The 72,089-nt window shown below is 39.9% G+C and overlaps 1 protein-coding gene and 1 long non-coding RNA gene across 3 annotated transcripts; both read right to left on the minus strand.

Annotated features, from left to right (window-relative positions):
* Window positions 1-2,482: 2,482 nt before the first annotated feature.
* LOC132616749 (uncharacterized) lies at window positions 2,483-36,921 on the minus strand. Of its 2 annotated transcripts, XR_009573390.1 has the most exons (3): window positions 36,731-36,921; window positions 36,332-36,627; window positions 2,483-2,761 (listed from the first exon to the last, which is right to left on the minus strand). It is a non-coding gene; the product is annotated as an uncharacterized LOC132616749 (long non-coding RNA). The 2 variants fall into 2 exon arrangements; XR_009573389.1 differs by having other exon boundaries at window positions 36,332-36,921.
* Window positions 36,922-39,239: 2,318 nt separating this feature from the next.
* On the minus strand, window positions 39,240-40,874 carry LOC132619905 (uncharacterized). Its single transcript, XM_060334660.1, has one exon. The coding sequence runs from the start codon at window positions 40,872-40,874 to the stop codon at window positions 39,240-39,242; it is 1,635 nt and encodes a 544-aa protein (XP_060190643.1).
* Window positions 40,875-72,089: the final 31,215 nt, after the last annotated feature.

Consider the following 72,089-nt stretch of genomic DNA (forward strand, 5'->3'; position numbering starts at 1 on the left):
CGGATATTTATTCTTTATCGTCACCTTGTTCAACTGCATATAGTCAATGCACATTCGTAAAGATCCATCATTCTTTCTTACGAACAAGACAAGGGCTCCCCATGGCGATGAACTGGGTCTAATAAATCCCTTCTCAAGCAAATCCTTCAATTGTGCCTTTAGCTCTTTCAATTCTGCAGGAGCCATTCTGTAATGAGGAATAGATATGGGTTCGGTATCCGGCAACACATCAATAGTAAAATCAATTTCCCGTTCCGGTGGGAGACCTGGAAGTTCATCTGGAAATACATCTGGAAACTCACTTACTACCGGGACAGATTGAAAAGTCGGGGGCTGTGCTTCAGTGTGATGAACCCGGACTAGATGATAAATATAGCCTTTTGCAATTATCTTTCTCGCCTTAAGGTAGGAAATAAACCTACCCCTTGGAGACGTTGTGTTACTTTTCCATTCAAACACTGGCTCTCCGGGGAATTGGAATCGAGCCACTTTGGTTCTACAATCTACATTGGCATAACAAGAGGCCAACCAATCCATGCCCATAATCACATCAAAATCTAACATTTCTAGTTGAATCAAATCAGCTTTAGTCTGACGATCACACACCAAAATCATACAATTTCTATAAACTTGCCTGGCTATTACTGGATCACCAACCGGAGTAGATACCTCGAAAGGTTTGATTAACTCGGGTTTCACCCCAATACGGCCAGCAATATAAGGAGTGATATAAGACAACGTGGATCCCGGATCAATCAATTCATAGACATCATGAGAGAATATGGATAATATACCTGTAACCACGTCAGGGGAGGACGCAAGATCCTGTCGTCAGGCAAAAGCATAAATACGGGGCTGGGTGCCACCTGAACTGGATGCTTCCCCTCTGCCCTTGCCATGGCCTGCTGGAGTCTGGGGAGTCTGCCCTATCGGGGGCACAAACGAGGAAGAACCAGATGCGGATCCTGTGAGCTGAGCCCCAACTCTACCACCCATTGATGGGCAATCACGCATCATGTGCCCCACCTGACCACAGGCGTAGCAAGCATCTGAGCCCTAACGACACGAACTTGACTGTAATTTCCTACACTGGCTGCATCGTGGAACCGGTGGTCTCTCTAACTATAATCACCTCCAAAATGGGAACCTGAGACCCTCGAACTCTGACCCGGACCGGAATAAATGGGGCGATCAAATCTCCTACCCACGAACCGAAGAGGTGCACTGGTCGCTGACTGGCCTGAATACCTAGAGTATGACTGCCTCGATCCCCCCTATAGTCACTGCTGGCACCAACAGACTTGACCCTCTTACTCTGCCCCTGTCAATATTATGTTCATCTCGGTGCGGTCTATGCTACTCTTCTAAGTTCCAGGCATGGGCCTGAACATGGGAAATGTCCATCCCCTCCTGTAGTGAAGTTGTCAAGAAATCCTTGAACAAATATGGCCCTAAGCCACTCACAAATCTATGTACTCTATCTCCCACGTCAGCACTATAGTCGGAGCATATCTAACCAATGAATTAAAGTGAAGGCTATACTCCCGGGCACTCACATTCCCTTGCTTAAGATTAAAAAATTTATCAGCTCTGGCCCGACGAACCTCGGGTGGCATATAATGACAAATAAAGGCTTTCACGAACTCTTGCCAAACCTGGGGAGGTGCATTCTCTCCTCTTGAAGAAATCCAATTATTGTACCAAAGGACCGCTACATCCCGCAATCTATAAGACGCTAACTCCACCGACTCAGTATCAGAAGCATGTATAATCCTCAGCGTCCTCAACATCTAATCTATAAAACCCTATGCGTCTTCATCCGGCTTCGACCCAAAGAATTCTGGGGGATTTAAACTCATGAAATCATTGGCCCTCGCACTAGTGGCTCTATCACCGGGACCCGCACTTTGCCGTTGAGCCTGAGCGGCAACCAACTGAGTCAATAACTTAATGGCCTCGGTCATCTGTTGACCCGAAACACCCGGTGGAGGAACTGGAGGCATAGGAGCTGGAGTAGAGACCCCTCCTTGTTCTTCTAGAATAGGCGGAGAGTGAGAGGTATTGGATGGAGCCTCATTATGGGATTCACCCTCTTCTATATTTGTTGGTGGCTCCCTTTCCAAACACCTTGTTGTCATAGCCTTGCCTTTCTGCGCGGCGGTGGCTTTCCTCTTTACCGGTATTGCTGAAATCATAACGCACAATTACGGAAAGGAAATCTGATAACATAGCTCTACCGCACAATCTATGAAGAAGAAAGATGGTCATTATTCCTACATGTCCCGCAGCCTCTTGGTTATAAGTGTGGCGCACTTCACACCCATAAACAAGACTCGACTGGACACGGCTTGTAAAAGCACCCTAGGACGGAACTGCTCTGATACCACTTTTGTCACGACCTGACTAGGGGCCATGACGGGTACCCGGAGATGACTATCGAGCACCACTCATTATGCTAATCGTCATACCTTTCCTGAACATACACAACCTCCAATGCAATACATATATATACACAAGCCCTCACGGCTGCAAAAATGGTATACAAAAATATACACTGATGTATCCATGAGACAACAACTATCCACGCATACGTATGTACGAGCCTCTACTAGAGTACTGAGACATAAGGACAGGACAGGACCCCGTCATACCCGAATATGAATACAAAATAATATATCAAAACTGCACCCCCGGAGTAGTGGAGTGCTCCTGTAAACCTGCTGAGTAAAATCCTAAGCATCTGCTCTGTCTCCCTGTCTACCTGTGGGCATGAACACAGCGTCCATAAAGAAAAGGACGTCAGTACGAACAATGTACCCAGTATGTAAGGCATATATGATAACATAATAAGGAAACATAGAAAGCATAAGAAGAAAGGATAACTGTAACTGCTTGCCTCTTGAGGCAGAATCATGCATGCTCACTTTTACCTTTCAACACATCACATATACATACATAATCTGTATGAATAAATAACATCATTAGCCCGCATCCGGGGTAATTATGTCACGCCGCCCACTAGTGATGTCATGTCCGTCCAAATAGGCACGGTGTTATCATAAGCCGCCGGCCTTAACGGTGTCATGCCTGGCTATCTAGGCGCGGTGTAATCATAAGCCGCCCACCTTAGCGGTCTCATGCTCGACCATCTAGGCACGGTGTAATCATATATATATATATATAAATATATACTTATCGTAAAGCATGCATAAGAACTCAAGTAAAAGCTACAACTCTATCGAGGTGATGTAAGGTCGAGAACCCCCGATGCCATTATGGAGTAGTCATGATTATCATGTCTCACCTTGAAGGAACTAGCACATAAGGTGAGTCTAACAACAATGAATAACATCAATGAATCATATAAGAATCATTAGCTTCATAATAATATCATATCATAAGCTTTAGAACCTCTAGACGTGGATTCATCATCATCATTGTCATACTCACACCACATCTCTTATTTTTTTTGTCTTATGAGAAGCTCTTGGTAATCATAGACTCATAGTTTTCGAGGCACAAGAGAGTCATGGAAAGCTAAAGAAAGTCATATTATAGGAATCATGTCTTAGTAAAAGAAGGGACTAGCCTCACATACCTTTACGTCTCTCTAACTTTATCAATTAAACGCTTCCCTCCAATGTTCACGATTCTAAATTCAAGAGAATTCGTACTAAGGTTAGATAACCGGAAGCATACTTAAGCGTACGCTAAAGCTAATGAAAATCGGCAGCACTTCCTTTGTTCCTAAAACTTCCTCCATATAATATAACAACTCCCAAACGTCAATAACAACATTCATAATATCATAATCAATAACTTCATCAAGTTCAACATTATCCAATTCCCTACCAAAATGATTCATGACCATAACTATGACATAACACCGTACTCGTTCTCATATAATACTTCTTTAACATCATTTGTATCATTTACAACAAGATTTCACTTATAAAATATCAAGAATCATGATTTATATCAAACTACATTTCAAGAATACCATTGTTTCCACATTTGAACTCCATATTCCACTTTCTTCCCCAATCTAAGTCATTCAACCACTCAATACTCTTAATAGCATGAAATGAACATAAAACTCGCCTTTTATTAGGTAGCTATGAGCTTTGGATGAAAATGCTTCACTTGGAGAAACCCTAACTCTAATTCCAAGGAAATTTCTAGTTTCCATGAACCCTTGTTAACCTCATTGCACTTAATTCCACTAATAATTGGTGTTTGATCTTGGATTTACCTTGGGTTGTGTTAATGAAATGTATGGAACCTTCTAGAGGTATTGAGAGAAGTGGAGAAGTTGGAAAAATGAGAAATTAGAAGTGAGGACTTATACTTATACTTGGAAAAAAAGAACTGTCCCGGTCATGTTATACGGACACTTATACTATACGGTCCGTATAAGTGACCGTATTTCACCATCAGGGATTTTCCCTTCCTGTTTGGGTTATACGAACCGTATAAAGTTATACGGACCGTATATGTGGTCGTATAACTCCATTTTCCAAAGTTAATCTCGTTTGATCTCTAATCCTTATGGAACCTTCTTAACACTTGTTTAATACTTTATTCGCAATCTAAGGAGCATTATAACTCTTCCTCAAGACATTATTAAATCAACACTAGCTCGGTACTTAGCAAAGCCCATCCAAAACACGACTTATACTTTGCCTTTCTCAACGAACTTTCTCCTCTTGCCTCCAAACGTCTTTGGAATCTTAATTAGAATCGTTAAGTACCCCTTCTTACTTGTAGGGACATCATATACATTTTCCCCTGCGTTAGTCTATTTACCACACAACGACATAAAATTTTTCAAGATTTAACACTCTTACCCTCTTGTTCCTGATGCCACACAAGATCCAAGGGGTTTCCAAGAACCCCAGGCATGGTAGACACCAGGGAAGGTTTGAGCTTCATTCCTAAGTGCTATTTTGCCTCTCCACTTATGTGTTAGGCTCATAGTATTATGGGAGATGATGTGTACATAAAATGGTGTCAACAAGCAACCTCCTAATTAATATATCTAGGTGTATATTTAATAGACTTGGTTATCTTATCATGGACATTAATATCCTATTAAATTCAAACATGACTAATGAAATGCTTAAGCACTTCTATTACACAGTCATGACAAAGCAAGAGATTAGCCACAGTTACATGAATACAAAACCAGTATATCTAATGGCATCAACACTTAACCAATTCAGGGAGGCATTCTCTAAGCAACTAACACAAGACATACAAATGAACTTAAGTAATGAGTGACTAGCCTCCAAAGAGAAACAGTTAATAGCCATTAGGTGTCACACAAAAGTTATCAAATAAGCAGCAATTTCCAGAACTTGTTAATCTCCCAAAGAAGCAAAATTTTAAACCAACTATCACTTGACAACATGAGGAAGTAAAAGGACTGCCACATTCACTCAACAGACCTTAATGTACTCAAGTGAACTGCCCAGATATTTACCCTTAGTTATTTTTGTGGTGAAATAGTAAAGTATAGTTCAAAACTAATATTTCATGAAGGGTAGGTGCTTCATTTTAACAAGTCAAACAAAGTGATTAAGCAAATCATCCTAGCAAATTATCATTCAATTAAGTTAGACTAACTTATACATCAACACAGCAAATGAGTTTTACCAAAAGGGGTTTGGCAATTCTTAAACAACTCAAAATGTTCCAGCTTTAAAGTCCAATAGACCAACTACAAATTGAGCACTTATGCCAAACAAAGACACCTATCACAAAAGAGCAACTAGGAATCCAAAGGCAAATTCAAAACCCAAACAGATCATCTTTCAGCCAAAATGTGTAACTTTTTTTAACAACAAACAAAAATGCAGACCAGGCACAATATCTAAACAAAAGAACTTGCCAAGTAAGCTAAGCTTAAGTGCTTCATTTTAGACAGTGTCTTTCATAAAAGGAAAGAGTAAAATGGATTTGGTTTTAAACCTGGTTATTTATTAGTGTTTAAAACCACTTTTTGAAAACAGAACTCAATCAGAAAGCAGGAAGTATTGCATATTCATTAACTCTCAAATTGTTGGTCTAGAATAGGGCTATCACATTATAGTAAATCGTTTAGATTAGGGCATTCCAACAAAAGCAAGCACCAGGACTCAAAAACCCACAGGGATTTAAAAGAGACAAAGACAGACCAAACACATGTGCATAGACTAAATTCCTTAAAAACAACCTTGACATGTATCATGGAAAGGGGAAAAATAAACAGCCATGAATGCCTACCAACACAAGTTCACAAGTGGACCATGCAAAGCATAAAGCTGGACTCAAACAAGGAAAATGATGACTGTACATGGCCTAAATTGAACCAACCATTAAACAGACCAGTTCTCAACATGACAAGGACTCCAAAACATTAATTGAACATCATTAAGACCAAATAAAAATTGAGACAGGATGGTGAACTTTGCAAACATGTTGTGACAAAACACTTTTAAACTATCAGATGTTTAAACTTACCGATTATGCCTTATCTGTCACGACCCAACCGGATGGCCATGACGGCCACCCGGAGCTAACCCACCGGGCACCTCTCATCGTACATTCACATTCATATCTAGGTGATCCACATGGCTTATCAACAAACTCTATGCCTCAATAATACTATTTCCAACGGCTAAAACACTTTATATATATATCAACGTCAACAACTATGCCCATACACATATACATAAGCCTACGAGGCTAACAAAATAATGTACCAACATGAGCCGACAAGACAAAAGACATCTACTATCCATGACTGTCTACGAGCCTCTAAGAAAGTATGAAACATCATCATAAGGACAGGACAGGACCTTGCCATGCCCATATGTATGTACACAAAAGAATAATACCCACAGTTATAGCTCCGGATCAAATGGAGCTCCTCTAAGCAATCTCTGGATAAGCGACCTAAGGAACAAGTCTATCTTCTTGTCCACCTGCCGGCATGGCACAGCGTCCACAAACAAAAGGACGTCAGCACGAATAATGTACTGAGTATGTAAAGCATAATCAACATCATAATGGAAGCATAAGAAATGACATAAGATGGAAGAGTCATGAGATGATGGAGCCATTTATACCTCTAGCATTGTTCATCATATTTACTTACCTTCTTTCTAATGGGTACCTTCCATTTCATAGATTTATACTTATAGTAGTATCATACCCGATCATAGAGGTTCAGTGTCTTACATACCCGACCATGATAAGGTTCGGTGTTATACATATTGGCCCTACCAAGGCTCAGTGTTATCCGTACCCAACTGCAGTGGTGTGCGCGCGATAGGTATCATACCCGGCCATATAGGTTCGATGTTCTTAGTAGTCATACTTTAATATATAAATACGTATACATAGGAGTACATACATGTCCTCAACATCATCATTGTCATCATCATTTTCATTATATCCTTCCTTAGAGGATCAACTGTCATATAATGAAGGTAATCGTGAGAACACCAAGAATCATGAGCTTTAGTAATTCTAGGGATAAAGTCATTTTGGAAGACATTATGGAACTTATGTGAAGGTATATAGTGGTGGGATCATGCCTTAATGAAAGAAGGGTTAGCCTTACATACCTGTTGTCTTCTTAACTACTTAACATTCACCGTCGAAGCTTGGAAAACCAACATTTAAAAGGATTCATAACTTGGTTAAGCCTTAATGATACTCTTAAATTCAAACTAGAACAATTCATGAGTTAACGAAAATTGGGCAGCATTTCCCCTATTTCATCGACTTCCACCATATTACCAAACAACTCTCAAACAACCATAATAATTTCCACGATACCATAATCAAGTAATCACATTCCATTAAGTCTCCAAAATTCATTCTCATATACAACTTATACTAACAACTTCACACCAACCCTTAGCACATTTTCATACAATGCTTCCTCATCATCATTATTACCTTTTATAAAAAGAATATATTCATATCATACTAAGAATCATGATTCAAGTTAGCTTACTACTCAAAAAAATCAGGAAAACTACATTTAGACCTCATCTTCAACTTTCTCCTTCTACCTAAGTTGTTCAACAACTAAGCATTCTTGATAACATGAAATAGGCACGAGAACAAACCTTTTATCTCATAAGAAGGAACTTTGGAGCAAGTTATCAACTTATGTGAAAATCCTAGCTTTAATACCCAAGTTATTCTTGAAGTTTACTAACCCTAGCAAGACTTTTAACGCATGAACACCTTGATTCTTGCTATTTGATATTTGATTTCTCTTGGGTTTGAGTGGAATATGCTTGGAGAATGGTTTTGGAGCTCTCAAGACTTGGAGAGAATGTGGGAAATGAAATAATGCACAAGGGTCATCTATTTATACAAAATAACTAAAGCTGCCCGACCGAGTTATACGGACACTTATACGGTCCGTATAAGTGGACCGTATAACTCCATCATGAAAATACCCTTCTCTGGAAGGGTTATACGGATCCCTTATACGGACCGTATAAGTGGTCGTACAACTCATATTTTCTGAATTTGCTCTCGGTGATTCGTTTGACTTCCAATAACACTTCATTAACCACACAATAGGCCCTATAGCAGCCCCTCAATACATTACTAAATACGTATCAAATCAACTATTTCGAAAACCCTTCCAAACATGACTTACATTCACTTCCTTCAACAAACTTAGTCTCACATATCCATATGACTTCAAAATCTTATGGTACACACTTTAAGTTATCTAATACTCCCCTTAATCTCGTAAGGACATCATGTTCATCTTAAGCTCACATTAGTCTACTCACAAGGCAACAAATTCGGAATTTCCGAGATGTAACATTCTTCCCCCCTTAGGAACATTCGTCCTCGAATGTTAGGTTCTTGGGGATTCTATAAAAAATTTGCCAGAGTTTCCCCTGTAATATGGCACTACCATCCTGTCAAAGCAACCCAAAATATATCGCCTCACAGGCTACAACGACAACATCAATAACCATGACCACACACGATCAAGAAAGCATCAAAGAAAGCATCACATTCCTAAGGACATTGGTGTCTCTGCTTAAGTCACTTCTGGAGGTGGAAATAAATGCAGGTACCTGAATTTCATGTCTTTTTCTGCTTCCCAAGTCATTTTCTCTCTATTATTATTTCTCCATAAAATTTTAACTGAAGCTACCTCTTTGGTTCTGAGTCTCCGTACTTACCTATCTAGAATGGCAATGGGAACTTCTTCATAAGACAGTTGTTTGGTGACTTGGACATCATCTACTAGTACAATTTTGGAAGGATCTCCAATGCACTTACGAAGCATCGATACATGAAAAACTGGGTATCGATACATGAAAAACTGGGTGAACTGACTCCAAATCAGGAGGTAGGTCTGATTCGTAAGCCACCTGGCCTACCTTGCGTACAATCTCATAAGGCCCAACATACCGAGGACTAAGCTTGCCCTTTTTGTCAAATCTCATAACGCCCTTCATTGGCGACACCTTCAAGAATACCCAGTCTTTCACTTGAAACTCTAAATCTCGTCAACGATTATCTACATAAGATTTCTGACGACTCTGAGCTGTTAATAACCGGTCTTGTATAAGCTTGACCTTTTCTATAGCTTTCTGGACCAAGTCTGGTCCTATTAATTTAGCCTCTCCTACTTCAAACCGCCCAATTGGCAATCTGCACTTTCGCCCATACAAAGCCTCATACGGGGCCTTTTGGATGCTAGAATGATAACTATTGTTATAAGCAAATTCAATAAGAGGTAAGTGATCATCCCAACTACCTCCAAAATCCAATACACATGCTCGTAGCATGTCCTCGAGAGTCTGAATGGTGCGCAGCTTGCCCATCATTCTGTGGATGAAATGCTGTGCTAAGACTCACCTGAGTCCCTAAACCCTCTTGAAATGATTTCCAGAAATTAGTCGTAAACTGTGTCCCTCTATCGGAAATAATAGATACTGGAACACTATGGAGTTGTACTATTTCTCAGACATAAAGCTTTGCATAATCTTCCGCCACATATGTAGTTCTGACCGGTAGAAAATGAGATGACTTCGTAAGTCTATCTACAATTACCCATATAGAACCATATTTGTGCGTAGAACGGAGTAGGCCTGCGATGAAATCCATATTTATCACTTCCCATTTCCAGGTCGGAATTTTCATAGCTTGCAACAATCCACCGGGCTTTTGGTGCTCAACTTTCACTTGCTGACAGTTAGGACATTGCGCCACAAATTCCGCTATATCTTTCTTCATTCCATTCCACCAATATATAGATTTAAGATCATGATACATTTTTGTTGCTCCGGGGTGAACAGAATAACGGGAACAATGGGCTTCTCTCAATATTTGGTGGCGTAATCCTGCAACATCGGGAACACACAACCTTCCTCGACATCGGAGAACTCCATCTCCAGAAATATCAAAGGATGACTTCTTCTTCTGAGGGAGTGTATTTTTTTAATGAACTAGCATGGGATCCTCGTAGTGACGCTCTTTCACTTTAACCACTAGTGACGAGACCGCTGCATTCTGAATGGTAGCTCCCACATTGCCTGAGTCCACTACCCGAACTCCTAGGCTAGCTAACTGCTGAAGCTCACGAGCTAACTCTCTTTTCTCTGGTTGAACATCACATAAACTTCCCATAGATCTACGGCTGAGAGCATCAGCCACAACGTTCGCCTTTCTGGGATGATATAGGATGTTAACATCATAATCTTTCAACAACTCCAACCATCGCCATTGTCGTAGATTCAATTCCTTCTGCCTGAAAATATACTGAAGGCTCTTGTGATCCGTATAGATATCTATATGGACGCCACACAACTAATGTATCCACCTCTTCAATGGATGGATCACCGCAACTAACTCAAGATCATGGGTTGGATAATTCTTCTCATGTTTCCGCAACTGCCTTGAGGCATCAGCAATCACCTTACCATGCTGCATCAACACACATCCTAGTCCGACGCCTGAAGCATCGCAATAAACAACATAACCTTTCGGTCCTTCTGGAAGTGTTAGGACTGGGGCAGAAGTTAATCTATTCTTTAACTCTTGAAAGCTACATTCACAAGCATCTGTCCATTGAAATTTAGCTAATTTCTGGGTTAACTTCGTGAGTGGTGCATAGATAGAAGAAAAACCCTCTACAAATCTTCTGTAATAACCTGCTAAGCCTAGAAAACTACGAACCTTCGTAGGTGTTGTAGGCCTTGGCCAAGTCTTCATGGCCTCAATCTTTTGGGTATCTACCCGAACACCATCGGCTGAAATAATATGCCCCAGAAAGGTCACTGAGTTCAACCAAAACTCACATTTCGAAAATTTTGCAAATAGCTCTCGAGTTTGGAGAATCTTAAGGACGGTATGTAAATGATCTGCATGTTCTACCTCGGACTGAGAATATACCATGATATCATCGATAAACACGATCACAAATAAATCTAGGAAAGGCCTGAACACATTGTTCATCAAATTCATAAATACTGACGGCGCATTAGTTAGCCCAAATGACATTACCCGGAACTCAAAATGGCCATATCTGGTTCTGAAGACTGTCTTAGGAATATCTTTCTCCCTAACTCTCACTTGATGATAACCGGATCTCAAATCTATTTTTGCAAAACCATTTGGCACCCTGCAACTGATCAAATAAATCATCAATCCTTGGGAGCGGATATTTATTATTGATCATCACCTTATTCAATTGTCTGTAGTCAATACACATCGGTAAGGAACCGTCTTTCTTTCTTACGCATAGCACAGGGGCTCCCCACGGGGAGGAACTGGGCCTGATGAAGCCCTTCTCAAACAAGTCCTTCAATTGTTCTTTCAACTCTCTCAACTCTATGGAAGCCATTCTATAGGGAGGAATAGATATGGGTTTTGTATCCGGTAGCACGTCAATAGAAAAATCAATCTCCCGCTCTAGGGGGAAGGCCTGGGAGCTCATCCGAGAATACATCCGGAAACTCATTCACTACTGGGACGGACTAAAGAGTCGGCGATTCGGCCTCTACATCTTGAACCTGGACTAAATGGTAAATACAACCTTTAGCAATCATTTTCCTTGCCTTGAGATGGGAAATAAACCTACCTCTCGGGGACGCTGTATTTCCTTTCCATTCCAAAACTGGTTCTCCTGGTAATTGAAAACGAACCATTTTTGTTCTACATTCTTCAATACCATAGCGAGAAGCCAACCAATCCATGCCCATAATAACATCAAAGTCCACCATTTTAAACTCAAGTAAATCAGCCATAGTACGATGATTACAAATCACAACTACATAATTCCTATATACACGGCTAGCTATTACCGGTTCACTAACGGGAGTCGATACCTCGAAAGGTTTGATTGACTCTGGTTTTGTTACACCTCAGAAATTTTTCGTTAACGTACAGTGAGTAGATTAACGAAGGGAATGACGTATACGATGTTCTAATAAGCAAGAAATAACGTTTGATGATTTTAAATAAGTTTTCAAAGACATTTAAGGTAGGAGACGAAAGTTGTCAAGGAAAGCAAGGTATATGTGGTGTATCTGGCAGAATTTACGAGTATCAAATTAATGATGGATTAATGATGTTTTGGAGAAGAGTTATAATGTCCCTTAGATGGTTAACGAGATGTTAAACAAGTATCAAGAAGGTCCCATAAGGATTTTAGATCAAACGAAGTGACGAGAACCAAAATCAGAGAAGAGGTAGATTATACGACCGATTATACGGTCCATATAATATTATACGGTCCGTATAATGGTCCATGGAATCGTCACAGTGAATTCCCTCACTGATGGGATTCTACGGTCACTTATACGGACCGTATAAAATTATACGGATCGTATAATGTGTCGTATAATGATCACAGAACGAGTTGTTTATTGGGGTGATTTGACGGTCACTTATACGGACCGTATAAAATTATACAGATCGTATAATGTGTCATATAATTGACACAGAAAGGGATGTTGCTGAAGTAATTTCACGGTCACTTATACGGATCGTATAAATTTATACGGACCGTATAAGTGTCTGTATAATTTCGTCGGGACAGATTTTTAACTTTTAAATAAAGGGCCCCAAGTTCTAATTTTCATTTCATTTTCATTCTCCACAACTCAAGATTTCTGTAGAACTTTCCAAACACTTCATATACAAGAACTCATGAGAAATTGATGATCAACTTCATCAAACCCACAAATTTAAGTGTCAGAAGTTCATCCAAGTCAAGAAATCTCATGGAAGGTGGAACTAGGGTTTTGTTCAAGTGAAGTATTTCCACTCAAGGTTTATTCCTACACCATCTAAGGTAAGTTTCCTGGTATTTTCATGTCATTTAAGGTGTTGAAAAGTTGAGACACTTGGATTGTGGAAGGGTATAGGAAATGGGTCATGAAAATGGGAATAGTGTCATTTTTGAGTAGTAGTTTGGAATGAATCATGAATATTGAGATGTTGTGATTGTAATTATGTTATGAAGGATGTTAAGAGCATGATAGAAATATTAGATGATAATGAATGTAATGTTGTGCTATGACCATGATTATGGATGACCTTGAGAGGAAATTGTGGGGATTGGATAATGAGGAATTGGATAAAAGTTATTGCTAATGATATTATGAATGTTGTTATTGACGTTTGGGAGTTGACATATGATATGGAGGAAGTAGTATAAGTAAAGGAGACGCTGCTCAATTTTCTCTAACTTTAGTTCAAACACGCTTATGTTACCAATTATCTAATATGAGTATGAACTTTCTTGAAGGTAGAAACGCAAGCAACGAAGAAGAACGATCAAACGATAGAATAGTTAAACGAAAGAGGTATGTAAGGCTAACCCTTTCCTTTTAAGGCATGAATCTTCCTAATTTTCCCATAATCTTCCTAAATGGAGGAAACCTTGAGTCCATGACTATAGAAAGCTACTTGCGCACATGATAAAGAAAGGAGATACGATACGAGCATGATAATGATGATGATGAAAATAAGTATGAAGAATCCTAGAATAATATAAGATGTCCATGGAGCTAATGACGCTAAATATAGTTCCATTGATGATTTTCCTTGTGTATTCACCTTAAAATACTAGTCCCTACAAGGTGAGATATGACAATTATGATTACTCCATAACGTAGTCGGGGGTTCACGACCTTATGTCACCCCGACATAGCCATGGTTACCTTCAAGTTTTAATGAAGGATTAATGATGAATGTATGATGATGTTAAATTATGATATGTCTATGAGATGTGTAATAATTATGAGTTATGTTGACTATATGACGATACGATCCCACCGCGCCTAGTTGGCCGGGCATGTCACCGCGAAGGCGGGCTGCGTACGATTCCACCGTGCCTAAATGGTCGGGCATGTCACCGCTAAGGCGGGCTGCTATGTTTACATCGAGCCTAGAGGGCCGGGCATGATCACCACTAGTGGGCGGCATATGATGGTTACCCGGACACGGGTTAACGATGATGACCTATATGATACGATGATGTATGCGCTATGATGATACATATGGTATGTTTATATATATATATAATATACGTATGAAATGTATCCACCCTTAAAAGTCACGCAGGTTATATCCTCATCTTATGACTTATGATTTCTCTATTAAGTTCATTTCATCCATGCCTTACATACTCAGTCCAATGTTCGTACTGACGTCCGTTTTCTTTGGAAGCTGTGTTAATGCCCACAGGTAGACAGGGAGGTGATCTAGATTCGTAGAAATTATCAGCAGATTTACAGGAGCACTCCACTATTCCAGAGGTGCTATTTGGTTTATTCTTTTGTGTACATATATGTATTTTGGGTACGACGGGGTCCTGTCCCGTCCCGTCCATATGTTTAGTACTCTAGTAGAGGCTCGTAGATACGCATGTGTGGGTAATATGGTCTCACGAGGTCCTCTTCGTATATATGTATATGTTATTTTGATAGCCGAAGTGGTTATGTATATAAAAGTAATTATGTTTTCAAACGAAAAATGGTTTTCCTATGATTTGAGTATGAAATTAATGAATGTATGCTAACGAGTACGATGAGTAATGGAATGAGTGGTGCTCGGTGGTTAGCCCCGGGTACCCGTCATGGCCCTTAGTCGGGTCGTGACAGGTTTGACCCCAAATCGACCCGCAATATATGGAGTAACATATGACAATGTGGGGCTCGGATCTATCAAAGCATATACATCATGAGAAAATACCGATAATATACCTGTGACAACATCAGGGGAAGACTCAAGATCCTGTCGCCCCGCCAATGCATAAATACGATGCTGAGGACCACTAGAACTGGAAGCTCTTCCTCTACCTCTACCATGGCTGACCGACACCTGTAAACCTTTCCCCAGAGGGCGTGTAGATGATGAAGACCCAGATGCTGACCCTAAGGGCTGGATCCTACCCCTACCACCAATCGAGGGGCAGTCACATATGATATAGCCTGGCCGACCACATGTATAACAAACATCTGAGCCTAATCGGCACTGGCCCCAATGTAACTTCCCGCACTGAGAACATCGTGGCATGGGTGGCCTTGCCTGACTCTGTAGTGAGAGCCTGAAGCTCTAAAACTCTGACTCGGCCCGCAGTGAGTAGATCTATCAAATCTCTGGCCCGTAAACAGTGAAGGCGCACTAGTCATAGAATGGCCTTAATGCCTAGAAATCTGCTATCTTTGCCCTCCTCTAAACTCACCAATCGGACCCGAAGATCTAGCCCTCTTGTGCTAACCTCTGTCAAGCTCACGCTCACCTCTTTGCGGTTGTTGGATTTCCTCCAAATTCTGGGCATGGGCTTGAATGCTGGAAATATCCATATTGTCCTGAAGGGACGCATTCAAGCACTCTTTTACACTTGAAATATGTTCTTTATATGTTTAATATACATGCATTCTTTTAATATACATAGACGCACATTCTTTATATCCTTGATATATTTATTTTTACATAGTCTTACATATTTTTTATATTCTTAATATAGTTACACATTCTTTACACTAACATATATATACACTCTTTGTATTAACAGATATACTTTAATATTTACGAGGTACATTCTCTTTATACTCTTTTATATATTCTTTTTTACTATACATTCTTTATGAATACTTGATATAAATACATTTTTATACACTGTATATACTTAGGATATTATCACCTAGTGTAGCTTTTCATGAAGTCATAACATTTTGAAAACAGGTAATAATAATGATAAACAGATAGATAATCCCCCTCTAGTGTTCAGTTAAACTAAGTCTAAGGACTGTCTTTGGGCAGGCTCTGAGGGATGCTTAATACCTTCCCCTCGGGGTAAATAAAACCCTTATCTAGAATCTTATAGGTTTCGTGGACTAAAAATGGAGTAGACACACAAATACATATAGGTTTCCTATTTTTCCATAAAAATTAGGTGGCAACTCTAACCCTTTTAAAACTAGTTAGAAGAACCGTAAAGTTGCAAACTATATTGGATCCATTCAAAATAGGGTGTAACATAAAGCATAATCAACATCATAATAGAAGCATAAGAAATGACATAAGATGGAAGAGTCATGAGATGATGGAGCCATTTATACCTCTAGCATTGTTCATCGTATTTACTTACCCTCTTTCTAATGGGAACCTTCTATTTCATAGATTTATACTTATAGTAGTATCATACTCAACCATAGAGGTTCGGTGTCTTACATACCTGACCATGATAAGGTTCGATGTTATACATACCTGGCCCTACCAAGGCTCAGTGTTATCCGTACTCAACTGCAGTGGTGCGTGCGCGATAGGTATCATACCCGGCCATATAGGCTCGGTGTTCTTAGTAGTCATACTTTAATATATAAATACGTATACATGGGAATACATACATGTCCTCAACATCATCATTGTCATTATCATTTTCATTATATCTATTACACCACGAAAAATTTCATGTCGTTGCACATTAAATATACCAACGCAGGGTGAGGCGTATATGATGTTTCTACAAGTAAGAAGTAGTACTTAACGGTTCCTTTTAAGATTCCAAAGACGCTTAAATCAAGAGAAGAAAGTTCATTAAGAAAGGTGAAGTATACGTTGTGTTTCGGAAAGGATTTGCAAAGTAACGAGTTAATGTCGTCTTAATGATGTCTTAAAGGGGAGTTATAATGCCCCTTAGATTTTTAATGAAGTATTAAATAAGTGCTAAGAAGGTTCCATAAGAATCGGAGATCAAACGGACCGACGAGAGAAACTTCGGAAAACTAGGAGTTATATGGCCGGTATAATTTATACGGTCTGTATAAGGGACCGTATAACCTGTCCAGAGAAGGCTCCTCCACTGGAAGCATTATACAGTCACATATATCAACCGTATAAGTTATACGGACCGTATGTGTGTCCGTATAATACCGTTGGGACAGATTTTTAATTTTATAAAAGAGACCCTCAAGTCCTCATTTCTTATTTCATTCTTTCTTCACACCTCAAGAAGGCTCTAGAATATTCTTCATACCATTTTAACATATACCCAAGAGAAATCAAGAGTTAAACATCAAGAGTTGATGGAATCAAGAACATGAGTGCTCATTAGGGTTTACCCAAGTCAAGAACTCCTTTAGTGCTGAAGGTGGGGTTTTCTCAAGTGGAATATTTTCACCCAAAGACCTCTTCTACATTGTCAAAGGTAAGATTTCTGATCATTTCATGCTATCTAGAATATTGTGAGGTTAAAAGACTTGGATTATGGAAAAAAATAGAATATGGAGCTCAAATTTGAAAATAATGGTATTCTTGAATAGTAGTTGACATGAATCATAACTCTTGAGATAGTATGAGTATAATCTTGTTATAAATTATATTAAGAGTGTTGAAGAAGCATTGTGTGTTAATGAATACAACGTAGTGTGGTAATTTTGGTTATGATTTGTAATGGAATTTGGAGAATTGAATAATGTATAGTTTGAGGAAGATTGTTGATTGTGATATTGTGGGTATTGTTGTTGACGTTTGGGAGTTGTTATATGATATGGGGGAAGTTGTAGAAACAAAGGAGATGCTGCCCAATTTTCATTAGCTTTAGCTTAAGCTTAAGTACGTTTCCGATTATCAAATCTTAGCACGAATTACTTTGAATGTAGAATTGCGAACTTGGAAGCAAGCGTTTAGACGGCAAGTTAGAAACGCGAAAAGGTATGTAAGGCTAGTCCCTTCTTTTCTAAGGCATGATTCCTATGACATGATTCCCTTTATTTTTCCATGACCTTCTTACATTCTGGAAACTATGAGTCTATGTTTATAAAGAGCTCCTCATGAGATAAAGATAAGAGATGCGTTACGAATATGATAATGATGATGATTAGTCTACGTTTAAAGATTCCAAAGCTAATGATTCCTTGACGTTATTCATTGTTGTTACACTCACCTTATGATGCTAGTTCTTTCAAGGTGAGGCAAGATGATTATGACTACTCCATAATGGAAGGGAGTTCTCGACCTTATGTCACCCCGATAGAGTTATAGCTTATCCTTGAGTCCTTATGCATGCATTATGCTAAGTACATGATGATGAGATTACACCGTGCCTATATGGCCGGGCAGACACCGCTAAGGCGGGCGGCATATACACCATGTTTAGAGGGCATGGGCAGACACCACTAGTGGAGGGCATGAGATGTTTACCCCGGACGCGGGAGGCCTGGACGCGGGCTAATGATGATCACACTGTACCTATATGATCGGGCAGCTTATATATGCATACATGATATGATGATTGTTATGCCCTATTTTTAACGGATTAAAACTAGTTCACAACTTATGACTATGTTTCCTCTAGTTTTGAAAGTTTTCAGAGTCGCCATCTAATTTTAGGAAATAATAGAAAACCATTTGTAAAAATGTAAACTCCATTTCTAGTCTTTGAAACCTGTGAGATTCTAGGTAAGGGTTTTATTTACCCCGAGGGGAAGGTGTTAAGCATCCCTCAGAGTCTATTCGAAGACAGTCTTTAAACTTAGTTTAATTAACACTAGAGGGAGATTATTTAACTATTTCTTATTTATTATTACCAATTTAAAGAATTGCGGAGAAGAAACTACTCTCTCAAAACTATTTGTATAAAAAAAGGATTTTAAAGTAATTATAACTATGTGAGTAAATGCATAAATAAAGGAAGTAATTAACGCTAATGTATGCATGAGGAAAATATGTATGACATTTATTTTATATAAGAATAGTATGTGTTATATCCCGTGTTTTCACACATTTGGAAAATTGGAAATAATTTGGACTTGTAAGAAATAAGGTCATAATTGAATTTATGTAACCCTTGAGTTGTTATGAAAGAATATTAATGTGCAAGTATTGAAGAACGCTAAGGGCAAATTTGGGATTTTGAAAATTAGTTTCGGGAATTACAAAACGGGAATTTTAACCAATTGGGCTCAAAAGCATGAAATGAAAAATGAGGCCCAAACTAGATAGGGTGGCCGGCCACATAGTGGTCCAAGCCCATGGATTAAGTAATTTTCCATGTGCCAAATTACATATTTAAAGATCATTCCTTTAGAATTTTCAAGAACAATAGAGAGATAGCAAAGCAAGAACACCAAGAACAAAGCATAAGGGCCATTCGGCCAAGCTCTCAAAAATTCACCCTCAAAATTATTGTTCCAAAAATTATTATCTTATGGTTTTTATACTAATTCAAGGTCCCTTAACAACGTGGTGTAGTTGGTTTGGAAGAAGGAGGACTTGGTTCTTCAAATTGACAAGTTACCCAAGTGAAGAAGATTGGAAGAAAAGGTAAGGATTCATTCTCTCTTATATGTTATAAAGCCTTTGTTTATGTTGTATTAAGTAGAGATGAGTAGAAAATATGGTAACATGGAAGTTTAGAAAGTGGGTGTGCATGTGTGCATGTGGCCGTGTATATGCACTATGATGTGTAGTTGGAATGAGTTGAATTTCATGTTTTATTTTAGTTGTGAGTAGGGTGGAATTAATATTGGAGAGAAAAGTCGAATGAATTTGGTGAAAGTTGGAAAAACTACATGTTGGCCGTAGGGTTAGGTATGATGAAATGGAAATGGTTTAAATGTTGTTTAATATGTTAATTGTGTTGTTGTGATTCTTGCATTGTAAATGTAGGAAAAATGATGTAAGCTTGCAGTGAAATGGAGTGTGAGAACTTATGCCGTTTTCCTATGATTTTATAACATTATGGAATTAAGTTGTTAGGGTGCAAACTATGATGATTGTTGATGAATATAGAAGATGGAATTGAGTTATGAATGTGTATGTTAAAGATTAGAAGAACCGGATAAATTATGATTTTGGCGGAAAGTGTATATACTTTGTATATCTTGTGTATATAGTGTAGAAACGATATGAAATATTTCCGAATGGCATTATAATGATTTTGATTAGTAATGAATGTGAGTATGATGATGCTAATTCGAAAATTTGGAGTCGGGATGGAAGTTATTGCATTATGTTCAGAGAGGACTAGTTGTGTACTATATTGTACCTTGTCGTGATTGTTGCTGATGTTGTTGATTATTTTGAGCCGAGTTGAATCTCGGGGGTGCTATATGTATAGGGGAGATGCTGCCCAAATTCTTATAGACAAGTATTGGTTAAGAATAGAATTTCTAAGTCTCATGAATAGTAACTGGTCAATGCTACCATTTGCAGGTTTTGAGCGAAACGGGAAGTGAGCTTGGAAAGGTGTAAGAAGCTCATAAGGTATGTAAAGCTACCCCGATTCTTCTTTTGGCATGCCTAAGTGTATTAGAATCGGATTCGGGCCTCGAAAGACTTTCTGCCCATCGGAATCCGCAATTGAAAATCTCGCTTTTTCCTTCAGTAAGATTGAGCCCTTTTGGTTTGTATTCTTGGAAATTATGCAAACTTTCTCTAAACTCCTTGAAAAGCTATAGAATGTCCGTAGCACCTTTATAGGTGACCCCATAAGCTTAAAGGGCGTAATTTGAGCCCACCGCCTTGCTTGTTCCGAGGTGGGCCCACTATTCCCGGTTTTGCCCTTATTGTACTCAAGTCTTGCTTTCGAGCGGTTTTTGAAAGAAATGTTTTGACTACTATTCTAATTACCTAACAAACATTGTTTTAAATATTCCATTAAGTCTGATAAATTGTTTTGACACTCGAAACGACTTCGGAAAGGTTATACTCTGTAATTCATTACGATATCCGAAACTCATTTATTATGTTCCCATCCGACTTCATTGGATTGGTTTGTCAGTAATATGCCTCATCGAGTCTCTGAAAATATTTATACTATGTTAATTGCATTTAGTCTCTCACTACTCCACTCGTGGATGCCCCAATGTTTCCCACACTGAGCCCGGGCCAGGATATGTTGTCAAGCGTGGTCCTCTGCATTGTTCGCCGTGCCTCGATGTGAGGGGGCAGGTATACGCGTACATGGGTTTGTGGAGTATGATGTGCCATGTCCGTTTGTTCTGATATGATTTGCTATGGCCATTTGATATGACATATTATGGTACGGGGTTATGCCCCTATTCTGATTCTTCTGTGTGGTGGCACCAGCGTCGGGAGGGTGGCCACGTTCTGTCTGTCGAGTCCCTTGGCAGGGGCCGGATTTGATATGGCATATGTTTTTGTACACACTCTGCATGTTTTGAAAATATGTATCTGATACTTTGGATTTTCCGTTTACTTTCTGTATGTTCTGTACCAGTTATGATTTTGTCTCCGTAATTCAGGCTTTACATATTCAGTACATATTTCGTACTGACCCCCTTTCCTCGGGGGCTGCGTTTTCATGCCGCGCAGGTACTGACGACAGGTTTGCTGATCCGCCCGCTTAGGATCTTATTCTGCTATTTTGGAGCGCTCTTTTATTCAGAGCCATCTTTTGGTACAGTCTGTCATTTCTATATATGTATATTCTCGTTCATGGGTACGGCGGGGCCCTGTCCCGTCATATGATTCTGTCGGTCTGTTTAGAGGTCTGTAGACATGTTTGTGGGTTGGGGTCTTTCTGTACAGATGTGTGTATATGTTGTGTTTGGGCGATCCCATTCGCCGCGACGGTCGGTCCGCATATATTTAAATGTTGCTCTGTTGGCCCTGTGTGGCCTTTGTTGGTATTTTCTACGTGCAGGGTATTTGGGATAGTCCGTAAAACAAAGGAGACTCTGCCGAAATGTTTCTGGAAATTAGCTAAAATTTGAAATAAAGCCTTGTCGGCTTCTGCTATATACTGGAATGCGTTTGAGTGCCCAGATCGGGCACTAGTCACGGCCTACGGGGTTGGGTCGTGACAAAAGTGGGAGGTGGTCCAGCTATTGACCAGGTTAGTGGCAGGACAGGTTCAGGGGCACGGACCGGGAGGTGACCGGGCTTACAGGCGTGATAGTTCGAGAGCCCGTGAGTTCTTGACTTGTGGTCCTCCAGAGTTCTTCGGGACTAAGCCCGAGGAGGATCCTGGGGAGTTTATCAGGAAGATGCGGCGCACTTTACAGCTAATTAATGCTTCCGAGACAGAGTCAGTTGCGTTGGCCTCGTACCGGTTGTATGATGTGGCGGCTAATTGGTACGAGTCATGGGAGTTATCTAGAGGGGACGGCGCTCCCCCAGCAGTTTGGGATGATTTTTCTCAGGCTTTCCTTAGCCATTTTCTGCCTCCGGAGTTACGGCGGGCTAGGGCTGACAGATTCTTATTGCTGAGACAGAGGGGCCGCAGTGGTCGAGAGTACAGTATGGAGTTCGACTCATTGGCCCGATACGCACCTGCTGTGGTATCTACTATGGCTGACAGATGCACAGGTATATTATGGGGCTGGACCGGTATTTTGTCGACAGTTGCTTGGTATTGGCCGCTCAGCCCGATATGGATATTGCCCGGATTCAGGCGCACGCCCAGGGCATGGAGGACCGGCACAGGGGTCATCAGCCCGATAGGAGTCAGGATCGGAGGCAGCCCAAGAGGGCCAGATCATCCGGGTATTCTGGAGATTTCCGGGGCAGACAACCTCAGCAGCCGCAGCAGCCTAGCAGATATCCATCCCAGCCGGCACAGAGCGCACCTCCACAGCCTACAGGTCGCAGATTTGATGGCCCAGGTTATTCAGGAGCAGGCCAGAGCTCCAGGGCTTCAGGTTCGCGGACAGATAGGGGTTCTGGTCAGACGAGGCCACCTAGACCTCAGTGTTCTTATTGTGGTAGATACCATCCGGGAGAGTGCTACAGGGCCACCGGTGCATGTTTTTCTTGTGGCCGGCAGGGCCATTCTGTGAGAGATTGCCCGTATAAGGGTAGTTCGGGCGGTGCAGCGCAGCCTACCGGATCAGCCGCCGGGTCATCATCTTCATCAGTGGCTATGCGCCCTACTGGGCCGGGTACATCAGCACCGGCGGGTCGCGGCAGAGGTCGTGGTGGAGCTTCGGGCACTAGCGGTCCTTCGAACCGCATTTATGCTTTGTCCAGCCGCCAGGACCAGGAGGCATCGCCTAATGTCGTTACAGGTACATTATTGGTCATCTCTCGGTCTGTGTATGCATTGATTGATCCAGGTTCGACTTTGTCGTATATTTCGCCTCTTGTTGCTAGTAAAATTGGTATAACGTCCGAGCCTATAGAGCCATTTGAGGTAGCTTCACCGATCGGGGACTTTATTGTAGCGAAACAGGTATATAAAGACTGTTCTGTAATTATATGCGGCCGAGACACTAAGGCAGATCTGGTGGAATTAGATATGATTGAATTTGATGTTATTATGGGAATGGACTGGCTAGCCTCCTGTTATGCTAATGTTGACTGCCAAAATAAGGTAGTTCGTTTCTAGTTTCCTGGGGAGCTAGTTATAGAATGGGCAGGTAATACTGCATCGCCGAAAGGTAAGTTTATTTCATACCTTAAGGCAAAGAAAATGATCAGAAAAGGTTATATTTATCATCTGGTTCGGGTACAAGACTTGACAGCAGAAACGCCGACTCTTCAGTCAGTTCCCGTGGTTAATGAATTTCCAGATGTGTTCCCAGATGAGCTTCCAGGCCTTCCTCCAGAGCGGGAGATAGATTTTACTATTGATTTGCTTCCAGATACTCAGCCGATATCTATTCCCCCGTACAGAATGGCACCGGCAGAATTGAAAGAACTGAAAGAGCAGTTGAAGGATCTGTTAGAAAAAGGCTTCATCAGACCCAGTACTTCGCCTTGGGGAGCTTCGGTATTATTTGTGCGTAAGAAAGACGGGTCGCTGCGTATGTGTATTGATTATCGGCAGCTGAATAAGGTAACCATAAAGAATAAATACCCCCTCCCCAGAATTGATGATTTGTTTGATCAGTTGCAGGGCGCCAAATATTTTTCGAAGATAGACCTTCGGTCAAGCTATCACCAGGTACGGGTACGAGAGGCCGATATTCCTAAGACAGCATTCCGGACCAGATATGGGCATTATGAATTCAGAGTTATGTCTTTTGGGCTGACTAATGCTTCTGCGGTATTTATGGATTTTATGAACCGGGTATTCAGGCCATTCTTGGATATGTTCGTAATTGTATTTATCGATGATATTCTGGTTTATTCTCGGTCCGAGGCAGAGCACGCAGACCATCTGAGAGCGGTACTTGGGGTACTTCGGCATCAAAAATTATATGCAAAATTTTCTAAATGTGAATTCTGGCTGGCTTCAGTGGCATTCCTGGGGCATATTATTGCAGCTGATGGTGTCCGGATGGATACACAGAAGATTGAGGCTGTGAAGAATTGGCCCAGACCCACGACGCCCACGGAGGTACGTAGTTTCCTGGGGTTTGCAGGCTATTACAGAAGATTTGAGGAAAAGTTTGCTTCGATTTCAGCGCCTTTGACAAGGCTAACTCAGAAGGGAGCCAAGTTCCAGTGGACTGATGCTTGTGAACGAAGCTTCCAGTTGCTGAAAGAGAAGCTGACTACAGCTCCAGTTCTGACTCTTCCCGAGGGACCAGACGGGTATGTTATTTATTGTGATGCTTCTGGTGTGGGGTTAGGCTGTGTATTGATGCAGCACGGCAGAGTTATAGCTTATGCTTCCCGACAGCTCAAAAAGCATGAAAAGAATTATCCTACCCACGATCTGGAGCTTGCAGCGGTGATTCATGCTCTGAAGATATGGAGACATTATTTATATGGCATTCATGTTGATATCTATGCAGATCATAAGAGTCTCCAGTATATTTTTAAGCAGAAGGAGCTTAATTTGCGGCAGCGGAGGTGGCTGGAGCTACTGAAAGACTATGATGTGGATATTCTATATCATCCGGGAAAAGCTAATGTTGTTGCAGATGCGCTCAGCCGAAAATCCATGGGCAGTTTAGCAGATTTACAGCCAGACAGGAAGGAGATGGTACGTGATATTCATCAGCTGGCTAGTCTTGGAGTTCGTCTGGCCGATTCGGGAGGTACGCAGATTTCTGTTCGAGGGGTTTCTGAATCATCTATTAAGGAAGATATTAAGCGGCACCAATATGAAGATCCTGTTTTAGCCCGGTACAGAGGCACGGCTCACGAGAAAGAGAATACTCCGTTTGAGTTTGCACCAGACGGAACATTACTGTACAAAGGCAGGTTGTGTGTACCTGATATTGCAGGGCTACGGCAGCAGGTTATGGGCGAGGCACATTATGCTCGCTATTCTGTTCATCCTGGGTCTACGAAGATGTACCATGATCTTAGATGCCTATACTGGTGGGATGGCATGAAACGGGATATCGCAGAATTTGTCGCCCAGTGTCCAAATTGTCAGCAGGTCAAAATTGAACATCAGAAACCGGGTGGACTGTTGCAGGAAATGGAAATTCCGACGTGGAAGTGGGAGATCATTAATATGGACTTCATTACAGGTTTGCCTCGCACTCCACGGAAGTACGATTCCATCTGGGTTATTGTTGATAGGCTGACAAAATCAGCCCATTTTCTCCCCGTCCGAACTACTTATTCTGCTGAGGATTATGCCAGGCTTTATATTAAAGAAATTGTGCGACTTCATGGAGTTCCTATATCTATTATCACTGACAGAGGTGCTCAGTTCACAGCGAACTTCTGGAGATCTTTTCAGGAAGGATTAGGGACTCAGCTGAGCCTGAGTACAGCTTTTCATCCTCAGAGTGACGGACAGGCCGAGCGCACCATCCAGACGCTTGAAGATATGTTGCGGGCCTGTGTTATTGATTTCAGAGGTAGCTGGGATGATCACTTGCCATTGATTGAATTTGCTTATGATAACAATTACCATTCCAGCATACAGATGGCTCCGTACGAGGCTTTGTATGGCAGGAAATGCAGGTCACCTATCGGCTGGTTTGATATTGGCGAGACAGAGTTAATTGGCCCAGATATGATCCAGCAGGCCGTTGATAAGGTGAAACTTATCCGAGAGCGACTATTGGCAGCCCAGAGTCGACAGAAATCATACGCTGATAAACGGCGTCGTCCTTTGGAGTTCCAGGTTGGTGATTGGGTATTTCTAAAGGTATCGCCTATGAAAGGCGTAATGCGGTTCGGCAGAAAGGGTAAGCTTAGTCCGCGTTATATTGGGCCTTATCTGATTGTGCGGAAAATTGGAAATGTTGCCTATGAGTTAGATCTGCCATCTGATTTGGAAGCGGTACATCCGGTATTCCATGTATCTATGCTCCGCAAATGCATTGGTGACCCTTCCAGAATATTTCCTGCGGATGACATTCAGGTGACGGAGCAGTTATCTTACGAGGAGCAGCCCGTAGCCATTTTGAATCGCCAGGTAAGAAAGCTCCGGAACAAAGATGTAGCCTCTGTTAAGGTGCTGTGGCGGAACGATAATAGGGAGGAAATGACCTGGGAGGCCGAAGAGGAGATGAAGAAGAAATACCCTCATCTGTTCCCTATGCCCACAGGTAATTTAAAAATCCTTGCTTAATTATATTCAGTTATGAATGTGTACCATATGTGCTGTCTATAAACAGAAATTCCCCCGAAGCCATTTCAAACCCTATAAGATTAATTTAACATTCGAGGACGAATGTTCTAAAGGGGGGAAGGATGTTATATCCCATGTTTTCACACATTTGGAAAATTGAAAATAATTTGGACTTGTAAGAAATAAGGTCATAATTGAATTTATGTAACCCTTGAGTTGTTATGAAAGAATATTAATGTGCAAGTGTTGAAGAACGCTATGGGCAAATTTGGGATTTCGAAAATTAGCTTCGGGAATTACAAAACGGGAATTTTAACCAATTGGGCTCAAAAGCATGAAATGAAAAATGAGGCCCAAACTAGAGAGGGTGGCCGGCCACATAGTGGTCCAAGCCCATGGATTAAGTAATTTTCCATGTGCCAAATTACATATTTAAAGATCATTCCTTTAGAATTTTCAAGAACAATAGAGAGAGAACAAAGCAAGAACACCAAGAACAAAGCATAAGGGCCATTCGGCCAAGCTCTCAAAAATTCACCCTAAAAAATATTGTTCCAAAAATTATTATCTTATGGTTTTTATACTAATTCAAGGTCCCTTAACAACGTGGTGTAGTTGGTTTGGAAGAAGGAGGACTTGGTTCTTCAAATTGACAAGTTACCCAAGTGAAGAAGATTGGAAGAAAAGGTAAGGATTCATTCTCTCTTATATGTTATAAAGCCTTTGTTTATGTTGTATTAAGTAGAGATGAGTAGAAAATATGGTAACATGGAAGTTTAGAAAGTGGGTGTGCATGTGTGCATGTGGCCGTGTATATGCACTATGATGTGTAGTTGGAATGAGTTGAATTTCATGTTTTATTTTAGTTGTGAGTAGGGTGGAATTAATATTGGAGAGAAAAGTCGAATGAATTTGGTGAAAGTTGGAAAAACTACATGTTGGCCGTAGGGTTAGGTATGATGAAATGGAAATGGTTTAAATGTTGTTTAATATGTTAATTGTGTTGTTGTGATTCTTGCATTGTAAATGTAGGAAAAATGATGTAAGCTTGCAGTGAAATGGAGTGTGAGAACTTATGCCGTTTTCCTATGATTTTATAACATTATGGAATTAATTTGTTAGGGTGCAAACTATGATGATTGTTGATGAATATAGAAGATGGAATTGAGTTATGAATGTGTATGTTAAAGATTAGAAGAACCAGATAAATTATGGTTTTGGCGGAAAGTGTATATACTTTGTATATCTTGTGTATATAGTGTAGAAACGATATGAAATATTTCCGAATGGCATTATAATGATTTTGATTAGTAATGAATGTGAGTATGATGATGCTAATTCGAAAATTTGGAGTCGGGATTGAAGTTATTGCATTATGTTCAGAGAGGACTAGTTGTGTACTATATTGTACCTTGTCGTGATTGTTGCTGATGTTGGTGATTATTTTGAGCCGAGTTGAATCTCGGGGGTGCTATATGTATAGGAGAGATGCTGCCCAAATTCTTATAGACAAGTATTGGTTAAGAATAGAATTTCTAAGTCTCATGAATAGTAACTGGTCAATGCTACCATTTGCAGGTTTTGAGCGAAACGGGAAGTGAGCTTGGAAAGGTGTAAGAAGCTCATAAGGTATGTAAAGCTACCCCGATTCTTCTTTTGGCATGCCTAAGTGTATTAGAATCGGATTCGGGCCTCGAAAGACTTTCTGCCCATCGGAATCCGCAATTGAAAATCTCGCTTTTTCCTTCAGTAAGATTGAGCCCTTTTGGTTTGTATTCTTGGAAATTATGCAAACTTTCTCTAAACTCCTTGAAAAGCTATAGAATGTCCGTAGCACCTTTATAGGTGACCCCATAAGCTTAAAGGGCGTAATTTGAGCCCACCGCCTTGCTTGTTCCGAGGTGGGCCCACTATTCCCGGTTTTGCCCTTATTGTACTCAAGTCTTGCTTTCGAGCGGTTTTTGAAAGAAATGTTTTGACTACTATTCTAATTACCTAACAAACATTGTTTTAAATATTCCATTAAGTCTGATAAATTGTTTTGACACTCGAAACGACTTCGGAAAGGTTATACTCTGTAATTCATTACGATATCCGAAACTCATTTATTATGATCCCATCCGACTTCATTGGATTGGTTTGTCAGTAATATGCCTCATCGAGTCTCTGAAAATATTTATACTATTTTAATTGCATTTAGTCTCTCACTACTCCACTCGTGGATGCCCCAATGTTTCCCACACTGAGCCCGGGCCAGGATATGTTGTCAAGCGTGATCCTCTGCATTGTTCGCCGTGCCTCGATGTGAGGGGGCAGGTATACGCGTACATGGGTTTGTGGAGTATGATGTGCCATGTCCGTTTGTTCTGATATGATTTGCTATGGCCATTTGATATGACATATTATGGTACGGGGTTATGCCCCTATTCTGATTCTTCTGTGTGGTGGCACCAGCGTCGGGAGGGTGGCCACGTTCTGTCTGTCGAGTCCCTTGGCAGGGGCCGGATTTGATATGACATATGTTTTTGTACACACTCTGCATGTTTTGAAAATATGTATCTGATACTTTGGATTTTCCGTTTACTTTTCTGTATGTTCTGTACCAGTTATGATTTTGTCTCCGTAATTCAGGCTTTATATATTCAATACATATTTCGTACTGACCCCCTTTCCTCGGGGGCTGCGTTTTCATGCCGCGCAGGTACTGACGACAGGTTTGCTGATCCGCCCGCTTAGGATCTTATTCTGCTATTTTGGAGCGCTCTTTTATTCAGAGCCATCTTTTGGTACAGTCTGTCATTTCTATATATGTATATTCTCGTTCATGGGTATGGCGGGGCCCTGTCCCGTCATATGATTCTGTCGGTCTATTTAGAGGTCTGTAGACATGTTTGTGGGTTGGGGTTTTTCTGTACAGATGTGTGTATATGTTGTGTTTGGGCGATCCCATTCGCCGCGACGGCCGGTCCGCATATATTTAAATGTTGCTCTGTTGGCCCTGTGTGGCCTTTGTTGGTATTTTCTATGTGCATGGTATTTGGGATAGTCCGTAAAACAAAGGAGACTCTGTCGAAATTTTTCTGGAAATTAGCTAAAATTTGAAATAAAGCCTTGTCGACTTCTGCTATATACTGGAATGCGTTTGAGTGCCCAGATCGGGCACTAGTCACGACCTACGAGGTTGGGTCGTGACAGTATGTATAATATAGAATAAAGAGGGGTATATTTTTTATAAGAAAATAATTTACATATGTAATATGTAAAAGAATTAGATAGTATATGTGATATATATGTATATGAAAATGGTACGTGTGTGTTTATTATAGAGGCAGTAGTTAGTATACATGAGATGTAAACATATACGTATATATTCATGATATAATTTTGTATACAATAGTATAAAATGACAGGATTAGGAATGCATATTTTTTAGAAAAATAATGTATATGTGCGATATTTATATCCTATGAAAAATGGTATATAATGGTTCAAAAATAGCTATTTTTGTGATATGGAAATAATATATATGTATACACATGATAGAAAAGATGATTTAAAGGAATTACTGAAAATAAAATAGTATATATATGTATGCGTGTATATAAAATGGAATATTTACCTTATAGCTCTCGCAAAATAACTTGAGTCACTATACTCGGGCCCTAATATAATTTCCTCATTTTAAACCTAATGAATCTGACCTGTTCCATATGTTAGCAATAAATAGAGAATGATTGCCCATAAAACATGCATCTTATCCTTTTGAAGCCCCTATTTAAATCGCTCATTTTTGTTATAATGGATTTAAAAAGAAACCTTAGTCTGATGAGCAATTAACTTAAAAGGAAAAAGAAAAAAGTTCCAGTTAATTTCCTTTAGTTGGAAATTATTTTTTAACCTGAAAGTGCATAAACAAAAGCTGAAAATCATTTGGCGATTATCATTCTAATAACACGCCTAAGCCAAGATTAATTATCTAAGGGGAGAGGGAAAAGTAGTGACTAAATTTACCATCATCCTTGATCGGTTTATACTAACCAAGTATTGCATATGTACAAAATAGCAAGTTCACAAAATGTTAGTCGAATGATATAAACAACATATATAAACTGATACGAAGGTGTGAAATTTTGAAGAGAGGAAGAAGGACGGAGACTCGAGACGCGAACGGGGTAGGACTGCTAACTCGAATGAAACTGCTGTGAATGTTTACTCCTAACTCCGGGCTGAACTTGGAGTTGCCATAACTCCAATATTCTCCCAAGTGTGTTCATGGAAAAGAAAGGAGGAAAAGAAATTAGAAGCAGTCTTAATAAAAGAAACAAAGTGAGTGAGAAATGCAACATACAGCTAGTTAATTCTAAAACACGTCTTCAATACTTAAAACTTTCAAACGCAGATTGCAACTTCTAATCCAAAAAGAATAGGATGACAGTTAGCCAAGGATAAAAAGTAGTAAGAGAAACTAACAACATTTACCAACTGTCACGGGCCGCCTCCTTTCTAGTGTCTGTGGTACACTAATGGCCCGTGCGGCGCCCGTAGTCCAGGCGGACTACGAGCCAGCCTAATGATAGTCCCAGGACTCATGGCATGATCTTAAGTCCATGGCTTTGGAGGCTTAGCTTCAACGGTGCTGCTGAGACGATGTCAAGGCTTTGGCCTTGCCTTGCTAGAATGCCCCTGTGGCAGGTTTCATATGTTCTGTCTTTGCCTGCACTCACACTTGGGGTTGGCTATGGACATGATAGTCCCTCGCCAGGAGCTGAGCGTCGCGGGTGCGCGCACAGTCCAATCCTCTGGCTTGACACTGGTCGGGTGCCTGTACGCCTGAGTAGGGCAACTCCTGAATCCTTGGCCTATGTCATGGGTGTTATTTGTAGTATGCCTATGATGCGGCTTTGCTAAATGTAGCCCTCGCGACATACTTCCATCTTGCACGGTGCAGCGTCGCCCTACGACTGCACGTCTAGGCCAACGGACCCTTGCTCGCTAGGCTGAACCTGAGCCAAGCTCACAAGTCAACACACGAGGCTCTTAGGATGGAGGCCTCGAGTGTTCAATCGGCACGGAGGGATTTCTTATTCTCAAGGATAGCCCGCAGGGCATAGTCGGTCCATACGTCAAGCCTCCGGCCCTCGTTGGGCGCCCAACGCTGGCCTGTGGCCGAGCGCCGCCCGTAGAGTTGCGTGACTCGTATGGGTACCTAGGATCCAATGGGGATGCCTAGGCAGGCCCTTGAGGTTGTCCCCCAAGGATGCTCACTTAGTACGGCTTGATGGTGGCACGTACGGGGGAGGCTGGCTGAGCTGAGACACCTCTGCCCCCCTTATATATGCTTTAAAAATAAAAACCCAAGGTTTATCACTGGACATGATTCTGCCCGAGAATCACACTTGTTCTTTCTTGATGATTCGAACTCCAAATGAAGCGTCGTCTGTTCCTAACTCTTTCTCTTGACTTCCTTCACTCCTCCATGAAGTTTCATCTCATTCCCATGCTCGTGGAACGCGATATGGCCTTAGGAGCTTTGACACTGACACTGCTCCTTGGCTAAGTCAAGCCCTTAGGTAAATGATGTTCAAATGGCGCCAAACTTGGTAAGCATATTCAATAACATCCTAGGAGGGGTGTGTTCACCCGAAATCCCAAGATTCCATCCATGGCTCGGAAACGCTCGGGACTGACACTCAGGCTCGCACGGGGTCGCTCGTGCGTCGACGACCCGTGGGCTCATTTCAGATCCTTGCTAAACTTCCTTGCTGCTATTGGGATATGCAATGGGGCATATCTATGATGATTGTGGACTCCGGTCCATCGGAACCCATGTTGGTGCACGTCGCCCGCACGGCTGACACTGCCTGCGGGGCTGACACTGCCTGTGGGCTGGCACTGCCTGTGCGGCTGACACTCGTTTGGCCCGCTCGGGGCAAACTTCACATTCCAATGAACTTAGGTACATTGCTTCAAGAACTTCTAACTAGAAGAATGGAAAAGGAAACTCCAATATTTTCATAAATAAAGAAAAAAAAACAGAGATGGCTTTTTCGTTAACAAAGCTCCTTAAAAAAAATAGAATTTTCATGCATTCATGAGTAAAAGCCGAACAACTCCTCAACAAATCCATTACTACCTTTACTAGTGTGGATAATAACATACTTATAACAGACTTGTCTACATGGAAGATCGCAATCACAACAACCCGAAATGGTCTAGACTTTAAAAAATGTACCCGCTGCCATTTAGATTTTTTCAAGCCACATTCTTATTTTTCTCTATAGATTATCAACATGATATTCCGATACAACCTGGATCATAAAGGAGAACATTCATCCTTTCCCTAAAAGAAGTAGTCATTTCTCTTAAGTTAAAGCACATTCAGGCTAGTTTACCTGCTAACTTTGGTTAAGAACTGTGATAAAATATCCACTCCAACCATTTGAAAGAAAATTCAGATGAACAACAAAGCTATTCACATAGTCACACATTCTACAGATCTTTATTTCAATAAAATCAGTAACCTCTGCTCGAGACCACAGGCTCCCTAATTCAACCAAAAGAACAACGATACATGCAGTCAAACTAGCATATATATGGAGGGCAAGAACATTCAGCGACTACGTTTTATTCTACGAATTAAAATGACATGACAGCGAGTGTGGTTACTCATATATTCTATAAGAAAGAAAGAAGAATAGTTTCCTGGTCATCAGAAAAAGAAAAAAAAGAAGAAAAAAAAGAGCACAGACCAAAAGATGAGAAGAGTAACTACAGCGTATGAATCCACATTTATGTCCTAGTAATTTGGTAAACTTTTCATTCCAGTTTCAAGACTAAACTATGATCACCTTGTTGTAAACTAGCGTACTTATGTATTGTTATTATTATTTTTTTTTCAACAAAAAGGCCGCGATCTGATGAGTCAATTTTAGCATATAGGAAACAAAAGCAAAAAGCCATAAACCTGCGTATGAGCTAGTATTCTAGCAACTTAGTCTATTCTTCTCTATTGAGCTCGTTTATGCGTACCAATTTCTTATCAGGAAAGAGACGAGGCATGAGACAAAACCATGAATCCTAATACGCATCTAGAATAGAGAATTAGACAGATGATGAAGCAATTCTATTTAATTCACAAACTTCAACCAGTTCAAATCCATGTGAGTTAATGGCTTTCTCCCTAAATGTTGATTATTTACACTAACCTTTTACGTGCTGATTTTCAGAACGGAATGGTACACACAGATTATGATGAGTACATAAAACAGATATTTAGTCGAACGACACAAACATTTATATGTTCACACATTTACTCATGGAATTAAAAACAGGAATGGAAGATTACTGACCTAGTTAAAACAAACAGGTCTTGGGATATTTAAATATCTTAATATCTTAATCCCCAAACTAGTAACCTCAAACTTTAACCAGTGTAAAAGAAAGTACTAAAAGTTCAGCAAAACTTCAAACAAACCTAAAGAGAATCCTTGGCGACTTATGGTCAAGACAAGAAACCTTATATCATGTGCATCATACATACGAAACGAGTACAACTCTTATCTTAAGTTATAGCAATATTGTATGCTATTTTATATGCTGGTTTTTAACTAAATGCGGCAAAAATAGATCCACATAAGTACTTCAAACAAAGATTTAGACGAGCGACGGAGTTGTTCAAACTACACGTTCGGCAGATGTAATCCCAAAAATCAGTAACCTTTTTTTCTTAATCGGAACAGTAACTCCCTTTTTTTTTTTTTAAACCAGTAGCTTTCTCTAATCAAAACAGTAACTTTTAAATCAGAAAACAGTAACATTTTTAAATTATTAAAAACACTTTTTTATTATATCAAAACAGCTACTTTCTTTTTCGGAGCAAATGTAGCCTTCTAACGTATAAAGCCTATTTGTTAACTATGGAAAACTCCCAGAAAATCCATAAACAAAAGTCACCTTAAGTTAGGAAAGTCTCATGGACATGGTAGAGAAAAAGACATTTTGGACTTAAATCTTGAAGGACATCATATTCTTCTCGTTATGGACTCGCAGTAATCTATTATCTTATTAACTAAACATATGACCTCAGCTACAAACATGGTAAAACAATATGCTAAATCATGGTTTCCTTCCTAAACGTCATAGTTCACATGCTTTGACTTTTCACATGATCCTGACGCAAAAAACTGGACAGCGCACATCCTAACGAGTCTCGATCACAGAATTTTTGCAAGTGACAAACATGTTCGAGTAATCACATATTCGACGTGCTAAATCTTCAGATCTGTAACCTTTCCTTTTCAACAAGTAAAGAAAATTCTACCAACATAGCTAATCAATACTCCTTAAAGGTCAACAATATGTTCTACTAAATCAATCCTTTTGATCCTATCACATTTAAATTTCACCATAATTTTAAGTTAAAGAAGCATATATAGTCAGTGCATAGTATTCAAATATGATGGTTCACTATTCTCACACATAGCAGTGGGATTCATACTCGACAGCGAACATACAAGCCCATTACCAACATTCATCCAATGGAAAACAAGAAGGGCTGAAACATGTATAGAGCCAGACAAGTTTTATTTAAACATGTTGTATAGAAAAATTAATTTTACACTTACAAATACTAAGTGAAGCATATCAGGTTCCTATTCTTCGTATCACAAAGCTTTAGCATTTTTGCTTGCTTCATAAATAGTTCAAGGGAGGCAAGTTTAGATTAGATTTCATCGCCAAAACAGGACAACTATCCATGACAAATATTTCCAACTACTCACTCTTATATTAACTTACTCTATATTAAAGTGAAAAAAAAGGCGGACTCATTAACACCAAAACAGAATTTAAATTCAACAAATCACTTCCATCAGTTACATTTCTTACACGATTCGACGACCAACAAAACATACTCCTTCTTACACTACCACCAGCAAAAGAGATTAACACAACATAATCACAACCAAAACCAAAAGCTACCATCTTCGCATGATAAGGATTCTCTAAACACCTCTTTAAACATATAAAGACAGAGAGAAAGAAGGAGTAGTTACATCGGGCATATTCGCTTTTTAAAATTCATAATCTACCATTTTTCTTGTCACATATTAATTCTCTAATGAAAACAGAATCTCATGAGTAAAGTATACAGCATTTTGACATAGTCGATTTAACAATTCCTAAGTGTAGTTAATCTTCCTTGACCATTTTTTATGCAACAAATTTAGAACAAACAAGGCAGTAATTGGGTTCAAGTCCATAGAATTAAACAAAACAATCATAACCATCGAACGATCACTTTTCAGCCAGCTAAACCAAACAAATGAAGAGAAAATGCTTGAACGATTACATTTCTACTTTTACAAAAATTAAAGACGAAGAGAAGACGAGTGTGACTACCTTCTCCGTGACAGCGAACTGAGGCTTGTTGTCATCTCGAGCCTCCAAATCCTCTTGAAGAGCTTGTTTAGCCGAGAACCATCAAGAATTTCGACGAAACAAACTTAGAGTTAAAAGAGAATTTTTGAGACCACCAACTTGGAGTAAAAAAAAAAAAAAGATTTTTTATGAAAAGCTTGATGAAAATATATGAGATTTTTTGGGTTATTCAAGAGGAATTTCCAACACTTGAACCTGTCTCAAATAGCTCACTAAGGGCTTCTATTTATAGCTAACAACTGAGGGTTTCAACAGCTCTACAAAGAAGTAAGAATTCGAAATTCAAAAATAAGGAAAAGGGGGGAAATTTTGGGAGATATTTTCAACAGATGAGATGATGAAAATAGGGATGGGACTTACCATGAAATCTGCTGAAATCGCACATGGAGCCTGCAAGCTTCAGAGATGGAGTGTGAGAAAGGAGAAGAGGGCTGTAAGCGGATGTGAGAGGTGAGCAGCAGGCGGATTTGGTGGGATATTGCTATGTTTACGTTGAAGAGATAAGGGGGTCACTTGATTCTGGTTCACTAGAGCTGCTAGTTAGGTTTAGTTTGTTATTGAAGATGAGCTGGAGGAACAGCTATTGGGGTCTTTAGTTTGTTGGTGTTGGGTCGGGTCGAAGATGGAGTTGGGCTGGTTTTATTTGAGGGAGCTAATTGATTTGGGCTGATTGGGGGCTGATGAATTTGGTAAGAATTGGCCCAAATTGTTGGCATGTGATTTAATTTTCTATTCCTTTTTACTTCAATCGATTAATTAAAATATGCTTCTTTGTCCTAATTAATTCCAAGAAATTGTATACCTATAAAAATTCCAATACAAGTAATTTGATATATGCATTTAGTTTTAAAATAGGGTAAGAGATTATTGATACAACGATAAGTACGATCAAAGGAAAAATGCCAACACCAATATTGATATCGGAATATCAACATTATTCTCGAGTGATTTTAATTACAAAATATCATGTTTAGTAATTTTTTTAAGGAATGATAAAAATAATTTTAATAATATCTCAAAAATTAGTCTGGTAATTAGCGAAAATATTCAAAACTTATTTTGGGGAATTTTCAGGACTACGAAGCATAGTGAAATTAATTAAATAAAATAGGAGGGCCAAAATTGGGTGTCAACAGCTTGTCCCTCTTCGACCAGGGATGATGAAAGAGTCTTTGGGCGAAGACGTTGACGTAAACCCAATTTTGTCCCGACGAGTAAATCAGACTGGGTTTGGAAAGAGTACAACTGAAACAAGGTAATTCTTTTGGGGTTGGAGAGATTGATTGTGAATTCGACCGAACCCTGGTCCTTGAGTAGCCTACATATCTCGGGTCATAAGAGAATCAGGTCGATGTAGTTCGAACAAGGAGACGGTAAACTTTGAGAGGTCCTCGAAATTTTGTCCCGATGTTATGGAAAAGCGAAAGGTGGTTTTGTTGGAGATTTGGAGGGTTGAGTTGTTGAAAATTTTTGAGTGATCCTAAAAAATTTATCCCAGTGTTGTAGTTATGGCAACACGAAGTTTCGAAGATTGGAAAGGGTAGCGATTTCACTATGAGCGAAAGTGGCTAGAATTGAATATGCATGCGCTTGATTCTGAGTCCCCTACATATAGAAAAGGACGGGAATTGAGTTGGTTGTGGTTTAAAGGAGATGGGAAGATAGAAAATTTTGAAAGATCCTCAAAATATTTGCCCCAGTGTTGAATTATGGTCACACTAGGTGTTGTTAGGAAGATGTAAACAAGTTTTGGGAGAAGATTATTTCTTAAGACGGGATGTAATTTTGTAGCCTCCCGATTATAAATGTGGTGCGCAACACACCTATAAGCGAGACTCTACATGAATGCATCTTCATGCTATCATTGGATCATATCAGACCGTTGTAGAGGACTGACCCTCAGAATTGTCCCAGTATTGCATTATGACGACCTTAGGATGCGGGAGAATTTGACTGAGTCTCCAGAAAGTGAATTCTCAGAAGAAATAACTATCTTCTTAAAGATTGAAAAAATTGATTGATGAGCAAAATCGGAGAGACGATTCATTGACTCCGGCTTGTGAGTTTGATGTCCTCATCAAGCGGGGGGCCTCAGTTCGCTGTGGCAGAGATAGTTCCACGTTGTATTGCGTTAACCTGCAAAAGATGTAAAGATACCTGTGCAGTTCAAAGTTGTAATGTAATGATAATATAAAGAAATAAAGGAAGAGATTGTAGACAAACTAGAATTGAAGTCCCCGATCCGTGGAACCGCTTCCGATTAGCAAAAGCTGACATAATTGAAATCTCCAATTTGCGGAGCAACTGTATTGAAAACTCCGATTTGCGGAGCAACTGTATTAAAAGCTCTGATTTACGGAACAACCTGTAATGTAAACACTCCAATTTGCGGAGCAACCTGTGATGTTAAAGCTCCGATTTGCGGAGCAGCTGTATTGAAAGAGCTCCAATTTGCGGAACAACATGTAATGTAAAAGCTCCGATTTGCGGAGTAGCTGTATTGAAAGAGCTCCGATTTACGGAACAACATGTAATGTAAAAGCTCTGATTTGCGGAGTAGCTGTATTGAAAGCTTCGATTTACGGAGCAACCTGTAATGTAAAAGCTCCGATTTGCGGAGCAGCTATTTTAAAAGAGCTCCGATTTGCGGAACAATATGTAATGTAAAAGCTCTAATTTGCGAAGCAGCTGTAATGTAAAGTCTCTCGGCTGGCGGAGCAACTGTAATGTAGAGTGAAACCTTCGATATGCACATTTATTGGCTAAGTTAGACGGCGGTCCCCAATTGGTGGGGTAATTGGCATTATTAGACGGCATCTCCGATTGGCAGAGTTAGTCGCAGTTAGATGGTATCTTCGATCTGGCGGAGTTAGTCGCAGTTAGATAGTATCTCCGATTTGGCGGAGTTAGTCACATCTTGGATAATCCTTAGAGAAGGTATCTTTACTTCTGCGGGTATCACAGCTTCTGAACCATAAACCAACATGTAAGGAGTTGCTCCTGTGGATGTTCTAGTAGTGGTACGGTAACCAAGCAAAGAATATGGCAACTTTTCATACCACTGCCTGTGACTATCTGTTATCTTTCTCAAGATTTTCTTGATGTTCTTATTTGCTGCCTCGACTGCTCCATTCATCTGTGGTCGACAAGCTGTGGAATTTCGGTAGGCAATCCTAAATTTTTCGCAAGTCTCTCTCATAAGATCGCTGTTGAGATTGGCTGTATTATCTGTGATAATTGACTCTGGAATCCCAAATCGGCAGACTATATTGTTGCGAAAAAAATATGCTACCACCTTCTTTGTTACTACTTTGTACGTTGAAGCTTCGACCCATTTAGTGAAATAATCGATGTCCACTAAGATGAAGCGATGTCCATTTGATACAAGGGGTTCGATAGGTCCAATCACATCCATGCCCCAAGCGGCGAACGGCCAAGGGGAGCCCATTACATTGAGCTCATTTGGAGGAACCCGAATGAAATCTCCGTGAACCTGACATTGATGGCACTTTTGTACATAGCGAATGTTGTCTCTTTCCATAGTCATCCAAAAGTATCCCGCTCGCAGAATCTTCTTTGCCAAAGTGAATCCATTCATTTGGGGTCCACATGTTCCTGCATGTACTTCTTCTAACAACCTTGTCGCATCTGTGGCATCCACACATCTTAGAAATCCCAGATCTGAAGTCCTCCTATATAGGATTTCTCCGTTAAGGAAGAAGTGATTTGCCATTCTCCTCAAGGTCCGCTTCTGTTTGTTAGTAGCATTTTTTGGATATTCTCTCGTCTCGAGTAACTTCTTAATGTCATAGTACCATGGCTGGCCATCCAATTCCTCATTGACATGAAAACAATATTCTTGCTGGTCGTGTATTTCTACCTTGATAGGGTCGATGTAATTCTTGTCCGGATGTTGGATCATTGATAACAATGTCGCAAGGGCATCAGCAAATTCATTTTGGATTCGAGGGACATGCTTGAAGTCAATTTCTCTGAACTGCTTACACAACTCCTTCACGCAATGTAAGTATCGAAGAATTTGGACATTCTTAGTGGTCCATTCTCCTAGTACCTGATGAACTAATAGGTCAGAATCACCTATTACCAAAAGTTCTTTGATGTTCATATTAACTGCCATCCTAAGCCCGAGGATGCAAGCTTCGTATTCCGCCATATTGTTCGTGCAGGGAAATCTGATCTTTGCCGAGATAGGGTAGTGTTGACCTGTCTCGGAAACTAAAACTGCTCCTATTCCGACTCCTTTGAAATTTGACGCTCCGTCAAAAAACATCCTCCATCCTGAATAAGGCTCTGAAATATCTTTCCCTACAAACAATACTTCCTCATCAGGAAAATAGGTTGTAAGCGGCTTGTATTCATTGTCTACCGGGTTCTCTGCTAGGTGATCTGCCAATGCTTGTCCCTTAATGTCCTTCTGAGTTATATACATAATATCAAACTCACTTAACAAGATCTGCCATTTTGCTAATTTCACGGTAGGCATCGGCTTTTAGAAGATGTACTTGAGTGGATCCATCCTTGAGATCAAGTACGTGGTGTAAGCAGATAGGTAGTGCCTCAACTTTTGTGCGATCCAAGTCAAAGCACAGCATATGGGTTCCAACAAAGTGTACCTTGCATCGTACGGTGTGAATTTCTTGCTTAGGTAGTAAATGGTCTGCTCCTTTTTCCCTGTCTCATCGTTTTGTCCTAACACACATCCAATCGCACCATCTAATACAGACAAGTACAGAAATAGAGGTTTTCCCGATACTGGCGGGACCAATACGGGTGGACTGGACAAGTACTCCTTGATTCTGTCGAAGGCCTTCTGACACTCTTCTGTCCATTCTGTGGCAGCATCTTTCTTCAGCAGCTTAAATATGGGTTCATAAATCACCGTCGACTGTGCGATGAATCGACTAATGTAATTGAGCCTTCCGAGGAAACTCATTACGTCTTTCTTGCTCTTCGAGGGAGGCAAGTCTTGGATTGCCTTGATTTTTTAAGGATCCAACTCTATACCTTTTCTGCTAACAATGAATCCCAATAATTTTCCAGCAGGAACTCCAAATGCACATTTTGCTGGATTCAACTTCAAGTTGTACCTCTGCAATCATTCAAAGAACTTCCTTAGGTCAATAAAATGATCTGAACTCCATCGAGATTTGATAATGACATCGTCCACCTAGACTTCGATCTCTTTATGAATCATATCATGGAACAAAGTAGTCATGGCCCTCATATAGGTCGCACCAGCGTTCTTGAGGCCAAATGGCATTACTCGGTAGCAGTACACTCCCCATGGAGTGGTAAACGTTGTCTTTTATGCATCATCCTCATGCATCAAAATCTGATGATATCCTGCAAAGCAATCGACAAATGATTACAACTCATGTTTTGCATAGTTATCGATGAGTATGTGGATGTTCGGAAGGGGGAAGTCATCCTTAGGACTAGCTTTGTTGAGATCCCGATAATCCACACATATCCTGATTTTTCCGTCCTTCTTTGGAACGGGCACAATGTTGGCCAACCAGGAAGGCTAGTTTGTAACCCTCACGACATTTGATTCAATCTTCTTAGTGACTTCCTCTTTGATCGTTAAACTCAAATCGGGCTTAAAACTCCTTGGCTTTTGCTTGATTGGCAGGCGGGTGGGATCAGTTGGTAGCTATGAGAGACGATGTCGGAGCTCAGCCCGGGCATGTCGTCGTAGGACCAAGAAAATACGTCAACATACTGCTTAAGCAATTCCAACAATTCTTGCTTCCGTTCATCTTCTAAGTGTATGCTAATCCGAGTTTCCTTCACTATTTCGTCGTCTCCTAAGTTAACTATCTCAGTTTCATCCAAGGTCGGTTTCTTTTGATTCTCGAGTTGCTCGATCTCTTGCGGAAGATTCTCAGGCATCATGCTTTCATCGTATTTCTCGTAATCTTGTTCGCCGTTTGTACTTTGCTCAACGGTTTCGTTACATGTCATAATCATAGAATGAATATTTTTACTAGTTTGAGTGCTGAAAAAGAAAAGCAAGTATAAGTAAGATACAATATTTTAATAAAAATGCATTTTCATTAAAGAAGCATTCAATGCTTTTAAAGAAAGAGGCAGATGACAAAAGAGCACAGGCATGATTCAAGCCTCAATTGATCATGCTATTTTGAAAACAAACTACAATTCCATACTACCAAGACTCCCGGCGAACCAAGGATGGGCTGACGGTCCAATTCTGCAAGATCTCTCTTGGTTCGGCATCACGAATAGTCGGTGTCTCGGCATCTGCTTCAGTCTCCCCACAACACTCCTCGATCATTGTCACGAACAGATTCTCCATTCCTTCTATGATATCTTTATCGACCTCTGGCATAACCATCTGACCCTGGACAGGAACTTGCTCTGGCACAAAGATTCTCTTAACGCCGCTAGTTTCTCCAAACATATGATCATACCCGAGCCCAAAAGTACCCTTATGTTGCTTCAATTGGATTGGTTCAGTTATGCCATCATATTTTAGGCCTAACCCGGACTTTGGCTAGTAGCCGTACTTCAACATCTCTGACGCTACCATCTTTGTCGCGCTCGACATCTTCATTTCATTAGATCCTGTCATCTCACCTATTTTTATAGCTTGCATAATTTCCACAGCATGAAATGTAGCTCTATCTAATTCTCCCATTTCCTCAATGACCGGGATAGAGCGTTCAGAATAGACGGGGTGACTGAGTTCCCCTGAACTACGATTTGCTCCCAACCCCATTCGAATTTAGAACACTGATGCAAAGTGGAAGGAACGGCTCCAGCCATGTGGACCCATGGCCTTCCTAACAACAAGTTGTAAGCTGACGATATGTCCATCACTTGGAAAAGGACTGGGAACTCCACGGGCCCGATCTGCAAATGTAGATATATTTCTCCAATGACACCCCTTTGTGTCCCATCAAAAGCTCGGACCTTCATATGGCTTTCTTTCATTTCTCCCGTGTCCATCTTCAAATTTCTCAAGGTGTTGAGAGGGAAATATTACACCCGGAACCTCCATCAACAAGTACCCTGGATACAAACTTATCTCCGCACCTCACGGTGATGTGAAGTGCTTTGTTGTGTTCTGTTCCTTGAAGTTCATCATCGCGGAAAGAAATCTTGTTTGCTTCAACCATCTGCCGGATTGTTGTGGCCAGCGTTTCACTCATCGTCTCATTCGATATGCTTACTCAACTCAACACCTTAGCTAAAGCGTCCCTGTGGGCTTCAGAACTCATCAACAAGGACATGATCGATATTTGGGCAGGTGTCGTCTTCAACTGTTCCTCGACTGAATAATCTTTGGTTTGCATCTTCTTCCAGAATTCTGTTGCCTCGGCATCAGTAATGTTTCTCCTTTGATTCTGCTCTTTGCCTGAACTTACTCTGTTTAGATCCTCTAGGACATAACATCTTCCTGACCTTGTCATTCTATGGGCGGCTGCGAATAGTCCCATGGGACTGCCCTAGAATCATAATCATGCTTTCCTGCGACAACAGTGGTCACCACGGATTTTGGTTGGTATGTCCGGACAATTACCGGCGCCCTCAACTGTACCGTGATGATAAGAGCAGTTGGGGATGTTGCGACAAATGCCTCTGTGTTTCCAACGGGCACAGTGGTTCCCTCCAAATCATGTTCCTCATCAAATGACATCATATTAACCACCCGATTTTCATGATTTGGTAGCGGGTTGTTGTTCACGTTCGGGGGCGCTGCAGTGCATTGAATTGTCCCACTCTTGATTAAAGCTTCAACCTGGTTTTTCAAACCAAAGCATTCCTCGGTGTCATGTCCCTAAATTCCCGAATGATATGCACAACATTTGTTCCCATAAAAGTTTTGAGGAATTGGGTCAGGGATTCTCCCTTCAATTGGTTGCAACAATCCTGTTGTCTAAAGGCTCGGCTATGGGGGTGTAGGTTCGGGTATTTCTGACTTCGGGAGTTGGGCGAGGTCTTTGGGCGTATGGTGGTCTATTTTGGTAGACGGGTGATTGGATAGAGGTATAAGGTCTTGGAGGGTTTTGATAAGTGGGGGCTCATGGTTGGTTGTAATGTGGTTGGGTGTTATAAATTGGGGATGGGACATAAGGGGCATGAGCAAAGATTTGAGGTTTTGTGGGGTATGGGCGAGATGACTCTCCTCGCCGGTAGTAAGGTGTGATATTAGATACGTCCTCCTTCTTCTTCTTAATTCCGTTGATGGAACCTGACTGTATGGCTTTGCTTGCAGCTTGCAGCGCAGCCATTGATTGAATCTTTCCGGACTTGATTCCTTCTTCCAAAAAGTCTCCCATTTTGACCAAATCGTCAAACTTTTGGCCCATTGATAACATCATCCTTTCAAAGTAGATGTCTTCCTGAGCTCGAATGAAATACTTTCTGAGCTCGCTTTCATCCAATGGAGGCAGAACTCGGGAAGCCTCAATTCTCCAACGTCTTGTGTAATCCTGGAATGATTCCGTTGCTTTCTTGTGTACATTGCTCAAAGAAAACCTGTCTGGTGTGATCTCAGTGTTGAATCCGAAGCGAGTCATGAAATCCTCAGCCATATCTTGCCAGTCGCTCCATTTGCGAGGATCTTGGCGAATATACCAAGTGAGCGCCTCTCCTGACAAACTTCTAATAAACAATTTCATCCTCAATTTCTCGTTCCTTCATACTCCTACTAACTTGTCGCAATAGGCCCTCAAATGTGCATGAGGATCACCTGTCCCATCAAAAACATCGAACTTAGGAGGTTTGTACCCTACTGGCATGCCAATATCCGGGTGTATGCATAGATCATCATAATCCAAACTCTCACTTCCCCGAGTGACTCGCATGTTCCTCATTTCTTTCCTTAGACTGTGCAGCTGGCTAATGATTGATTCGTCTTCTCCTATCTTGGCATCTCTCTCTATTTTTGCCTACTAATCCACCTCGAACAGAACCCTGACTGTGACAGGAGTGGTAAAGGTTGGAGCCCCAGCTGCATATACCGGTGGCACATATGGCTCGTGGGAAGTGTCAACGTGTGCCCGTGGTATGTGCTGCACGGTGGGGTAAGTAGGTGCGGCAGCAGTTTGGGTTGGTAGTGGGTTTTGTGAAGTATGGGTGTAGTCGGGGACGTAAGGGGTTTGTTTATGCAGATTTGGTACATTCGCGGGAGTGATCGGAGGTAGGTTGGAAAAGGAAAGGGGTACTGGAGGTGGACGTGTAGATGGAGGGAAGTGTTCTGGAACCGGCGAATCCAAGGACAGAAAGTGAGGTGGGTTTGGGAAAGCTATCACAGTGAGATGGGTCAGGTCCCAAACTTGGCGCAGCTCTCCTCTTAGTACATCAAGTTGTAGCTTTAGCAAAGCAATCTCTTCTTCATCATTCAAATTAATCCTCTCTCATGAGCTTCTTGGATTTTCATTAGTTATGGAAAGGTTAGCAGTTGGGTTGACTTCGTTGGTGATACTCATTTTTCCCTTAGACCTCAAATTGTAGTATGATTCGGCCAGTTTGAAGATCAGCACAAATCAACCTCTGTTGGGGGGATAAAACCAAATAAAGACAATTGGAAAACAAAAAAGTTAGCCCGGGAAGCTTTAGAAAGAGTAGAGCAACATTTTTAATCAAGTAATTACGTCAAGTTGACGTGCAAACAAGCGTGTCCTAATTGTGGGGCCTCGTTTTGCCAGAGGTAAGCCTACGTTTCACACAAATTGATGATGATCCTTTTTGACACATTCTGATATTTTTTTAGAACAAACATGACTTCCATTCCAACCAAAGGTAGCCCGAGAGCTTACAAGGGTAGGCCTATGGCAGCCTAAAATGATAAAACACATGGGGGATGGCCATAAAGGCATAAAAAAGGAATGAGTCGATGAAAATTTGAAATGAAAATGCAAAGGGTGGCCCCGAGGGCGTAAAAAGGGATTGGGCCATACGACACTCTTTTGGAATGTAAAGAAAACCAAAAAAAAGGGAAAGAAAATAGTCTAGGGCCATGTCGGGCCGTCATTGTCATCCCCATCATATGCTGGATCATAATCGGGCCCTGGGTCGTACTCAGTTTCTTCCTCTGGGTCTTTCTCTATCTCCCAACCTGCCTCTGGATTATACTCGGGTCCCTCCTGTATACCATGTGCTGCAGGCCTGTACTCGGATTGCACCTCCGGTTCCTCCTCTGAATAACCTGCTGGAGTATAGTTAGGTGATTTCTCTGGCTCTACCTCCATTACAAGATTACGCTCTAATTCCCATTCTGGATCTTCTTCCGGATCCTCTTCCATTGGTTCATCTGGCTCTGTCGGATCTTCTCCCAGATCCTCTTCCATCTCTTCTTCCGGCTCTATCGGATCTTTCTCTTCTGCCAGTTGTATCATATGGTTTACTGGACCCGGAACTACCTGCCTATACATGTCATTGTTGACGTTCATGAAAGGCAGTATCTCAATTGTAAGCCAAGCGGCTGCATCATAGTCCGTGAGCCCATCGAATCCGTCCTCAGTTGCCAAAAGTTCCAGGCCTTCCACATTATACCGGGAATAATACTCGCGCACCAACTCTCGTCACCCATACCAAATGTGATCATGTTCAGCCATTCTCTTTGCAGAATTCTCACTCGTGCTACTGGAACCACCCTATCATAGTCATCTTCATGCAGTGCCATATGGGACCAGACTGGGACATCTTGTGTAACTCCAAGCTGCCTCAGGTCAATTCATCTTGTCCCGAGAAGATATTCATAACAAGTGGCAAAAGGTTAATATTGATTCGGTAGGCTCTCTTTGGGAAGACCAAGACTCCCAACAAGGCTATAGCGAAGGCTCGTGGCCGCATTTTCTCCCACCTTCCGCGGTCACATGCAAACTCATCTCGATATCGATCAAAGCTTTCTCGGCGCCCAAATCTCTAAAAAAGAAAGTCAAACTTCACTCGATCATTTTCCATATTCCTCAAGATCGGGTAGACATTAAATCCCAAAATGCGCAAGAATCTCTCTCCCAATATGAAGGATGGTAACACCGGCATTCTTCCCTCAAATGGTAAGTCGGAGAATCCACAAACTTCCTCTAATGTAGGGGTTATCTCAAAATCCAAAAAATTGAAGGTTACTCTGGCGGGATCCCAAAATTCTATCAGCAGCTTGGTGAGAGTTTTGTCAGCTTGGATACCCATTAGTGACATTAACGATCCCAGATGTTGTCGGATTTCCTCTCCGTGTGCCACTTTTATGTTCCTCCACCAAGTTTGCAGGTCGTGAGGAGATGAGACTATCATTTGGATATTTGGTAGGTTTTGGTTAATTTCCATCTGAAAAAGAAGGGTAAAGGTTATGATAAGTATTGTTTGTTAAAAAAATCATCTTGTGTCTCTTAAGGATCATTTCATCAATTCACATAAAGGGTTATGTCATTCAGTTTTCAAACCTTTGACAAAGGGTGGATTCCTAATTGGCAGCGACAATATCTTGGATTGTCCTGCCTAAGGTGTATGCAGCGTGACTTATTTTTTCTAGAATAAGATTTTTTCCTAAGAATTTCGGAGTGGGACTGAATATCTGCAAGAAGGTACGTAGTAAACTACCGTACCGATTCTGAAACTAGAGAATCCAAAGAAGGGGTAGAGGAGTGTAAGATAACACCTCGCGTGAACCACAGTGTGTGTAAGTGTACGGCCAAAGACTCGACAAAAAGTGCAATGACATTATAAGGAAAGCAGTAACAAATAGTGTTTTCTCAAACAAATAAGAAGCACAAGTTTTGCTTTGGCTTGCGTCCTTTCAAATATAGCAATGTAGCAATTCATAAATAACAGGTGATAAAAATATAAATAAATAAACAAACATCCCTCAAGTTTCTACTTCTTAAACTAAGTCTACTAAAGTCAAAACCTAAGGTATTATCCCCAGCGGAGTCGGCATGCTGTTATGCCCTATTTTTAACGGATTAAAACTAGTTCACAACTTATGACTATGTTTCCTCTGGTTTTGAAAGTTTTCAGAGTCGCCACCTAATTTTAGGAAATATTAGGAAATCATTTGTAAAAATGTAAACTCCATTTTTAGTCTTTAAAACCTGTGAGATTCTAGGTAAGGGTTTTATTTACCCCGAGGGGAAGGTGTTAAGCATCCCTCAGAGCCTATCCGAAGACAGTCTTTAAACTTAGTCTAATTAACACTAGAGGGAGATTATTTAACTATTTCTTATTTATTATTACCTATTTAAAGAATTGCGGAGAAGAAACTACTCTCTCAAAACTATCTGTATAAAAAGGGGGTTTTAAAGTAATTATAACTATGTGAGTAAATGCATATTTATAAAGGAAGTAATTAATGCTAATGTATGCATGAGGAAAATATGTATGACATTTATTTTATATAAGAATAGTATGTATAATATAGAATAAAGAGGGGTATATTTTTTATAAGAAAATAATTTACATATGTAATATGTAAAAGAATTAGATAGTATATGTGATATATATGTATATGAAAATGGTACATGTGTATGTTTATTGTAGAGGCAGTCGTTAGTATACATGAGGTGTAAACATATATGTATATATTCATGATATATTTTTGTATACAATAGTATAAAATGAGAGGATTAGGAAAGCATATTTTTTAGAAAAATAATGTATATGTGCGATATTTATATCCTATGAAAAATGGTATATAATGGTTCAAAAATAGCTATTTTTGTGATATGGAAATAATATATATGTATACACATGATGAAAAGATGATTTAAAGGAATTACTGAAAATAAGATAGTATATATATGTATGCGTGTATATAAAATGGAATATTTACCTTATAGCTCTCGTAAAATAACTTGAGCCACTATACTCGGGCCCTAATATAATTTCCTCATTTTAAACTTAATGAATCTGACCTGTTCCATATGTTCGCATTAAATAGGAAATGATTGCTCATAAAACATGCATCTTATCCTTTTGAAGCCCCTATTTAAATCGCTCATTTTTGTTATAATGGATTTAAAAAGAAACGTTAGTTTGATGAGCAATTAACTCAAAAAGAAAAAAAAAAGTTCTAGTTAATTTCCTGTAGTTGGAAATTATTTTTTAACCTGAAAGTGAATAAACAAAAGCTGAAAATCATTTGGCGATTTTCATTCTAATAGCACGCCTAAGCCAAGATTAATTATCTAAGGGGAGAGGGAAAAGTAGTGACTAAATTTACCATCATCCTTGATCGGTTTATACAAACCAAGTACTGCATATGTACAAAATAGCAAGTTCACAAAATGTTAGTCGAATGATATAAACAACATATATAAACTGATACGAAGGTGTGAAATTTTGAAGAGAGGAAGAAGGACGGAGACTCGAGACGCGAACGGGGTAGGACTGTAAAGTCGAATGAAACTGCTGTGAATGTTTACTCCTAACTCCGGGCTGAACTTGGAGTTGCCATAACTCCAATATTCTCCCAAGTGTGTTCATGCAAAAGAAAGGAGGGAAAGAAATTAGAAGCAGTCTTAATAAAAGAAACATAGTGAGTGATAAATGCAACATACAACTAGTTAATTCTAAAACACGTCTTCAATACTTAAAACTTTTCAAACGCAGATTGCAACTTCTAATCCAAAAAGAATAGGAGACAGTTAGCCAAGGATAAAAAGTAGTGGATACACTATTTGTATGGTGTTCATGTGGATATTTATACATATCAAAAGAGTCTCCAATACATTTTCAAGCAAAAGGAGTTGAATCTTCGGCAGAGGCGGTGGTTAGAACTACTGAAAGATTATGACGTGAGTATTTTATACCACCCCGGCAAGGCGAATGTAGTAGGTGATGCACTTTGCCGCAAATAAATGGGAAGTCTATGTGAGGTCCCTTCGGAGAAGAAAGGATTAATCCGTGAGCTCCACCATCTAGCCAGCCTCGGAGTTCGTCTAATCGATTCAGGCAATACAAGAATTGGAATTCACAACCCAACTGTTTCATCCTTAGATATGGAGGTGAGAAAGCACCAATATGAATATCCTCAGTTGAGTCACTATAGAAGTACATTGTATGAGAAGGAAAAGCCACCATTCGAAGTTTCTACAGATAGAGTTCTTAGATACCAACACAGGCTATGTGTTCCAAATGTGCTGAATTACGTCGTCGGATTCTAGAAGAAGCTCATCATTCTTGATACTCTATTCATCCAGGAGTGAGAAAGATGTATCATGACCTCAAATTGATGTATTGGTGGGATGGAATGAAGAAAGACATAGCAGAATTTGTAGCTCAATGCCCAAATTGCCAACAAGTGAAAATTGAGCATCAAAAGCCCGGCAGATTGTTACAAGCCATGGAAGTCCCAGCCTGGAAATGGGAAGTGATCAACATGGGTTTTATTATAGGGTTACCCCGTTCCCGATGCAAGCAGGACTCCATATGGGTGATCGTGGACAGACTCACGAAAGCAGCTCATTTTCTTCCAGCCAGAACCACATATTCGGCAGAAGATTATGCAAGGCTGTATCTTAAGGAGATTGTGCAACTACATGGTGTCCCGGTGTCCATTATTACTGACAGAGAAGCACAATTTACAACTAAATTCTGGCTGTCCGTCCAAGAAGGTTTGGGTACCCAGGTAAGGCTTAGCACAACATTTCACCAACAAACTGATGGACAAGCCGAACGCACTATTCAGACCTTGGAAGATATGTTATGGGCATGTGTTCTAGATTTCAGTGGTAGTTGGGATGACCACTTACCTCTCATTGAGTTCGCATACAACAACAGCTATCATTCCAGTATTCAGATGGCCCCGTATGAAGCTCTATATAGAAGAAAGTGTAGATCCCCAATTAGGTGGTTTGAAGTAGGAGAGGTACAGCTAATAGGCCCTGAGTTGATGCAACAAGCGGTGGAAAATATCAAGGTTGTTCGAGGTCAATTGTTGACAGCCCAAAGTCGCCAGAAATCGTATGCGGACAACCGTCGGCGAAACTTAGAATTTCAAGTTGATGATTGGGTATTCTTAAAGGTATCACTGATGAAAGGCGTGATGAGATTTGGTAAGAAGGGAAAATTAAGCCCTCGATACATTGGACCTTATAAGATTATCCGCAAGGTAGGCCAAGTAGCTTATGAACTGAACTTGCCTCCAGAACTTAAATCAGTCCATCCAGTCTTCCACGTATCAATGCTCCGAAAGTGTGTTGGAGATCCTACTAGGATCGTGCCGGTAGATGATGTTCAAGTTACGGAGAAGTTGGCTTATGAAGAGGTGCCCATTTCCATACTAGACAGGAAAGTGCGGAAGCTAAAGAACAAAGAAGTACCTTCGGTCAAAGTCTTGTAGCGAAACAATAACCGAGAGGAAATGACTTGGGAAATGGAAGAAAACATGAAGTCCAATTATCCGCAATTATTTCCACTCCTAGAAGAGATCCAAGATGAGACATCAACATTATGAGGTATGTATCCTTTCTTTTTATGCTTTTGGGTCGTGTGTGGCCATAATTTCTTGCTATTGTGTTGTAGCCATGTGGGCTACAACACAATATTATGAGGTATGTATCCTTTATTTTTATGCTTTTGGGTCGTGTGTGGCCATAATTGCTTGCTATTGTTATTGTGGGCTGTTGTGACAGGATAGTAGCGCCATATTATAGGGGAAACTCTGACAAAAGTTTTGTAGAATTTCCCGAGAACTTAACATTCGAGGACGAATGTTTTTAAAGGGGGGAAGAATGTTACACCTCAGAAAATTTCATGTCGTTGCACAGTAAATATACCAACGCAGGGTGAGGCGTATATGATGTTCCTACAAGTAAGAAGTATTACTTAACGGTTCCCATTAGTATTCAAAAGACATTCGAATCAAGCGAAGAAAGTTCATTAAGAAAGGTGAAGTATACGTTGTGTTTCGGAAAGGATTTGTAAAGTACCGAGTTAATGTCGACTTAATGATGTCTTAAAGAGGAGTTATAATGCCCCTTAGATTGTTAATGAAGTATTAAACAAGTGATAAGAAGGTTCCATAAGTATCGGAGATCAAACGGAATGATGAGAGCAACTTCGGAAAACTGGGAGTTATACGGCCAACTTATATGGCCGGTATAATTTATATGGTCCGCATAAGGGACCGTATAACCCGTCCAGAGAAGGTTCCTCCACCGGAAGCACTATACAGTCACATATACGGACCGTATGTGTGTTCGTATAATACCGTCGGGACAGATTTTTAATTTTATAAAAGAGACCCTCAAGTCGTCATTTCTTATTTCATTCTTTCTTCATACCTCAAGAAGGCTCTAGAATATTGTCCATACCATTTTAACATATACCCGAGAGAAATAAAGATTTAAACATCAAGAGTTGATGGAATCAAGAACATGAGTGCTCATTAGGGTTTACACAAGTCAAGAACTCCTTTAGTGGTGAAGGTGGGGTTTTCTCAAGTGGAATATTTTCACCCAAATACCTCTTCTACATTGTCAAAGGTAAGATTTATGATCATTTCATGCTATCTAGAATATTGAGAGGTTAAAAGACTTGGATTATGGAAGAAAATAGAATATGGAGCTCAAATGTGAAAATAATGGTATTTTTGAATAGTAGTTGACATGAATCATAACTCTTGAGATAGTATGAGTATAATCTTGTTATAAATGATATTAAGAGTGTTGAAGAAGCATTGTGTGTTTATGAATACAGCGTAGTGTGGCAACTTTGGTTCTGAATGATTTGTAATGGAGTTTGGAGAATTGAATAATGTATAGTTTGAGGAAGATTGTTGATTGTGATATTGTGGGAGTTGTTGTTGACGTTAGGGAGTTGTTATATGATATGGGGGAAGTTGTAGAAACAAAGGAGATGCTGCTCAATTTTCGTTACCTTTAGCTTAAGCTTAAGTACGTTTCCGATTATCTAATCTTAGCACGAATTACTTTGAATGTAGAATTGCGAACTTGGAAGGAAGCGTTTAGTCGGCAAGTTACAAAGGCGAAAAGGTATGTAAGGTTAGGCCCTTATTTTCTAAGGCATTATTCCTATGACATGATTCCCTTTATTTTTCCATGACCTTCTTACATTCCGGAAACTATGAGTCTATGTTTATAAAGAGCTCCTCATGAGATAAAGATAAGAGATACGTTACGAATATGATAATGATGTTGATGAGTCGACGTTTAAAGATTCCAAAGCTAATAATTCCTTGACGTTATTCATTGTTGTTACCCTCACCTTATGATGCTAGTTCCTTCAAGGTGAGGCAGGATGATTATGACTACTCCATAATGGAATCAGGGTTTCTCGACCATATGTCACCCCGATTGAGTTATAGCTTATCGTTGAGTCCTTATGCATGCATTATGATAAGTACATGATGATGAGATTACACCGTGCCTATATGGCCGGGCAAACACAGCTAAAGCGGGCGACATATACACCATGTCTAGAGGGCATGGGTAGACACCACTAGTAGGCGGCAGGAGATGTTTACCCTGGACGCGAGCTAGTGATGATCACACCGTACCTATATGGTCGGGCAGCTTATATATGCATACATAATATGATGATAATTATTATGTAAGTTAGCATGCATTGTTCCATTTTAAAAAATCTTCAGTTACAGGTTGTTTCCTTACTTGATGTTCCCTCATTTCTTTGATATGTTATCATTATTCACGCCCTACATACCCAGTACAGTGTTTGCACTGATGTCCTTTCTTTTGGACGTTGTATTCATACCCATAGGCAGCCAGGGAGGTGGCCCAGATTCGTAGGAGCTCATCAGCCGATTTACAGGAGCACTCTATTACTTCAGAGGTGCCATTTTGGTATATTATTTTGTGTACATATATGGGCATGACGGGGTCTTGTCCCGTCCTTATATCTAGTACTCCAGTAGAGGCTCGTAGATATGTATGTGTGGGTTGTATGGTCTCATGAATCCATTATTGTATATTTGTATATCATCTTTGTAGACGTGAGGGCTTATGTATATCCATGTATTGCCTCGGAGTTATACGTGTTCAGAATGAGTGTGATGATTAGCATAATGAGTGGTGCTCGGTAGTCAGCTTCGGGTACCCATCATGGCCCCTTAGTCAGTTCCTGACAATATCCTTCCTTAGAGGATCAACTGTCATATAATGAAGGTAATGGTATCGTGAGAACACCAAGAATCATGAGCTTTAGTAATTCTAGGGATAAAGCCATTTTGGAAGACATTATGGAACTCATGTGAAGGTATATAGTGATGGGATCATGTCTTAATAAAAGAATGGTTAGCCTTACATACCTCGTTGTCTTCTTAACTACTTAACGTTCACCGTCGAAGCTTGGAAAATCTACATTTAAAAGGATTCATAACTTGGTTAAGCCTTAAAGATACTCGTAAATTCAAACTAGAACAATTCATGAGTTAACGAAAATTGGGCAGCATTTCCCCTATTTCATCGACTTCCACCATCTTACCAAACAACTCCCAAACAACCATAATAACGTCCACGATACCATAATCAAGTAATCACATTCCATTAAGTCTCAAAAATTCATTCTCATATACAACTTATACTAACAACTTCACACCAGCCCTTAGCACATTTTCATACAACACTTCCTCATCATCATTATTACCTTTTATAACAAGAATATATCCATATCATACTAAGAATCATGATTCAAGTTAGCTTACTACTCAAAAACATCATGAAAACTACATTTAGACCTCATCTTCTACTTTCTCCTTCTACCCAAGTTGTTCAACAACTAAGCATTCTTGATAACATGAAATAAGCACGAGAACTAACCTTTTATCTCATAAGAATGAGCTTTGGAGAAAGCTATCAACTTATGTGAAAACCCTAGCTTCAATACCCAAGTTATTCTTGAAGTTTACTAACCCTAGCAAGACTTTTAACATATGAACACCTTGATTCTTGCTATATGATCTTTGATTTCTCTTGGATTTGAGTGGAATATGCTTGGAGAAGGGTTTTGGAGCTCTTAATACTAATGTGGGAAATGAGATAATGCACAAGGGTCATCTATTTATACAAAATAACTAAAGCTGCCGGACCGAGTTATACGGACACTTATACGGTCCGTATAACTTATACGGTCTGTATAAGTGGACCGTATATCTCCATCATGAAAATATCCTTCTCTGGAAGGGTTATACGACCCCTTATATGGACCGTATAAGTTATACGGACCGTATAAGTGGTCGTACAACTCATATTTTCTGAATTTGCTCTCGGTGATTCATTTGACTTCCAATCCTTGTGGAACCTTCTTGGCACTTTTATAACACTTAATTAACCACACAATAAGCCCTATAGCAGCCCCTCAAGACATTACTAAATACGTATCAAATCAACTATCGCGAAAACCCTTCCAAACATGACTTACATTCACTTCCTTCAACAAACTTAGTCTCACATATCCATATGACTTCGAAATCTTATAGTACGCACTTTAAGCTATCTAATACTCCCCTTAATATCGTAAGGACTTCATGTTCATCTTAAGCTCACATTAGTCTACTCACAAGGCAACAAATTCGAAATTTCTGAGATGTAACATTATCCTATCCACTTAGTTAATCAATAAACCTTACTTTCATTCAAATACCATGTGACACTATTATACTCCTTTTTTTAAGTGAATGATTTGTAATCAAATGCACCCTAGAGTCACAAACCATTTATCATGCCACTCAACCACAAAAGGAAATAATGTGTATAGACTAAAAGGGGCTAATGATACTCCTTAGATTTACTTAGTATCAGATTAGCATGCCTTTTCAGGCCCATAAGTTAATAAGTGACTAGGATCTAATATTGCAAAACACTCTCAAACACTTAGCAACTATAGTAAAAGCAAATAGAATTCCCAGACCAAGATACTAACAGGATAATCATGTCACATTACTTCATTCAAAAATGTAGATGACTCAAACTTAGTCAAATACCCCGATTTCATGAAAGATTCACACTTAGAGCAGACCTATTCCCATAAAATAGACAAGGAAGCTATAAACCAAGTCATTACTTTCTAATCACAGGGGCATACCAATTAACTAGTATGATCAACATCCAAACACATACACCTAGTGAGCTTACAACAATATATTAACAGGAGACAAGGTGCTACACCTCGGAAAATTTTCCATTGATGCCCAAGTGAATGGACTAGTGAAGAGCACGAGTATACGGTATTTCGATAAGTAAGAAACGACATTCGATGACCCTAGATAAGATTCCAAAGATGTTCGAGATAGGGGGAGAAAGTTTGCCAAGAGGAGGCAAGGCTTACGATAAGTGTCGGAAAGAATTTGTGAGTAACGAGTTAATGAGAAGTTAGTAATGCTTTGGAGAAGAGTTATAACGTCCCTTAGATTGGTATTGAGGTGTTAAATAAGTGCTACGAAGGTTCCATAAGGATCGGAGGTCAAACGAGTCGACGAAATCGAACCTCGGAGAATTGGGATTATACGGCCAAACATATTGGCCGTATAAAACATACGGTCCGTATGTTGGACCGTACAATCAGCCCAGATTGTCACCATTCTCTGGACCAATTAGACGACCAGACATACGGTCAGTATATTTTATACGGACCGTATGTTGGTCCGTATGTCTAGTCGGGATCAGATTGATTCATTAAATAAGGGATTCAAGTGTTATTTCATTTCACTTCCATATCACACCCCTTCTCTCTAAAACATATCTCTACATTTATTCCACAAGAATTCAAGAGGTATTAGTGATCAACAACATAAACTAAGTGAGTCAAGTGTAAAAAAACCCATTAAAGTTCATCCAAATAAGAAATCCAAGTGAAGGTAAAACTAGGATTTTTCTCAAGTGAAGTGTTTTCACCCAAGCTTCATTCCTACACCATCACCTTTACTTGTTATTTAAAGTATTTGAAAGTTGAAACACTTGGATTTTAGGGGAAATAGGAAATGGGTCATGAATGTGGGAATAGTGTCGCTTTTGAGTAAATGTTTGGATTGAGTTATGATTCTTGATACATTATGATTATAATCATGTTATAAATGATGTTGAGAACATGGAATAGACTTTGTATATGAATGAACGAAATTGTGTGATATGACCATGAATATGGATGAATTGGAGAGAAATGAGAAGTAAGGATAATGTAAGTGAATAAAAGCTATTATGATGATATTGTGAATATTATTATTGACGTTTGGGTGTTGATATACGATATGGAGGAAGTAGTATGAACAAAGGAGATGTTGTCCGATTTTTCCTAGCTTTACTCATGAATGCTAAGCTATCAATTCTCTAATGTTAGTATGCACTTTAATGAAGGTAGAAGCGTGAGCATTGAAGAAGAACGTGCAAGTGTAGAATAGTTGAACGAAAAGGTATGTAAGGCTAATCCTTCTTTCATAAGGCATGGTTCTTTGGCCAATCATCTAAATCTTCTATAAGTCTATGACGTATTCCAAATGATTCTATCTTCAAAAGCCACTAAGCTTATGATTCTCAATATGTATTACGATTCTACTAAGCTCCTCGTATGACGAGTAATCCTATAAGGATACATGTAATGAACGACGATGATAGTGATAACGATAACGATGATAATAGCGATGATGATAACAATGACGATGATGATAGTAGTAAGATGCTTATGAGCTTATATGTATGTGTGCCTATGTATGGCTATTATGAAGCCCCGAGCTTATATGGCCGGGTAAAATATGTAGATATATATATATATATATATATATATATATATGTATGTATGTATGTATGTATGTATGTATGTATGTGTATGACGATGCGCGCGCACCACTGCAGTTGGGTACGGATAACCCTGAAGCCTTGGTAAGGCCAGGTAGATGAACCCTGAAGCCTTGGTAGGGCCAGGTATGTGTAACCTTGAGCCTTGGTTGGCCAAGTATGTATGAAACACCGATCCTTCACGGTCGGCTATGTTATATAAATGCTATGTATATGACATCAATATGAGTACGAATATGCTAAGTATATGTAAGTGTTGTGTAAAGGTTATGTATATGCAATGTATATGAGATGCAAACCATATGAATATGAGTATGAATGGAAATATGAATACGAATACGAAAATGGACACGAAAGGTAAACGAGTACGGATATGGATGTATGTACAAGGATACGCAATAGAAATGGAATGTCCCTATGGAAAGCAAGTAAGTGCTATGACGATGATATCATTATCTCCCATCCTATGCTATCTCATATGTTGTCTATTGCGCTTTCATATTGATATTGATCATGCTTTACATACTCAGTACATTCTTCGTACTAACGTCCTTTTGTTTGTGGATGCTGCGTCATGCCCGCTAGTGGCTAGGGAGACAAACTTGATCTATAGCTTCATTATTCAGGGACTACATAGCAGAGCTCCATTTCATCCGGAGCTGCAGCTTTTGGTATAGATTCTTTTGTGTACATATTTATGGGCACGGCGGGGTCCTGTCCCGCCTATATGATATGACGTATTCTTCTTAGAGGCTCGTAGATATATGTATATGGGTAGATATGTTTGGCCTTGTCGGCCTATATTTTGGGATATTATTTTGATAGGCTTGTCGGCTTATGTACATTGATGTGGCATCGATGCCAATGATGATATAAAGGTGTTGATTGTCCAACGGGACTAGTATGATGGATGAAAAGAAATATATGTTTTATTGTGTGGCTCACCTAGATGTAAGCGTAAAGGTACGCTAGGGGGTGCCCGGGTGGGCTAGCATCGGGTGCTCTTCGCGGCCCTCCGGTTGGGTTATGACAAAAGTGGTATCAGCGCAGTTCTGTCCTAGGGTGTGTCTACGAGCCGTGTCTAGTAGAGTCTTGGTTATGGGTGTGTTGCGCGCCACACTTATAAACAAGAAACTGTAGACATTTTAGGAATAAATGACCTTCTTTATTCATAAGAGTCGTGCGATAGAGTTATGATATAAGAAATTCTTGTTACTTAACCGTGTGTTGTGTATTTCAGAAATGCCTGTAAAGAGAAAGGCTACAGCAGCCCAAAAGGGCAAGACGGTGGCAGAAAAGCGGGCTGAAAGAGCACCGCCACCGGTAGTAGAGGAAAGTGAGTCCCAGAGTGCGGCTCAATCTCAGTCCTCCCGTTCAGTACCTATATTAGAGGAGCGTGAGGGAGCCCCAGCCCCAGCTCCAGCACCTCCGGCTCCTCCACCGGATGCTTCAGGCCAAGATGTAAAAGAGTCCATTCACTTGCTTACACAATTAGTTGCTGCTCAGACTCAACGACAAATTACGGGGCAAGGCGATAGGGTTGTTAGTGCAAGGGCCCGTGACTTCATTTGTTTGAACCGTCCGGAATTCTTTGGATCAAAGCCGGATGAGGACCCTCAGAATTTTATTGATGGAATGTTGAGGACGCTTCGGTCGATACATGCTTCTGACACCGAGTCGGTGGAGTTAGCGTCATATAGATTGAGAGATGTCTCGATCCACTGGTACACGGTTTGGATGGCTTCACGGGGAGCCAATGCGCCTCCCCTGGTATGGCAAGAGTTTGTTGATGCTTTCCTCTGACACTATATACCTCCAGAAGTTCGGCGAGCGAGAGCCGATAAGTTCTTGAACTTGAGACAAGGTAGCATGAGTGCTTTAGAGTATAGTCTCCGCTTCAATTCTTTGGCTTGGTATGCTTCGGCCATGGTAGCAGATATGGGTGATCGAGTGCACCATTTTGTGAAGGGCCTAGGGCTACATTTGATGGATAGGTGCTTGACTGCATCCCTTCAGGACAGTATGGATATTGCACGCATCCAGGCCCATGCTCAGAATTTAGAAGAAAGTCTACAACCGCAGAGAAGTGAACGTGAGCAGGATAGAGGACATAGCAAGAAGGCTAGATTTTTAGGTCCGATGAGTGAGTATAGAGGCGGGCACAGGCAGCAGTTCTCGAGACATTCAGGCCATTCTATGATTAGTGCGCCTCCATGGTTTTCAGGCCAGAGATTCGATAGATCTACACGTTCAGGGCCGAGTCAGAGTTTTTCAGGGTCTCAGTTCAGAAGTGATTCGGGTCAGGAAAGGCCACCCGTACCACGCTATTCCCAGTGTGGGAAGTTACATTGGGGTCAGTGCAGATCGGGTTCGGAGGTTTGCTATTCATGTAGTCGACCGGGCCATATTATGCATGATTATCCCTCAGTTCATGGTAGAGGTAGGAACCAGCCTTCAGGGTCAGTAGCCGGATCTTCATCTTCTATGCGGCCTATGGGGCCATTTTCGCATGCGCTAGTCGGCCATGATAGAGGAAGAGGGAGAGTTCCCAGTTCTAGCGGTCCTCAGCACTGTGTTTATGCTTTGCTGGATGCCAATATCTCGAGTCTTCTCCTGATGTGGTCACAGGTATATTATCGGTATTTTCACATGATGTATATGCTTTGATTGATCCGGGCTCCACATTTTCATATGTTACTCCGTATATTGCGGGTCGATTTAGAGTCGAACCGGAGTCGATCAAACCTTTTGAGGTGTCTACACCCGTTGGTGAATCAGTAATAGCTAGCCGAGTATATAGAAATTGCATAATTGTGATTTGTGGCCGTCGTACCATGATTGACTTGTATGAGTTAAAAATGGTAGACTTTGATGTCATTATGGGCATGGATTGGTTGCCTTCTTGCTATGCCAATGTTGATTGTAGAATGAAAATGGTTCGTTTTCAATTTCCGGGAGAACCAGTTTTAGAATGGAAAGGGAATACTGCGTCACCAAAAGGTAGGTTTGTTTCCTACCTAGAGGCAAGGAAAATGATCACGAAAGGATGTATCTATCATCTAGTTCGGGTTCAAGATGTAGAAGCTGAATCGCCAACTCTTCAGTCAGTTCCTATAGTAAATGAGTTTCTGGATGTGTTCCCGGAAGAGCTTCCAGGCCTTCTTCCTGAGCGGGAGATTGATTTTGCTATTGATGAGTTGCCAGACACCAAGCCTATATCTACTCCTCCTTATAGAATGGCTCCCGCAGAATTGAAAGAGTTGAAAGAGCAATTGAAAGACTTGCTTGAGAAAGGCTTTATTAGGCCTAGTTCATCCCCGTGGGGAGTACCCGTATTGTATGTCCGAAAGAAAGATGGCTCCTTGAGAATGTGCATTGATTATCGGCAATTAAATAAGGTGAAGATTAAGAACAAATATCTTCTACCGAGGATTGATGACTTATTTGATCAATTACAAGGTGCCAAATGGTTTTCAAAGATTGATTTGAGGTCCGGGTATCATCAAGTGAGAGTTAGGGAGAAAGATATCCCTAAGACAGCTTTTAGAACAACATATGGTCATTTTGAGTTACGGGTAATGTCATTTGGGCTAACTAATGCACCGGCAGTATTTATGGATTTGATGAATAATGTGTTCAGGCCCTTACTAGATCTGTTTGTGATTGTATTCATCGACGACATCTTGGTGTATTCTAGATCCGAGGCAGAACATGCGGATCATTTGCGTACTATCCTTAGAGTTCTTCAAACTCGAGAGTTTGAAATTTTTTCCAAGTGTGAGTTTTGGTTAAACTCAGTGACATTTCTAGGACATATTGTTTCAGCCGATGGTATTCGAGTAGATAGCCAAAAGATTGAGGCCGTGAAGACTTGGCCAAGGCCCACAACTCCTACGAAGGTTCGTAGCTTTTTAGGCCTAGCAGGCTATTACAGGAGATTTGTTGAAGGTTTTTCTTCTATTTCTGCACCATTCACAAAGCTGACCCAGAAATCAGCTAAGTTTCAATGGACAGATGCTTGTGAGCATAATTTCCAAGAGCTAAAAGATAAATTAACCTCTGCACCAGTCCTGACACTTCCAGAGGGATTGGAAGGTTATGTTGTTTATTGCGATGCTTCGGGCGTTGGGCTAGGATGTGTGCTGATGCAACATGGTAAGGTGATTGCGTATGCTTCAAGGCAATTACGAAAACATGAGAAGAGTTATCCAACCCATGATCTAGAATTGGCTGTAGTGGTTCATGCACTAAAGATATGGAGACATTATCTATATGGCGTCCATATAGATATTTATATAGATTATAAAAGAGTCTTCAATATATCTTCAAGCAGAAAGAGTTAAATTTGCGGCAACGACGATGGTTGGAACTGCTAAAGGATTATGATGTTGATATCCTATATCACCCCGATAAGGCAAATGTGGTGGCTGATGCTCTTAGCCGTAGATCTATGGGAAGTTTGTGTGATGTACGACCAGAGAAGAGAGAAATGACTCGTGAGCTCCAGCAGTTAGCTAGCCTAGGAGTTCGAGTAGTGGACTCAGGTAGCAAGGGAACTACTATTCAGAATTCAGCAGTCTCGTCGCTAGTGGCGGAAGTGAAAGAGCGACAATACGAAGATTCCATGCTAATGCATTACGGAGATACACTCCCTCAGAAGGAGGAGTCATCATTTGAGATTGCAGGAGACGGAGTTCTCCGATGCCGAGGCAGATTATGTGTTCTTGATGCGGCAGGTTTGCGCCACCAGATATTGAGAGAATCTCATTGTTCCCGTTATTCTGTTCACCCTGGAGCAACGAAAATGTACCATGATCTTAAATCGATATATTGGTGGAATGGGATGAAGAAAGATATAGCGGAATTCGTAGCTCAATGTCCCAACTGTCAACAAGTGAAAATCGAGCACCAAAAGCCGGGCGGATTGTTGCAAGTTATAGAAATCCCAACTTGGAAGTGGGAAGTGATTAACATGGACTTCATTACAGGCTTACCCCGTTATCGACGTAAGTATGATTCTATATGGGTGATTATGGATAGACTCACGAAGTCAGCTCATTTCTTACCAGTCAGAATGACATATGCGGCGAAAGAGTATGCAAAGCTTTATGTTAAAGAGATAGTACGACTCCATGGTGTCCCAGCATCTATTATCTTTGATAGAAGGACTCAGTTTACAGCCAATTTTTGGAAGTCCTTCCAAGAGGGTTTAGGGACCCAAGTGAGCCTTAGCACGGCATTTCATCCGCAGACTGATGGACAAGCTGAACGCACCATTCAGACTCTTGAAGATATGTTACGGGCATGTATGATAGATTTTGGAGGTAATTGGGATGATCACTTACCCCTCATTGAATTTGCTTATAACAATAGTTATCATTCTAGCATTCAAATGGCATCGTATGAGGCTTTATATGGGCGAAAGTGTAGATCTCCAATTGGGTGGTTCGAGGCATGAGAGACTAAATTGATAGGGCCAGACTTGGTCCAGCAAGCCATAAAGAAAATCAAGTTCATACAAGATCGGTTATTGACAGCTCAAAGTCGTCAAAAGTCGTATGCGGATAATTGTCGAAGGGACTTAGAGCTCCAAGTAAAATATTGGGTATTCTTGAAAGTATCACCGATAAAGGGCGTAATGAGATTTGGCAAAAAGGGGAAGCTTAGTCCCCGGTACATTGGACCTTATGAGATTGTGCGCAAAGTAGGCAAAGTGGCCTATGAGTTAGATCTACCTCCGGATTTGGAGTCATTTCATCCAGTTTTCCATATCTCGATGCTTCGTAAATGCGTGGAGATCCCACTAGGATCGTCCCAGTAAGTGATGTTCAAGTAACAGAGAAGTTGACCTATGAAGAGGTACCCATTGCCATACTAGATAGGCAAGTACGGAGGCTTAGAAACAAAGAGGTGGCCTCAGTTAAGGTTTTATGGAGAAGCAGTAAACGAGAAGAAATGACATGGGAAGCGGAAGAGATTATGCGATCCAAGTGCCCGCAATTGTTTCAGCCCTAAGAAGAAATCCAAGATGGGATATCAAGATCATAAGGTATGTATGTTTTCCTTTTATACTTTTGGGTCGTGTGTGGCCAAATTTTATTGCTATTATGTTATGGCCCTATGAGGCATTGTTATTGTGGGTTGTTGTGACAGGATGGTAGTGCCATATTATAGGGGAAACTCTGGCGAAATTTACATAGAATCCCCGAGTGCTTAACATTCGAGGACAAATGTTCTTAAGGGGGGAAGAATGTTACACCTCGAAAAATTTTCCGTTGATGCCCAAGTGAATGGACTAGTAAAGAGCACGAGTATACGGTATTTCGATAAGTAAGAAATGACATTCGATGACCCTAGATAAGATTCCAAAGATGTTCGAGATAGGGGGAGAAAGTTTGCCAAGAGGAGGCAAGGCTTACGATAAGTGTCAGAAATAATTTGTGAGTAACGAGTTAACGAGAAGTTAGTAATACTTTGGAGAAGAGTTATAACGTCCCTTAGATTGGTATTGAGGTGTTAAACAAGTGCTAAGAAGGTTCCATGAGGATCGGAGATCAAACGAGTCGACGAAATCGAACCTCGGAGAACTGGGATTATACGGCCAAACATACTGGTCGTATAAAACATACGGTCCGTATGTTGGACCGCACAATCATCCCATATTGTCACCATTCTCTGGACCAATTATACGACCAGACATACGGTCAGTATATTTTATACGGACCGTATGTTGGTCTGTATGTCTGGTCGGGACCAGATTGGTTCATTAAATAAGGGATTCAAGTGTTATTTCATTTCACTTCCATATCACACCCCTTCTCTCTAAAACATCTCTCTACATTTATTCCACAAGAATTCAAGAGGTATTAGTGATCAACAACATAAACTAAGTGAGTCAAGTGTAAGAAAACCCATTAAAGTTCATCCAAATAAGAAATCCAAGTGAAGGTAAAACTAGGGTTTTTCTCAAGTGAAGTGTTTTCACCCAAGGTTCATTCCTACACCATCTAAGGTAAGTTCCATGACTTGTCCTTGTTATTTAAAGTATTTGAAAGTTGAAACACTTGGATTATATGGGAAATAGGAAATGGGTCATGAATGTGGAATAGTGTCGCTTTTGAGTAAATGTTTGGATTGAGTTATGATTCTTGATACATTATGATTATAATCATGTTATAAATGATGTTGAGAACATGGAATAGACTTTTTATATGAATGAACGAAATTGTGTGATATGACCATGAATATGGATGAATTGGAGAGAAATTAGAAGTAAGGATAATGTAGGTGAATAAAAGCTAATATGATGATATTGTGGATATTATTATTGACGTTTGGGTGTTGATATACGATATGGAGGAAGTAGTGTGAACAAAGGAGATGTTGTCCGATTTTTCCTAGCTTTACTCATGAATGCTAAGCTATCAATTCTCTAATGTTAGTATGCACTTTAATGAAGGTAGAAGCGTGAGCATTTAAGAAGAACGTGCAAGTGTAGAATAGTTGAACGGAAAGGTATGTAAGGCTAACCCTTCTTTCATAAGGCATGGTTCTTTGGCCAATCATCTAAATCTTCTATAAGTCTATGACGTATTCCAAATGATTCTATCTTCAAAAGCCACTAAGCTTATGATTCTCGATATGTATTACGATTGTACTAAGCTCCTCGTATGACGAGTAATCCTATAAGGATACATGTAATGAACGACGATGATAGTGATAACGATAACGATGATAATAGCGATGATGATAACAATGACGATGATGATAGTAGTAAGGTGCTTATGAGCTTATATGTATGTGTGCCTATGTATGGCTATTATGAAGCCCTGAGCTTATATGGCCGGTTAGAATATGTAGATATATATATATATGTATGTGTATGACGATGCGCGCGCACCACTGCAGTTGGGTACGGATAACCCTGAAGCCTTGGTAAGGCCAGGTAGATGAACCCTGAAGCCTTGGTAGGGCCAGGTATGTGTAACCTTGAGCCTTAGTTGGCCAAGTATGTATGAAACACCGATCCTCACGGTCGGCTATGTTATATAAATGCTATGTATATGACATCAATATGAGTACGAATATGCTAAGTATATGTAAGTGTTGTGTAAAGGTTATGTATATGCAATGTATATGAGATGTAAACGATATGAATATGAGTATGAATGGAAATATGAATACGAATACGAAAATGGACACGAAAGGTAAACGAGTACGGATATGGATGTATGTACAGGGATACGCAATAGAAATCGAATGTCCCTATGGAAAGCAAGTAAGTGCTATGACGATGATATCATTATCTCCCATCCTATGCTATCTCATATGTTGTCTATTGCGCTTTCATATTGATATTGATCATGATTTACATACTCAGTACATTCTTCGTACTGACATCCTTTTGTTTGTGGACTCTGCGTCATGCCCGCTGGTGGCCAGGGAGACAGACTAGATCTATAGCTTTATTATTCAGGGACTACATAGCAGAGCTCCATTTCATCCGGAGCTGCAACTTTTGGTATAGATTCTTTTGTGTACATATTTATGGGCACGGCGGGGTCCTGTCCCGCCTATATGATATGATGTATTCTTCTTAGAGGCTCGTAGATATATGTATATGGGTAGATATGTTTGGCCTTGTCGGCCTATATTTTGGAATATTATTTTGATAGCCTTGTCGGCTTATGTACATTGATGTGGCATCGATGCCAATGATGATATAAAGGTGTTGATTGTCCAACGGGACTAGTATGATGGATGAATAGAAATATATGTTTTATTGTGTGGCTCACCTAGATGTAAGCGTAAAGGTACGCTAGGGGGTGCCCGGGTGGGCTAACACCGGGTGCTCGTTGCGGCCCTCCGGTTGGGTCGTGACACAAGGCAAGTGAAACATGATTAGATAGACCCTAAGCTTTATCACACATTACTGGCCAGAGTTAAACAGACACAATTAAGCTAAGAGTTTCTAGACTTAACAGACTCATAACTAATTAATGTTGAACACATAGATCACACTTCAAAGCATCATAAAACAGAAGGAGCATAACTTAACAAGATAACTCAAACCACTGATCATTTAAACACATATCTTCATGAGTTAATAGGCTACTTATCTAAACTAATTCATAACTAATCAAATGACATACTAATGAGTTCTTAAAGCCTACATAATTAATCTATAAGTGCACACAAGACTAAACTAACATAGGATTAAATAAAACAAGATGAAACTAAAACAGAACTAGCATCATAAGACTAAAAGCACCACAAACAAACATAACATCAAGCCATATAAGTAGTAGAATACATAAATGATTGAAAATAGACTAAAAATAAATAAGGAAAGAAAATCACCTCTTTGATGCGTAGCCTAGCCAAGAATGAACTTTTAAGAAAATTCTCTTCCACCCTCAGCCACACAGCAAGCACAAATATTTAAAATTTTAACTAAATCGAAAAATTAAAGGTTTCTAAGCAAATTTGCCAAAACCCTAGTTATTTCAATTTTTTTTTAATATGCAAGTGATATTTTTTTTCAATTGCCTTTCAAAGTCTGCTCAATAATGAGAAATAAGGTTCCTTATATAGAACCCCACATCTGAAAAAACCCCAATCTCAACTCGATGTGGGACTTTGCAATTCTGAGAATTGTTTTCTTTCAAAACCACTCACAAAGGCTGAGATTTAACCTTAAGAATTCACAAACGGTTGGATTCGACCAACAAAGGGTCAACCCTCATGGTTCATCACGAACCAATAGGAATTCAGTATTCAAACCAAGTGCAAAAAAAAAAATTAAAGTTTTTCAGCCATAAGACCGTTGCAATGCAGAAAAGTGAAGAAAAAGGAAGGATTATACCTTTCTAAGGTTGTGTTTAGTGAGTTTGGAGACGGAGCATTAAATGTTTACTCAATTCGGCCATGCAAGGCCTGAAAAAGGTGTTGTACACCTGCTACTTTGCCAAATATGGCGAAGATGACGCAGGAGAGAGAAGGGGACATGGTGGCGGCACTAGGGTTTCGGATGAAACCCTTGAAGAAAAAAAATGACCCCTAAAGGGGTCTGTTTGGCTGAGGACACGCCCCTAAATACTTGGGGCTTCGTGGGCCGGGTCTGGCCCTGTATTGGGCTGGGCTCAGCCAATTTAAGAGGGAAATAAAAAAAAGCCTGCCTACTTATATATATATATATATATATATATATATATATATATATATATATATATGAGTATACATGTATATATAGGTAGGTGAGTATGCAAAATTCAACAAATAGCCCAAATTTAGAACGATGTCCACTAATTGAATATTTTAAAAAATAAGACCCCATTTGAAACTAATTGGTCAGATTTTAGAAGAGATAATAATAATAATAATAATAATAATAATAATAATAATAATAATAATAATAATAATAATAATAATAATAATAATAATAATAATAATAATAATAAAATAACTAAGTTTTTTGTCAAAAGACCTTAATTAAATTTGGCTAGTTTCCATAATTGGCTAATAACTAATTATTTTAATTACAGCCGCTTAATGGCAATTTTCAAAAAATCAACCACAACTTAATTAATTATGACAAAAAGCCAAATTTGATCAAATAAGAAATGAGTAAAAATGGCCAATTTAATTAATTAATCAATTTTCCTTGAATTAAACAGTGTAAAATATTTTATAAATTGCTATTTTAACAATTAAGTGAATAGTCATGGAAAATTATCATTCTCTTCTTGGTTAATTTAACAAAAGTATACTAGTTGTGAAAATACTTAAATTAATTTATAATATTATAATTATTTTATCAAACAAAAATTGGCAAAATATAGTCTAAATAAATTTTAGAAAATTATTTTGAATTAAAAAAATATTTCCCTCTGTTTAATATTCAAGGACTCTGGGTGATTAAAGCAAGTTATGGGAGGTCAAAAATTAGGTGTCAACAGGTAACATGAAGAAATCGTCCTAACTGGGCAGAGCGATCCTTATCCTACATTGGCATACGAAGTTTCAGGTGTTAAACCTTCTCGGTAATTTGTGCTACACCAAAAAACATGAACATGAACATGGTTGGCTGGAAATCCCATGACTTTTATAACATAACTTGTAAACATGATTTGTATAAATAACCTAACATGTATATAGATATATAATATAGCTTGTATGAAACATGAAAACATATAAATTCATAAAATGGAGTAATATTGGTTCGGGACTTATATCTGAGAACCCCTTGATTTCATAAACATGACTTGTATATAGTTTAACACGGAATATATATATATATATATATCAAATATATTTTCATGAGACATGGAAAACATGTAAAAGTCCAAGGAGTCGAGTAATGTGGGGTCATGACTTGAAATTAAGAACTCATGGACTTCAAATCAAGTGTTTACATGGATTACGGACAGATTCATGGAAATCAAAATGACATTCATGCATATAAATACTGAAACATTCTTGAACCTGACATATACTGTATATAATTTCAGAAGAACATGTATCTAAGGTTTATCATGAATTGAGACCAAATACCCTAGAAATATGAGGAAAAACGTGGTTCAGGAATCAAACTGTTACACCCCGTACTTTTATACTTTAAGTTTCCTCATGAGTTGGTTGCTACAGATTCAGAGAGCGGAGTGACCTTCGAGGTCATATGGGATTAGACATTCTATCTTGAGTGTATAAGAGTTTAAGATCATGTTTAGTAGGTATTGGAAGGTTCCGGGATCAAGCGAATCGAACAAATTAAGTTTGTCGAAACTTTGGAAAAATTTGGCAGAATTCTGGACAGGATTTTTGGTCCAACTTTGGGGAGGTATATCTTCTAACATATAAGGAGCTATGGAATGCATAACCTATGTAAATTTAAGTTCAGAGAGTTTTCTTTCCAATGCAACTGATAAATAACAAATCTGAGAAGTACGATGCAAAATACGACCCATACAAAAATATATTATTTCAAGTACGGACCGTATTCCCTTAGGCAGAAAGTGAGATTTTTGGACTGGAATTATGGTCCAGAAATACGGACCATATTTGAAAATACGATCAATATTTCTGGCCATATTTTTAAGTCAGCTGCAGTTGTCTTTATATATATATATATATATATATATATATATATATATATATATATATATATATATATATATATATATATACATCATATACTCATCCTTTTAACTCATTTCCTCCACTACCCCTGATCTCCAACCTTCTAGAAAATCCTTTCCAACAATATCTAATCAACTCTTAAGAAAAAATCAAGGATCAACAGAGAAGCTCAACTGTTTAGAGGTTCTAAAGTGATTATGGAGGCTTGTTTCTCCTCTTGCTAGTGGTTTTGGAGGATACTTCAAGGTGAAGCACTCTTGGAATTGGAGTGTTCTTGAGTTCCTAAGGTAAGATTCCATCTTATTTCCATGTTTATGAGTTTATATGATGATTATGTTAGGTTTGGAAGGAAAGGAGTTGGAGCGAAGGTTCAAACATGAATTTGAGTTTATGTTGAGATGTAATCTAACTTGAGTCAGGTTGTAAATGTGTTTTTAAGCTAAAACCTTGTCACAAGGATAGTAGTTGGTGTTGATATTGTATTGAGGATGTTATACTTGGTATAATTGGAAGAAGAAAGTATATAAGTGTTGTATACAAAGCGTATATTGGGCTGTTTTGATATAAATCTTGGGGTGAGTAGTGATGTGGAATTAAAGAGACTTATATGAGGTTGTTGTTGTGTTGTTGGCTGCTAGGTATACTGTAGTGACTAAGCAGATTGGAATACTAGCCCGAAATAGCCCGAAAGTTTCATTGTGGGTTTTTGTTGACGACTTAAGGTATATTAAGGCTAACTTTCTTTCTTTTGGCATGATCCTTCTGAACGGAACGTAAACGTAACACTACTCCATAATAATTCCATTCTTAGAAGCTATAAATGTCCCATGTTGATCCATGTTCTAGAATGTTGTTTTCAGTTAGTCCTTCTATAGATTCACTATGATTCATAGAGTCATTTGTTGATAATGATGTTAGTCTCATAATGTTGATCGAAGGTGTAATGACCTTACGTCACTCCGAAAGATTCAGGATGTACGCTTATCATATTCATGCATTGCACTATATATATATAGACCTATGACCCCTCAGGCATTATATACGCGTATATTATGTATTATATATATATGTGTGGGGTATGGGGAAGGTGACGGCGTTGTACACGCACTACCATCTGATCATCCGGTCACATGATGATGATGATGCCCACAGAGGCCGATATGATATGATGGGATGCCCATCATTGGCTCTCAGAGGCAGTTCAGACATACAGGTTGTATTCATTTCATCCTAAGTACTTTCATGTCTCTTTTATGTTACTCTCATGCCTTATATACTCAGTACTTTGCCCATACTGACGTTCCTTTTCTGGGGCGCTGCGTTTCATGCCCGCAGGTTCAAGTAGACAGGTTGACGATCTGCCTCCGTAGGTCGCTGCTCCGCTGATATTGGAGCACTCCTCTTGTTCTGGAGTTGTTGTTGTGTTTTGGTACGTTATACTTTTGTGTGCATATGGGTATGGCGGGAACCTATCCCGACCTTGTTATCTCATATACTCCAGTAGAGGCTTGTAGAGAGTCATGGTTTAGTCAGACGTTGTATGGCCCCCTCGACCTATTTTTTTGCTGTATAGTGTTCCATGATGGCCTTGTTGGATTGTACATTTTGTCCAGAATAGTCACATAGTATGTCTTTTTGGGCTCATCCCTTTTCAGTATATTCATCATATGATCTAGCAGATTTCCATCTGATGATCCTCGTGGTCCACCTTTGTTTATGATTATGACATGAAAGCATGAATAGCGGTGCTCGGTAGGTAAGGCCTGGGTGCTCGTCATGGCCCTTCGGTTTGGGTGGTGACACACTTAGTATCAGAGCAGTTGCAT

Source organism: Lycium barbarum, chromosome 11, assembly GCF_019175385.1.
Source record: "Lycium barbarum isolate Lr01 chromosome 11, ASM1917538v2, whole genome shotgun sequence".
Lineage (NCBI taxonomy): Eukaryota > Viridiplantae > Streptophyta > Magnoliopsida > Solanales > Solanaceae > Lycium > Lycium barbarum.

Coding starts and splice junctions, on each gene's coding strand:
- LOC132619905 (XM_060334660.1), bottom strand. CDS start 40,874: ATGCCTACCGTGAAATTAGCAAAATGGCAGATCTTGTTAAGTGAGTTT.